Source organism: Amblyraja radiata, chromosome 6 (assembly GCF_010909765.2).
Source record: "Amblyraja radiata isolate CabotCenter1 chromosome 6, sAmbRad1.1.pri, whole genome shotgun sequence".
NCBI classification, from domain to species: Eukaryota; Metazoa; Chordata; class Chondrichthyes; order Rajiformes; family Rajidae; genus Amblyraja; species Amblyraja radiata.
In genome coordinates this window covers 62,174,707-62,246,795 of record NC_045961.1, presented here as the reverse complement: position 1 = coordinate 62,246,795, position 72,089 = coordinate 62,174,707, and the positions used below count along the sequence as shown (strand labels likewise).

Here is a 72,089-nt window from a genome sequence, read left to right as displayed (position 1 = left end):
CAAAGTTGAATTGAATTGAATTGAATGTGCACAGGAGGTTGTATGACAGTGTAGATACAAAATAGATGTAAAGCAATGGTCCACAATTTGCTTGTGAATGCTGGTGGATCTAAACACCAACTATCCAAATTTGTCCATCAAATTACATGTCAACATATAAAGACCTGCTGTGCATTAGCTATTAGTTGTGAGTTGATACCTTTCTCGTTTGTCTGCAGTTTACAATTTTGATTGTTGTCAAAATCATCAGGGGAGTTTCCAGGGCTTTATTCCATGTTCACTACCTCCCTGCGCTTCAATGCCAGGATACTTTATCCCAATAAAATAACCATTTGGACATGTGTTCTGTGGTTGCAGGGTAAGTAAAGGTACAGTGAACATACCAGTGTCAACAGTGTCAGCATAATTTAGTTCTAGGAATTGCATCAAACATATTTTTTATATACTCGAGTGAAGAATGCAACACTTTTCCTCAGAATTTAGTTAGAGATTCACTGTCGTTTTTGATCTACATTAATCACTTAATCTGCAGACATGTAACTATTTTAAAATCTATAGTTGATTTACAATGCGTCAAAATGGAAGAATTAAGTTAAGAGATGTCAAGAGGACTTTGATGGACAGTTGGATTGGGCAAACACAATTTGTTGCAGGTAAGGTTAAGATGATTCATATTGATTGGAAAATTAGGATGAGAGAGAGATTGAAGAAAATTGACCAATTTTAAGAGGAATAAAACATTTGAAGGTGGTACCACTAGTCATTAAAACATTTAAAACCCCTGTCCCATTGTACGAGTTCATTCCAAGAGTTCTCCTGAGTTTGCCCTGATTCGAACTCGGAGATTTATGGTAATGGCCACTCGTCGGTACTCGGGGCTCTCGTGGACATTTTTCATCATGTTGAAAAATCTTCACGAGTCTTCGCGTGCTTACCTGCCGTTAGCGAGTATTCCCGAGTACCTGCCGTTAGCGCTAAGAGACGTCCCCGAGCTCCGACGTACCCGCTACGTTCATTCTCCGTGCTTACCACGAGTTTGATTTTTTTTTTAACTTGGGAGAGTTAATGAACTCGTACCGTGGGACAGGGCTATAACAAAGCCAGATATCCTGGAATTTAAAATGCCTGTTGTAATGTGTAAAACTTGAGGTAGCCCACTTCTGGAGTATTGTGTGCATTACAGGAAGTGTGTGGAGACTTTGGAGAGGGTGCAGAAAAGGTTCACCAGGTTGTTTATATTATTAGTTGTAAGAAGAGTTTGACAAACATGTTTTTTTTCACTGGAGCATAGGAGGCAGCGGCAACCTGATTGAAGTATGCATCTGTATTATCTTTATTTCGATAAAAGAAATGATTCCCAGAGGCTAAAGTGTTAATGATTAGAAAAGCAAAGATATAAAAAGGGTCAGAGGTAACGTGGGTCAGAGGTAACGTACCTTCTTACCCGAGTAATGGTTGGAATTAAGGAATAAAATGCCTAATGGATTCAGCATTTTTAAAATGGGATTTGGATATATCCACAAAGAATTAAACAAAGAAGCAGCAATAAGGAGAAAGATTGAAGGGCAAAAGGAACTGAGTGAATTGCTTTTCAAAATGCTGAATGGTTTCCTTCTTTTCTCACTTATTATCTGTTCTCTGAAATAATCATTGCAATTTTGTGGCTGTAATTACCTTTTAATAATGGCTCTAAGAAGTGAAAATAATCATCAATGTGTAACATTCTGGAAAATAAGTTATTATTTTTATCAAACTTTGAAGATTCATTGCCCTATATATTTATTTTTACTCTAATTATAAATGTATAGTGCTTCCTGAGACTTTAGATTTTGTTGCTTAATTTTTCTGCAAATAAATAAATTTTATTTTCAGGCACATTAACTTCAATCAATGTTATCTATCATTCAATTGTACTGTGCACTTGGCCTTCCCTTTTATTAAGCTGCAACAAAATATTTAATCATGATTTCCATGGCACTTTAAGTCTTCATGCTAGTCCAGTTGGGCTCTTTTTTAATTCCTGTCCTTCAACCTTCATATTTGAACAATGACAATTTTGGTTCCATGTTTGGATCCTGATCGGAAGGCAATTGAATTTGAAGTCAGCAGCAATTGGAACATGCTGTCTATTCACACTCATCCAGACTATACTTTTGCATAAGGCTAACTCAATCGATTTTCTGAAATGTAGTTAATTCCTCTCAATGGCATTTTAATTATCTCCTTCCTCCTATTACACTTAACAATCTAAATTAAAAGTTTTATGAAGAGAACAAACCCAGAATTTGGATGGTACCAAAATCATACACACCCAATTGACCAAATTAAATAGGTAGCAAGATTATGACAATCTAGTACTTCAGCCTCACTAATGTACAGTTCTGGTACTTTTAAGATATTTGCTTTAAGCCGTAGCCAGTGCTTGAATATTCCACATCTACATCTTACATTCTGAGCATAAATGTTCCAATATGCAAAATTGGCAGGCAGGTTTGCTAGTGCTACACAGGTCGGTTTAAACTAAACAGTGGGGGGATGGAATCAAGAACGTGGAAGCATATGCGTGCAGTTAACAGAAAGAGAGTGTAGGAAAGGTCACGTTTAAACTAACAGGGCAGGGGGATGTGAACCAATTCAAGGAGACAGAGGACCATAAAAGGAGGACGGAAGCAAAAGGTAGAAGGGAGATAAGAAAAACAAACCTGAAAGCGTTATGCCTTAGTGCGAGGAGCATTGGTAGTAAGATAGATGAATTGAATACGCATTTAGTAGTTAAGGAATAAGATATAGTTGGAATTACAGAGACAGGGCTCCAGGTTGACCAAGGCTGTGAGCTAAACATGCAGGGGTATTCAATATTCAGGAAGGATAGAGAGAAAGGAAGAGGAGGTGGGGCAGCATTGCTGGTTAAAGAGGAGATTAATGCAATAGCAAGGAGAGACATAAGCTTGGATGCTGTAGAATTGGTATGGGTGGAACTGTGAAATAGCCAAGTCAAGTCAAGTCAAGTTTATTCGTCACATACTCATACGAGATGTGCAGTGAAATGAAAGTGGCAATGCTCGCGGACATTGTGCAAAAAGACAAACAAACAAACAACCAAACAAATTATAAAAGTATAGTCTGAATGAGTGTGAATAGACAGCAAGTTCCAAGGGCAGAAAACATTTGTTGGAGTTGTATACAGACCAAACAGCAGTAGGAAGGTTGGGGATAGCATCAAGCAGGACATTAGGGATGCTTGTGGCAAATTTGATAAGGTCCCACATAGGAGATTAGTGGGCAAAATTAGGGCACATGGTATTGGGGGAAGAGTGCTGACATGGATAGGAAATTGGTTGGCAGACAGGAAACAAAGAGTAGGGATTAACAGGTCCCTTTCAGAATAGCAGGCAGTGACTAGTGGGGTACTGCAAGACTCGGTGCTGGGACCGCAGCTATTTACAATTTCCATCAATGATTTGGATGATGGGATTCAAAGTAACATTAGCAAATTTGCAGATGACACAAATCTGGGTGGCAGTATGAACTGTGAGGAGGATACTATGAGAATGCAGGGTGACTTGGACAGGTTGGGGGAGAGGGCAGATGCATGGCAGATGATGTTTAAGGCAGATAAATGTGAGGTTATCCACTTTGGTAGCAAAAGCAGGAAGGCAGATTACTATCTAAATTGTGTCAAGTTGGGAAAAGGGGAATTACAATGGGATCTAGGGGTCCTTGTTCATCAGTCTCTGAAAATAAGCATGCAGGTACAGCATGCAGTGAAGAAAGCGAATGGCATGTTGGCCTTTATAACAAGAGGAGTCGAATATAGGAGCAAAGAGGTTCTTCTGCAGTTGTACAGAGCAATAGTGCGACCACACCTGGAGTATTGTGTGCAATTTTCGTCCCCTAATTTGAGGAAGGACATTCTTGCTATTGAGGGAGTGCAGCATAGGTTTACAAGGCTGAATCCCGGGATGACAGGACTGTCATATGCTAAGAGAATGGAGCGGCTGGGCTTGTACACTCTGGAGTTTAGAAGGATGAGATAGTATCTCATTGAAACATATAATATTGTTAAGGGTTTGGACACGCTAGAGGCAGGAAACATGTTCCCGATGTTGGGCGAGTCCAGAACCAGGGGCCACAGTTTAAGAATAAGGAGTAAGCCATTTAGAACGGAGACGAGGAAACACTTTTTCTCACAGAGAGTCGTGAGTTTGTGGAATTCTCTGCCTCAGAGGGCGGTGGAGGCAGGTTCTCTGGATGCTTTCAAGAGAGAGCTAGATAGGCTCTTAAAAATAGTGGAGTCAGGGGATATGGGGAGAAGGCAAGAACGGGGTACTGATTGGGGATGATCAGCCATGATCACTAAATGGCGGTGCTGGCTCGAAGGGCTGAATGGCCTACTCTTGCACCTATTGTCTATAAATGTACAGCAGTTATCAAGGGTGCCTTTAAACTACATATAGATTGGGCCACTCATATTGGTAACAGTGCTGAGGAGGAGGATTCCTGGAATGTATACGGAATGTTTTTTTTTTTAAATATGTAGAGGAACAGACTAGAGGGCAGGTCACCCTAGACTGGGTATTGTGTAATGAGGAAGGATTAGTTAGCAATCTAGTTGTGCAAAGCTCCTTGGCAACAAGGACCATAATATGGTGGAATTCTGCAGAGATGAAGAGACTGGGGTCCTGAACTTAAAGAAAGGAGACTTTGAATGTATGAGACGGGAATTGGCTAGGATAGACTGGCAAATTATACCTAAAGGGTTGATGTTGGAGATGTAATGGTAAAGATTTAAAGACCGCATGGATAAACTCCAAAAATTGTTCAACCCTCTCTGGCGAAAAAATAAACCGGGGAAGGCGGCTCAACTGTGGCTAACGAGGGAAATTAAGAATAGTGTTAAACCCAAGGAAGAGGCATATAGATTGGCCAGAGGAAGCAGCAAACTGGAGGACTGGGAGAAATTTAGAGCTCAACAGAGGACAAAGGGGTTAATTAAGAGGGGGGTGAAAGAGCATGAAATAAAGCATGCGGGGAATATAAAAACATTGTAAGAACCTCTTTAGATGTGTAACAAGGAAAAGATTAGTGAAGACAAATGTAGGTCCCTTACAATCAGAGACAGGTGAATTTATAATGGGAAACAAAGAAATGGCAGACAGTTAAATGAGTACTTTGGTTCTGTCATCACTAAGGAAGACACAAACAATTTCCCAAAAATACTAGGGGACCAAGGATCTTGTGGGAGAGGAACTGAAGGGAATCCACATTAGTCAGGAAATGGGGTTAGGTAAACTGTTGGGACTGAAGGCAGATAAATCCACAGGGCCTGATGGTCTGCATTCCAGAGTACTCTAGGAGGTGGCCCGAGAAATCGTGGATGCATTGGTGATCATTTTCCAACTATTCCAACGGTGATGCATTGTTCTCTCGACTCTGGATCAGTTCCTGCAGGCAGTGAAGAAAGCTAATTGCATATTGGCATTCATTGCGAGAGGATTTGAGGTTAGGACCAAGGAGGTCCTACTGCAGTTATGCAATGCCCTGGTGAGACCGCATCTGGAGTATTGCATGCAATTTTGGTCCAATTTAAGGAAGGACATTATTGCCATTGTGGGAGTGCAGCGTAGGTTTACCAGGTTAATTCACGGGATGGCGGGACTGACATATGATGAAAGAATGGGTCGAATTGGCATGTATTCACTGGAATTTAGAAGGATGAGAGGAGATCGCATAGGAACATATAAAATTCTTAAAGGATTGGACAGGCTAGATACAGGAAAAATGTTCCCGGTTGAGAGAGTCCAGAACCAGGGGTCACAATTTAATAATAAGGGTAGGCCATTTAGGACTGGGATGAGGAAGAACATTTTCACCCAGAGAGTTGTGAATCTGTGGAATTCTCTGCCAAAGAAGGCAGTGGAGGCCAATTCATTGGATGTTTTCAAGAGGATGTTGGATATAGTTCTTTGGACTAAAGGAATCAAGGGATATGGGGAAAAAGCAGGAACAGGGTACTTATTTTAGTAAGCCGTGCTCATATTAAATGGTGGTGCTGGCTCGAAGGGCCTATTCCTGCACCTATTTTTCTATGTTTTGTATGTTTCTATGCTGGTTCAATCTTTACTTCTCCATCATTCAAATAAACTGGTTGACTTGCATTCCGACCTGTGTGTAGAAATGTAGGTTGCACAGAATTTTTTTAGAAATGTAATAACTTTTATTTCCAAATTCAGTGCATAGGTAAGTTCTGAGCTTGAAACGCATAAAATTATAAACATAAACACCGGGCGGCACAGTAACACAGCGGTAAAGTTACTGCTTTACAGTGGCAGAGTCCCGGGTTCAATCCTGACTATGGGTGCTGTCTGTACGAAGTTTGTACAATTGCAGTTATTTTAGTGAATTCAACAAGTGTAAAGATATTGCTTTCAATTAGTGAGAGTGGACTAAGGATGCCAAGTAGGGGAGATGAATTTTTAATTGCAGATTCTAGGTCAGGTAATTGCCTGGGAGAAAGTGTTTTGGGAAAGGCAAAAAGATCTGATTTAAAAGCATATAAAAAAAAGGATGTTGATTTCCCCATTTATTAACTTGCATTAGGTATCAGGGTTTAAAAAAAAAAAGAAACAGCATTCAAGCCTGTTTATGGAGTAAATAGATGTATCTCATTCATTAAAAAAAATTGTTATGTAAGTGGTACAAATTATTACAGTAATCTGTAGCCCTTGGAAAATAATTCCAGTGACCATAGAAGGATACAGTTCAGCAACATGTAAGCAATTTGGTAGATAAGGCAAGGTGAAATGATTTGTTTCAGAATTCATACATTCACAGACATTCTTTTATTTCAGCAGACACCTCAGCTTACAAAAAATAGTCGATATATTTTGCAACCTGCCATTCCTTTAATGCACAAAAAATAAAGTGTCAGCTTTCCAAAGGTCAAGGGATCAAGCTGACTGACCACTGTGATTTCCCTTGTGGCTGCTTAGAATGATCCCAAGTTGATGTCCCCTGAGGTCAGAGTTTTTGAAGCTTTTCGATCTACAGAATTCTACAAATATTGAAATGCTTCTAAGGATGCTCTACAAACACTGAAATGCTAAAAGGAACTATCCTAAGTTTTATAAGCCCCTGGGCGATACTTCCTTTTCAGTGATTGCCTTTGAGTTTTGGCAGCTGGGTTGTACATCAGGTGTTTAGTTATGAGGTCCATGTACCTCTATTATTCATTTTAAAGGATGTGGAATAATTGGGCTCTAAGTGGGATGCAAGTCTAAGTTTCCAATATTTATGTCTAATTATGTATCCTAAATAAGAGCATTTATCTTAGTGATGATTACTCAAATGACAAATCAGTTGTCAAAGCAAAAGACCAAAGAAAGGAAATATGATGGGGAGATTTTAATACCCGTGAGATTATTAGCTTGGATTTGTGATGATTGTTAAAATCATCGAAAATATCAATGCCCTTTGGCACAGGTTTCAGCTATAATGTATGGTTCAATAGAGATCAATACCAATGTGCAACTGCCTGTCCTGGCTCAGAGAGATAGGTAACCAAATGGAAATTTAAATAAAATGTATTTGAATGAGAGTTTTCATTAAATTTAAATTAATGTGTTGAACATTGCAGTTTCCTCAAATGTACTATTAAGTTGACGGTGGAAAAGAGTGAATAGCATTTGTGAAGTACTTTAAAAGTCAGGTAAATAGACACCAATAAATATTCAATGCAGCCTACTGCAGTCTTACTTGCCAGTGGGAAAGGATTGGTTGAGAGTACGAGAGTACCTAACCTCTGCGCTTTGTACATTTTTAAACATCACATCAAAGTGATTGATGTCAAATATAAAAAAATAACATTGGATCAAATAAGAGTAAAATTGCCTGTTAAGAGTTGATGACGTAAGGCGAACAGTTCAGTTTTATGCTTTTCCACACAACTGTGTTCCAATACATTTATGCCGACCGGCCATCTTTATAAGGTCAGCATAGTCCTGGGAAGGTACTGTTAGACATTCTTTGCAGAAACTATTGGTAAATACTGTCATAGAATAGAAACCAAGCCTTGCTATTGCAGAGCAGAATTGATGAAGGGTAAGGGATGTTGTCATTTTAATTATTTTGTTTGACATTGCACTTCAGAAATTACTTAGATTTTTCAACAATAAGCTAAGTGTTCTGGGGCACGTTCCCAATCTAAGGAAAACCTATGTTGCTACCTGTCTTCTGAAAATGGGATGGGAGAGTTGAGTTTAAAATGGCATCAGAGATGGTGACATTTTGCATATTGCTTCCCTTTAAAAAGCCTTTGATTATCATTTTTTCATTATTATCTATCAGATCCAGCACTGAGAAAGTCACCAGATACAACGGTTATACCACCAAGATCCTCCAGTATCTCGGTGAGTAAATAAGTTAAATTATTGGCTTGTCTAGTTTTAAGGTCCTGACCAATTTGGGAAGATGATCGACATGAAGAAAACCATTACAGCAAGAACAAAGTGTGAGCTGCCCTGCTGCTTGTTCCGTGTGTTATTAATCATATGTACATTTTGCTTCTTTTTCTTCATGTACTATAATAATTATCATGCATTTATGTTCTTGCTGTCCCAATTAGCTATAAACCTTAACCAAGCAGATTCATTAATAATTTTATAGAGAATAAAATAATTGTAGTGTGATAACATTTCAAATTTGAAAGTGAAAAAGTGAGCACCAGTAGTGGCACAGTGGCGCAACAGTTGAGTTGCTGCCTTACACTGCCAGCGACCCGAGTTCAAACTTGACTCTGGGTGACATCTATACAGAGTTTGTACCTTCTCCCTGTGACAGCATGAGTTTTCTACGGGTACTCCGGTTTCCTCCCACACTCCAAGACATACAGGTTTGTAGGTTAATTGGCTTCTCTAAATTATAAATTGACCCTAGTGTGTAGGATAGTGCCAGTGCACATGGGATCACTGGTTGGCGCGGACTCAGTGGACCAAAGGGCCTGTTTCCACACTGTATCTCTAAAGTCTAAAGACATTGCTGGAAGTTTTTCTTCAAATTGGCTTTGTTGATTTCATCTTACATAGACTTCCTTTGGCTCTTTGACCAAATTTACAATCTCTTTGACCAAATTTACAATCACCCAAGGTTCCCGTATCCCAATACCCCAATTTAATGCATTCCCAATGGTCCAGACATGCATATTCATAATCATCTTAAAACATATCGATTTGCTTCCCACTACCAGGTCCAGTATGTTCCTTCCTTGAGTTGGACTATTCCACTATGACACTATGTTGCTTTTGCATCATTCTGCATTTGTCTGCATATTTGTTCCTCTATTTACCACTGGCTGTTGGGAGGCCTGTAGGACAATCCCATTTGAGTGATCACACCTTTCTTATTTTTGAGCTCGAGCCATATCTCCTCACTGACCCGAATTAAGCTACCTCTGGATGAAACCTTTCTTTGTCTCTGAGGGCCGAGATGACACTCTCCTTGATTTGTCCTTGATCGAGGATCAGAGGACATAGTTTTAAGGTGAGGGGTAACTTTTTGACACAAAGGGTTGTATGGTACAAGCTGCCAGAGGATGTAGTTGAGGTAGAAACTATCCCAATGTTTAAGAAACAGTTAGATAAGTACATGTGTAGGACAGGTTTGGAGGGACATGTACCAAACACGGGCAGGTGGGGCTAATGTAGCTGGGACATGTTGGTCAAACGGCCTGCTTCCACGGTGTATCATTCTATAACTCTATGACTAGTAAAGCTGATAATTTAAGTGAGTATCAAGAATTTGGCAGGTGAAATATAATTCTGGAGTATAGTGTACAATTTTGGTCGCCAAATTATAGGAAAGATGTCAACAAAATAGAGAGAGTATAGAGGAGGTTTACTAGAATGTTGCCTTGGTTTAGGGGTAGCTGTGTGGAATGGGCTTCCAGTGGAAGTGGTGGAGGCAGGTTCAATTTTATCTTTTAAAAATAAATTCGATAGGTATATGGACGGGAAAGGAATGGAGGGTTATGGTCTGAGTGCAGATAGATGGAACTTGGGGAGAATAAGTGTTCGGCACGGACTAGAAGGGCCGAGATGGCCTGTTTCCGTGCTGTAATTGTTATATGGTTATATGGTTATGGTTATAATATGGAAAATGTGAGCTTGTCTACTTTGAAATGAAAAGTGAGGGAGTCACTTATTATTTACATGGATTGAAAGCAGAATGAAGATTTGGGGATTCATGTACATTCATCACAAAAAGTTAGTTTGAGGATTAAGTAATTAGGAAAGTTAAAAGGATGTTGGCCTTTATTACAAAGGACAGGAAATTTTGAGATGTGTTAAAGCAAGGGACTGCAGAGGAATGCTAAGAGTGCACAGAGAGTACTGAATGCACTTTTAGTCAATATTTAAGGGGAAAGTAGAGAAGGTTCACTGGATTCCTCTGATGAAGGATTCATGTAGGAAAAAATATTGAGCAATTGGGTTTAATTATATGAGCGTTTTAAAGCTTCAAATCTTATTGTGAGGCAATTAACAGGTTGGGTGCTGATATTTCACCAATAAGGCAATGTAGAAATAAAGGACATTGTTTCAGAATAATATATCAACCGTTTCTGATAGAAACGATAATTTTTTTCTCTTCTCAGAAGATAGAAATATTTTTGTATTTTCCATAACATGTGGAAGCTATATTAGTGATGGTGGAGATATGTTATCAATGTACTCAAGGTGGAAACTGACAGACATTTAAACTACAAGTGTGTCTTCAGAGAGAGGGAAAGTGCTGTTGAGGCCAAGACTGGATCAGCCATGATTTTATTGAACACCAGAGCAGGATCGAGGAGCTGGCTGACCTACTCTGCTTCCTACATCTTTATGGAATTTGAGATTATTGGGCAATGTTAAAGTGTCACACAAAGCTGTCTGACTGCTCAAAATGGTAGCTTCACACAGGTCTGGAGAGTTACAGGGGAGCAGCAACAGCAGTGTAGGGAATATCACAGAGTGGAGGAAACAGGAGGGAGAGGGGCCAGAGAGTCAAAGTCACAGGAGGTACTGCCCATGTCACAGTATATGCAGCCCACTTCCTCAATGTTATAGATAACTGGATTTCTGAAGGTCAAGACTAGAACTTCAGATTATAGCAAACATCTGCAGTCTACTACAAAAGGATCTGTTCCCCACTGTATCTGAAGAGCCAGCCTTAACAGATACTGAAATAGGTCATTGGTGTCAGCCATTTTGTCTTTGATGGTTTCCCTTGCTCTGATAAATGCAGGTCAACTATCTGTCTGTCAACTGCACATAAATGTATAAGCTAGAGCCGATGAACTGTCTGCTGGGACGAGTGATTCTGTCACTTTTCCTATGATTCATGGAAAGGATAATGCAATTTTAATCAGGAGTTATGGGGTAGCAGTTATTATTGCAAACAAGAACCAGTCTTCAAACTATTTCAAATGCAAGCAGCAATCAGTTTTGAAGTCACAAGGGCAACTATATGACTAACACCATTGCCAATGAAGAGAACAGGCTGTGGACTCACAGCAGGGGGCTTTGGAAACTGACAAGACAGTTGTACATAAAAATAAGATGAACCCAGAAATGTTGTAATGGCAATTAAACCAATCATGAATCATGTTGATGCTGATCATGCTTGGTCATGCTGATCTTTCCATGACTGTAAAGCACACAGGGGAACACAGGAGATAAATGTCCACGTTAATCAGAATACATTGAAAATCTCAGGATAAGATCAGGGAAGGATCCAGTCTGGCTATTTGCACAATAAATTATCATGGCCATGTTTGTCAATCAATATCTACATTACTCAAATATTAAGTAGCTCACACTAACATTATAAAAAGCTGTTTTAGATTTCTGGCCGATGAGATGGATGGAACATTGCAAATAGGAAGAAGGGCTGGGTTTAGATATGGAGCACAATATTCCTACTTTTGTCCTCCTCAATCACCCCAACACCTGCATTATTCATGTTTACATCAGGTTTCCTGTTTTCTGTTGTTGCAGAAATCTCTTCCCTTTTTTTTATTGATGAACACCACTAATATTGTTATAAGTTGTTACTGTTAATGTAGGTATGATTTTTATTAGTGTAGTGCATGCATATTGCCACAAGCTTTTCTATAGAAGTAATTATCAGTGACTGAGCACAGTGTGGGTACATTTTTACAATTATCGTCTGTTTGACCTAAACCCTTCAAGTGGAAGAAAACTAGCAAATAGCAACAACACCCAGAACCCTTTTAAAAACTTAGGTAAAATCAACCAACTGTTATAAATTAATTAACATCAATACAAATGCTACAAATAACAATGCATAAAACATCCCATGTATGGTATGGTGTAAGGTACTACAAGCTGTTATTTTCTAATGTGACCGCTGCATTCTGCATATTACACAATATTTAACCCTGAACTGTTCCCAGTGCACATACACCCCTCTCCCTCTCTTCATGTAGTCAATTATTTTGCAAGCTGCTATTTAAATTTAATTATTACTTACTCTTTAACGCTAGATGATCTTAGGGAGAACATAACCTGACAACTAGATAGAATGTGGAATGTGGTAAGATACAGCCTCAACATTTTTCACTTTGCTCTTCTTACTTTATAATCCAAACGTCAAATGCATGACTAGTTGATTAACATAACTCTGTACAATTTTCATCTTGCTTGCAACACCATGAAATGACCAGTGTAGGAATACATGATGCCCAATCATTTTACATAACAAAGCTGCTTTCGTGGAGGAAAAGTTTTGAATTCATCAGCGTTCTAAAAGTTTTTAACAAGTTTTTCCTTAACTTTTACAATTGAAAATACCTATCGTGGATAGAGACCTAACAACACCAGCACCATTTTGTGATCAAACTTATTATTTTGTTAACATTGTCACATTGCTGGGGCTTATGTTTGTATCAATATGTAATTCCGGGTTTCCATTCCAGCTTACAGCCTACTTGAAAAGTTTACCACTGACATCCGGGTGATGTACAGCATCTTGGGATAGGGATTTCTGTCAACATGTGATCTAGTTTGGTTCACCATGAGTTATGAGTTTAGCTGAAGGCATGATCACAGTGGAAACAGGCACCTTTGTAATTTCAGCTGGTGAAAAGTTAGAATCAGAGCTGGGGCCAGTTGAATCCATTGTCTGATACAACATGACAAGCAGTGTCCCTCAGGACTTTGTGCTATGACATGAAGATTTTACAAGATTTATTAATAACTTTTATGGTGTGTTTCTGTCACATGAAACATTGAATTGAAATAAGGGAAAGTAAACTGTCAGTCAATGGAGCATGCATGTTACAAACTGACAGTTAATTTTGCAAAATAAATGTTTAATTATTTCCCCCCTAAAATACTGATGTTTAGTTAAATGACTTTGAAAAACAATTTGTTTTCACCTTCTGTATGTATTACATTATATTACATTATATTGCAATGGCTCCATTTCAGAAGTACATAATTTACAATAAAATATATTTTGACATTCTGAGGTCATGAAGGGCCTAAAGAAATACAATTCCTTTCATTTTATTTCAGCAAAACAAATATTTGAAGTTATTTGCTTTGGGATTATATATATCCTTGCTTTGTTTCTGTTTCTGTTGTGGTGCCCTATACTACACTACAAATGGATTCAGCAACTGACCCATCAAGGCAGACCATTCAAGAGAGGCATTAAATCTTATTGTTGAACTAGAATGGAGCATTTCTTGGGTTGTTAATGTTGGCAGCATTATCGCCAAGTAGTTGGTGGTCTGCAAGTACCGTAAACCAAATCAAGAATTGATAACTCAACAAAACTGTAAAATAGTTTCAGTGGAACAGTTCTAACACAATATGTTTCTCCACATCTCATTTCTTGTTTGTCACTGGTGCTCACATAACAAGGGATGTGGGGAGAAAGCAGGGACAGGGTACAGATCATGATCAGCCATGATCATATTGAATGGCGGTGCTGGCTCGAAGGGCCAAATGGCCTACTCCTGCACCTATTTTCAATGTTTCTAATTCATTTGTTCTCTACACCACTCCAATCCTTTCTGCAACTCCTTGACCACTTTGCCTGAGCCCATAAATAACTCCTCACCTCTCCCACCACACCCATCCTCAGCTTTCTTCTGGCACAGACTCAATAGATGGCCTTCTTCTATGCCGTGATTTGGATGAAGGAAAGAGAGAGACACTTGAAGTGAAAGATACATCTAGTTAGATATATATACATATATTTATGTATGTATTTATTTATTTATTTGTCTGTGTGTGTGCGTGTGCGAGTGTGTGTGTATAGATTTTTATGTGAATATTTATATATTTATCAAAATGCTTCTGAATGAAACATTCAAAAACAATTCCGAATCAAATAAGCCATGTGCACAAAGAGTTATTTGGTTCAGAATTGTTTCTGAATGATTCATTCAGAAACATTTTAACACAAATAATCTTGATTGCTTTCTCAGGCAGCAAAGATGGGAACGTATCTCTTCTACTTCCCTTTGTCACCCTCTTATTTTTAACGTATATATGAAAAGCTTTGGGATTTTCCTGAATCTGACTCAGCAATGACATTTCACGGCCCTTGCTGGCCCTTCCAATTGCCCAATTGAGATCTTTCCTACTCGCTTTATATTGTTCATAATCCCCTCTGATGCCACCTTTTTAAACCTGACATAACTTATTTTTTTGTACTGACAAAGTTTACAACTTTATCAGTCATCTAGCAGATGGTACCATTGAGATGTGCTGTCAGGACCGCCTACAAAAAAGATGGTAATTAACTTATTCAAATGTGGAGCTGATAGCAGCACATCTGTTCTGCTTATCGCCACATTTAACGAAAGTGAGGTCTTTCCACCACCTTTATTCAGATCCATTTAACCATATGTACAGCCCAAAAGTCCAGCAATAGTCTGAGGTCCAATAACTTTTGCTTGATTTGGAATCTTTCAGGCCAATTTCTCACCTACATCCTGATCTCTCGTGCTCGGGGACATTTTGCAAACCCCACCATGCAATTTATGTAACCCTGGTTCATCATTTTCCTCTGATCTCTGATTGCTGATCTCAACCTACCATTTCCAATTTGCACTGTTCCCCAGTTTAGACCTCAATTACCTGCAGGCCACAGGCTGATCTGCAATCATTTCTTCGCAGGTATGCTATTAGCCGTAGTACTGTTTGAGGTTAATTAGATTTGATGTCCAATTTTGGAAGATTTCTGACCTCATCAGTCAAGAAAAGAGACTGCTCTCTCTGCTCTTGCATGCCCATACTCAAATTACTATCTTAATGATGTGCCAGTCGGAATATAGCTCTATCATTTATATATGCAATAATGACATTTATTTAATACCCTTAAAATATTTTATTATTTGCTTTCCAGTTGCACAGCAAACCATGGAATGCTTAATAACCTTTCAAATGAAGGGTGGGTTTGGGTGGTTAGCATGCTATGCTGCAATCACTATTGCCCTGAATGCACTGATGCACTGAACAAACTTATGCAGGAAATGCCACTGAAAGCGAAGGAAGAAATCCTTCATGTCTGAGAATGGAGAAACTTAGTTTGTCCACAGATCAGATGTCACGTATATATATATATATATATATATATAATATTATATATATATATATATATATATATTACTAAAAGTCTGTTCTTGACCGGTTTTGGCCATCTGTGCTGCGATTTCCGAGACAACGCCGCCACCTACGGCCATCATTATTGGCCACCTTGCTCAGAGCCCCCCTCCGCCGCATGTGTGCCGAGGACTTTTCCCGTCGATTAAAAATGACAGAGATATTAATGTTTTCACAAAATTCCCCATTCTCTCTGCTGCCCCCGCTGGCGGCAGGGGGGAGGGCTTATAAATCCAGTAAGTGGTGTGCCACACAGTCTCTTCAAGATGGAGGAAGGCAGAGGGTCACGTTTCTCTGAGCTGTGAATAACACTGAACACATGTCTACTCAAATGTAAGTGCCCTTAGTGGTTCTAAAATGCTTGCAGAATGTGTCTATTGGTTCTAAAGCATGCAAAAAAATGTCTATTGGTTCTAAAGCTTTCAAAAAATGTCTATTGGTTCTAAAGCTTGCAAAAAGTGTCTCTATTGGTTCTAAAGTTGCAAAAAAAAGTCTATTGGTTCTAAAGCTTGCAAAAAAAGTGTCTATTGGTTCTAAAGCTTGCAAAACAATGTCTATTGGTTCTAAAGCTTGCAAAAAGTGTCTCTATTGATTCTAAAGCTTGCAAAAAAAGTCTATTGGTTCTAAAGCTTGCAAAAAGTTTCCCAATTGGTTCTAAAGCTTGCAAAAAATGTCTATTAGTTCTAAAGCTTGCAAAAAAAGTGTCTATTGGTTCTAAAGCTTGCAAAACAATGTCTATTGGTTCTAAAGCTTGCAAAAAATGTCTATTGGTTCTAAACCTTGCAAGAAATGTCTATTGGTTCTAAAGCTTGCAAAAAAATGTCTATTGGTTCTAAAGTTTGCAAAATAATGTCTATTTGTTCTAAAACTTGCAAAAAATGTCTCTATTGGTTCTAAAGCTTGCAAGAAATGTCTCTATTGGTTCTAAAGCTTGCAAAAAAGTCTCTATTTGTTCTAAAGCTTGCAAAAAAAGTCTCCATTGGTTCTAAAGCTTGCAAAAAAATGTCTATTGGTCCTAAAGCTTGCATAAAAAATGTCTATTGGTCCTAAAGCTTGCAAAAAAATGTCTATTGGTTCTAAAGCTTGCAAAAAAATGTCTATTGGTTCTAAAGCTTGCAAAACGTGTCTCTATTGGTTCTAAAGCTTGCAAAACGTGCCTCTATTGCTTCTAAAGCTTGCAAAACGTGTCTATCGGTTCTAAAGCTTGCAAAACATGTCTATTGGTTCTAAAGCTTGCAAAACAATGTCTATTGGTTCTAAAGCTTGCAAAACAATGTCTATTGGTTCTAAAGCTTGCAAAACAATGTCTATTGGTTCTAAAGCTTGCAAAACAATGTCTATTGGTTCTAAAGCTTGCAAAACAATGTCTATTGGTTCTAAAGCTTGCAAAACAATGTCTATTGGTTCTAAAGCTTGCAAAACAATGTCTATTGGTTCTAAAGCTTGCAAAAAAATGTCTATTGGTTCAAAAGCTTGCAAAAAACTGTCTATTGGTTCTAAAGCTTGAAAAAAGTGTCTCTATTGGTTCTAAAGCTTGCAAACAAAATGTCTATTGGTTCTAAAATGGTTCATACTAGCGCTCCAGAAAGTGCCCCCCCCCCCCTCCCCTCCTCCCCTCCTCCCCTCCTCCCCTGGTTGGCTTGGCTTGGGTGTGTCTTGAAATTGAAAGGCACTACTGACTGCAAATGGTGGCTTGGGAGCTTTGGCTTGAAGTTGAAAGGCACTACTTACTGCAAATGGTGGCTTGGTTGCTTTGGCTTGAAGTTGAAAGGTACTACTTACTGCAAATGGTGGCTTGGGAGCAATGGCTTGAAGTTGAAAGGCATTACTTACTGCAAATGGTGGCATGAAGTTGAAAGGCACTGCTTACTGCAAATGGTGGCTTGGGTGCTTTCGCTTGAAGTTGAAAGCACTACTTACTGCAAATGGTGGCTTGGGAGCTTTGGTTTGAAGTTGAAAGGCACTACTTACTGCAAATGGTGGTTGCTTTGGCTTGAAGTTGAAGCACTAATTACTGCAAATGGTGGCTTGGGAGCTTTGAAGTTGAAAGGCACTACTTCCTGCAAAGATGGCTTGGGTGTGGCTTGGGTGTGGCTTGAAGTTGAAAGACACCACTTACTGCAAATGTTGGCTTGGGAGCTTTGACTTGAATTTGAAAGGCACTACTTACTGCAAATGGAGGCTTGGGAGCTTTGGGTTGAAGGTGAAAGGCACTATTACTGCGAATGGTGGTTTGGTTGCTTTGGCTTGAAGTTGAAAGGCACTACTTATTGCAAATGGTGGCTTGGGTGTGGCTTGGGTGTGGCTTGAAGTTGAAAGGCACTACTTACTGCAAATGGTGGCTTGGGTGTGGCTTGAAGTTGAAAGGCAATACTTACTGCAAATTGTGGCGGGTGTGGCTTGAAGTTGAAAGGCACTACTTAATGCAGATGGTGGCTTGGGTGCAATGGATTGAAGTTAAAATTCATTACTTATTGCAAATGGCGGCTTGGTTGCTTTGGCTTGAAGTTGAAAGGCACTACTTACTGCAAATGGTGGCTTGGGTGCTTTAGCTTGAAGTTGAAAGGCACTACTTACTGCAAATGGTGGCATGAGGTTGACAGGCACTATTACTGCAAATTGTAGCTTGGGAGCTTTGGCTTGAAGTAGAAAAGGCACTACTTACTGCAAATGGTGGCATGAAGTAGAATGGCACTATTACTGCAAATGGTGGCTTGGTTGCTTTGGCTTGAAGTTGAAAGGCACTACTTACTGCAAATGGTGGCTTGGGAGCTTTGACTTGAAGTTGAAAGGCACCTCTTACTGTTAATGGTGGCTTGGGTGTGGCTTGGGTGTGGTTTGAAGTTGAAAGGCACTACTTACTGCAAATGGTGGCTTGGATGCAATGGCTTGAAGGTAAAAGGCACTACTTACTGCAAATGGTGGCTTGGGTGCTTTGGCTTGAATTTAAAAGGCACTACTGTAAATGCACTTACTTCCTGTTTGCACTGTATATTGATTTTAAATAAAACGCTACCACTTACGGCTGTGATTTTTGGCCATCTTACTCAGTCCCCCTCCGCTGAGCAGGTGCAGAGAGTTCTTCCCATCAATGAAAAATAAAAGTGTTATTAGTTTTTTTTTAAATGTTGAGAATCTCCCTCCTGTCAATCACTCCATGAAAGCCACACCTTTTCCGGTGGGGGAGGGGGAGGGGTTATAAAATCCGGAAATGTGGGTGTGGCTCAGTCTCTGCAAGATGGAGGAGGGAGAGGTCACGACTCGCTGTCTTTAGTGGCTTTGCACCCTACTTCAAATGGTATGAAACTGCACTTGAATTTGGTGGCCTTGCCCCCTGCTAGAAGTGGTAAGAAACTGCACTTGAATTTGGTGGCCTTATACCCTGCTTGAAATAGAATTTCAAGGATTAGCCGTGAGTCAACTACCAGCCCACCAGCCGTGAATGAGTGAGTTGCCAGCAGGCTTGATTGACTGAGACGCCAGCCCAAGAATCCATTTGGCGCACTATTTTCATGCTAGCCCTCTGGAAATCTGTCCCTTCAGCCCATAACACCCATACCAGTGCTCCAGAAAGCCACCCCCTCCCCCCTTAATTAACAGAAGGTAAACTTTCATATTTAAGAAAGAAAGTAAGCACCTATTTATTTATGTCAGTAAAACATATGTCTCTCAACTTGATTAAAATACTTTAAAATATGAATTTCCATTTTTTAAGACATGGAAACCTTTTAGCAAGAATTGTACTTTTGAGCTACGTTTTCAAATGAAGGACCCTTGTTATACATTGATATTGCAATACACAGTAGCAAATCTTGTGTATTGATTGTATAATAGAACGTAAGTAAGACTGAATGTTGAACTTTGTGTGCCAGGATCTGAGTCTGCTAATTCATTGCAAGTTGATAACAGTTGTGTGGCATCTCTTCACATATTGCCACCTTATTCTATACCTTCCAGGAAAATACAACTGACCTTTCCGAATGGTGATACTGAAAGTGGAAACTCATGACATGGTAAATCGAATTGTGTGTCTTCTGCTGCACTTCTGTCTATTTAGTTTGATCTAGACACTGCACTAAATATGAAGTTGGAGCCTTATTTTTCAGTTACTTCAGTAAATTATCCATAAAATGAGATCCATGGATCCTTGCACATCGGTTATGTTAGGTAGTTATTTTTTGGAATAAATTTTTAATGTATATATAATCCTGGAGCTGCCATGTTGTCAGTTTTTTTTAATCATAACACGCACAAGAATAGCATGCAAATTCGTGAAGCATTCCATATTTTTAGAGGGAAAGATAGATCAGCCATGGTCAAATAGTGGAGCAGACTTTTTGGGCTGAATGGCCTCATTCTTATGGTCTTATAGTCTTCTGACTGAACATTGCTTATTGCTTTGCAATATGGCAATTGGATTAAATGAATCGGGTTGGGCTTTATTTTCTCCATTATTATCCATTTATTAAAGTCCATTAATACAATATGTAAACTTTTAGTGTAGTGTCTGATATTTGCTTACACTTCACTGAGAATTTTCCACAACAGATAAGCATAAATTTAACAAATTAACAAATGAGATTTATCAAATGTCAAAACAACAACAAAAACCAGTTTGATAAAATTACTGTCAATAATTCCAGTACAAAATATTGAGAGATTGGAGTACCATAAGTGGTTATAAGAACCACTGAGAACAAAGGGAGGAGGGGATTACATAGATTTTTGCTGATAAGATTGGTTATGGATCTTACAACTTCTAAGCAATCTGTAGTCTAATTACCATTGGACAATAATATTATAAGAAAAATATGTGTTTATTATCTGTTTTAATGTAACTATTAATCCCTTAATATGTAATGGATGATGATCCTAATTTCAACTGGCTATCTATTCATGACCCCATGCTCTGAAAAGCTTCCCCTCCTCCAAATTCTGGCCCTCGTTTTTTTTTTTTTTGCAGCAACCCTCCACACCTCTAATTAACTACCTTGGACTGTCCCAATTGGTGCCCTGTTTCTGACCTCCTGCTGTTTGTCTGTGCTCCTGCCCTGCTGTTAATTTGGTTTCATACAGCATAGAAACATAGAAACATAGAAAATAGGTGCAGGAGTAGGCCATTCGGCCCATCGAGCCTGCACCACCATTCAATATGATCATGGCTGATCATCCAACTCAGTATCTTGTACCTGCCTTCTCTCCATACCCCCTGATCCCTTTAGCAACAAGGGCCACATTTAACTCCCTCTTAAATATAGCCAATGAACTGGCCTCAACTACCTTCTGTGGCAGAGAATTCCAGAGATTCACCACTCTCTGTGTGAAAAATGTTTTCCTCATCTCGGTCCTAAAAGATTTCCCCCTTATCCTTAAACTGTGACCCCTTGTTCTGGACTTCCCCAACATCGGGAACAATCTTCCTGCATCTAGCCTGTCCAACCGCTTAAGAATTTTGTAAGTTTCTATAAGATCCCCCCTCAATCTTCTAACTTCTAGCGAGTACAAACCAAGTCTATCCAGTCTTTCTTCATATGAAAGTCCTGACATCCCAGGAATCAGTCTGGTAATCAGCAGATTGCAATACTTAATTTAAGTGCAACTCTCTCATTTGTGCTTGAACAAAACTCTAAATCCCTGGGCTTGCAGTATTTTTGAGAGTGTCCATTTTGCTCTATGACCTCCCAACTTCATGAGGATGTTGCCAGGACTACAGGGTCTGAGCTACAGGGAGAGTTTGAGTAGGCTGGGAGGATGAGGAGTGATCTTATAGAGGTATATAAAATCATGAGACGAATAGATCAGGTAGATGCACAGGTAGACACAAAATGAGGTAGATGCACAGTCTCTTATCCAGAGTAGATGAATCGAGGACCAGTGGACACAGGATTAAGGTGAAGGGGAAAAGATTTAATAGGAATCTGAGGGCTAACTTTTTCACACAAAGGGTGGTGAATGTTTGGAACAAGAGGAGGTAGTTGAGGCAGGTTCTATAACACCATTTAAGAAACAGTTAGACAGGTACATGGATAGGACTGGTTTGGAGGGTTCTGGACCAAATGCAGGCAGGTGGGACTAGTGCGACATGTTGGCAGTGTGGTTAAGTTACGTTGAAGGGACTGTTTCCACACTGTACCACTCTATGACTCTATAACTGCTTGATTAACATTAGGCTCAACATTTAATTTGAAATGTCAGAGTGAGGAAAGAATGTATTACAATGTCAAAAATAATGTTATTTTTAAGTTATTACCAAAAGTAGACAGTTTGCAAATAAATGTATGGGAATCATTATTCAGCTTATTCATCAAACTTTTTATATTCAACAGTTGCAGAAGACTCACTTTTCACTTGTGCTGTTTGTGTTCTTCTAGTATCTGGATCATGTCCCTTTGTTGGTTAGTTTGTTGTGGAGACAATTGAAAATATTAAAGTTACTGCTACAGTTAGAACTGCTTTGTCAGCTCCAAATTGGAGAAAAAATCTTTGGGGGATTTTGTTTTATGCTATCAACTTGTTAATGAAGTCCCGTTGGTTGCAGACTTGCCTCCACTGCTGCTTATATCTACACTTAAGTATTCAGTTGTGTCCCTGTCTTCAGTTTCAACTGGTTGTGAAACTATAATTATCTTTGAAATGTTACATCGTTACCAAAAGGAGCATTGAAGCAAATATAGCTGCAGGACAGGAGGTCTGAGAGGTAGCACAAACCACCATTTGGGTAAGGTCACTCTGGCAGCACATTCTTAATCTTAGGTACAATTACAGTATGTGCATACACTAAAGACTCCCTGAGTGTTCACTGTTGATTGGTTCAAACCAATACAAGAATTCATGTTTACTGAACCAATTATATACCATTCTGCACTGAGATTGCCACCAAGGTATCAAAAGAAAAAAAAAGTGTTTATTTGAAAACTTACTTCTGAACAATGCAGGCCTTTTTTCAAACCTATCAATGGGACAATGGTTTATTTTTCTGTCACATGTGCAGAGATACAGTGAAAGGCTTGCTCTGCATGCTATTCAATCAAATCATACTATAGACAAGTACAATAGATCCTCTTCTGGAACAGCATGTAGAGAGTCGCCAGGTTTTGGCTCCATCTTGCATCTTCCAAGTCTCGGAATAGTCCGATTTTGGAAAAGGAGATATGTGGTTTCTTATATATCTGCAACATAAAACACAAAACTGGATCTAAGATGCCCTCTCAGCTTCCAGGCCTACCGAGGCTGCATCAGAACAAAACAGAACTATAGATGTCGAAAATCTGAAACAACAACAAAAATTGCTGTAACGTCTCAGCAGATCAAAGACAGCATCCAGAGAAAGAGAAAGCGAATCATCATTTCAGGTGCAAACCTCTTCATGATTTGCTGGTCCACTCATCAGTCCCAAACAACAATCACAATAATGGAGAGAAGGAATAGGCTACCATATGACCATATAACAATTACAGCACGGAAACAGGCCATCTCGACCCTTCTAGTCCGCGCCGAACACGTATTCTCCCCTAGTCCCAAATACCTGTGCTCAGACCATAACCCTCCATTCCTTTCCCGTCCATATAACTATCCAATTTATTTTTAAATGATAAAAACTAACCTGCCTCCACCACCTTCACTGGAAGCTCATTCCACACAGCCACCACTCTCTGAGTAAAGAAGTTCCCCCTCATGTTACCCCTAAACTTCTGTTCCTTAATTCTCAAGTAATGTCCCCTTGTTTGAACCTTCCCTACTCTCAGTGGGAAAAGCTTATCCACGTCAACTCTGTCTATCCCTCTCATCATTTTAAAGACCTCTATCAAGTCTCCCCTTAACCTTCTGCGCTCCAAAGAATAAAGCCCTAACTTGTTCAACCTTTCTCTGTAACCTAGTTGCTGAAACCCAGACAACATTCTAGTAAATCTCCTCTGTACTCTCTCTATTTTGTTGACATCCTTCCTATAATTAGGCGACCAAAATTGTACACCATACTCCAGAATTGGCCTCACCAATGCCTTGTACAATTTTAACATTACATCCCAACTTCTATACTCAATGCTCTGATTTATAAAGGCCAGCACACCAAAAGCTTTCTTTACCACCCTATCTACATGAGATTCCACTTTCAGGGAACTGTGCACAGTTAATTCTCAGATCCCTCTGTTCACCTGCATTCTTCAATTCCCTACCATTTACCCTGTACGTCCTATTTTGATTTGTCCTGCCAAGATGTAGCACCTCACACTTATCAGCATTAAACTCCATCTGCCATCATTCAGCCCACTCTTCCAACTGGCATAAATTTCTCTGTAGACTTTGAAAAGCTACTTCATTATCCACAACCCCACCTATCTTAGTATCATCTGCATACTTACTATTCCAATTTACCACACCATCATCCAGATCATTGATGTACATGACAAACAACAGTGGACCCAACACAGATCCCTGTGGCACCCCACTAGTCACTGGCCTCCAACCTGACAAACAACCATCCACCATTACTCTCTGGCATCTCCCATTCAGCCATTGTTGAATCCATCTTGCTACTCCACCATTAATACCCAACAATTGAACCTTCTTAACCAACCTTCCATGAGGAACCTTGTCAAAGGCCTTACTGAAGTCCAAATATACAACATCCACTGCTTTACCCTCATCAATTTCCCGAGTAACCTCTTCAAAAAATTCAAGAAGATTAGTCAAACATGACCTTCCAGGCACAAATCCATGTTGACTGTTCCTAATCAGACCCTGTTTATCCAGATGCTTATATATATTATCTCTAAGTGACCTTTCCATTAATTTTCCCACCACTGACGTCAAACTAACAGGTCTATAATTGCTAGGTTTACTCTTAGACCCCTTTTTAAACAATGGAACAACATGCGCAGTACGCCAATCCTCCGGCACTATTGCCGTTTCTAATGACATTTGAAATATTTCTGTCATAGCCCCTGCTATTTCTACACTAACTTCCCTCAATGTCCTAGGGAATATCCTGTCCAGACCTGGAGACTTATCCACTTTTATATTTCTCAAAAGTGTCAGTACTTCCTCTTCTTTGAATCTCATAGTTTCCATAGCTACTCTACTTGTTTCCCTTACCTCACATAATTCAATATCCTTCTTCTTAACCATATAACCATATAACAATTACAGCACGGAAACAGGCCATCTCGACCCCTCTAGTCCGTGCCGAACACATAATCTCCCCTAGTCCCATATACCTGCGCTCAGACCATAACCCTCCATTCCTTTCCCATCCATATAACTATCCAATTTATTTTTAAATGATAAAAACGAACCTGCCTCCACCACCTTCACTGGAAGCTCATTCCACAAAGCTACCACTCTCTGAGTAAAGAAGTTCCCCCTCATGTTACCCCTAAACTTCAGTCCCTTAATTCGCAAGTCATGTCCCCTTGTTTGAATCTTCCCTACTCTCAGTGGGAAAAGCTTTTCCACGTCAACTCTGTCTATCCCTCTCATCATTTTAAAAACCTCTATCAAGTCCCCCCTTAACCTTCTGCGCTCCAAAGAATAAAGCCCTAACTTGTTCAACCTTTCTCTGTAACTTAGTTGCTGAAACCCAGGCAACATTCTTGTAAATCTCCTCTGTACTCTCTCTATTTTGTTGACATCCTTCCTATAATTAGGCGACCAAAATTGTACACCATACTCCAGAATTGGCCTCACCAATGCCTTGTACAATTTTAACATTACATCCCAACTTCTATACTCAATGCTCTGATTTATAAAGGCCAGCACACCAAAAGCTTTCTTTACCACCCTATGTACATGAGATTCCACTTTCAGGGAACTGTGCACAGTTATTCCCAGATCCCTCTGTTCACCTACATTCTTCAATTCCCTACCATTTACCATGTACGTCCTATTTTGATTTGTCCTGCCAAGATGTAGCACCTCACACTTATCAGCATTAAACTCCATCTGCCATCTCTCAGCCCACTCTTCCAACTGGCATAAATCTCTCTGTAGACCTTGAAACTCTACTTCATTACCCGCAACCCCACCTATCTTAGTATCATCTGCATACTTACTAATCCAATTTACCACACCATCGTCCAGATCATTGATGTACATGACAAACAACAGTGGACCCAACACAGATCCCTGTGGCACCCCACTCGTCACTGGCCTCCAACCTGACAAACAACCATCCACCATTACTCTCTGGCATCTCCCATTCAGCCACTGTTGAATCCATCTTGCTACTCCACCATTAATACCCAACCATTGAACCTTCTTAACCAACCTTCCATGAGGAACCTTGTCAAAGGCCTTACTGAAGTCCATATACACAACATCCACTGCTTTACCCTCATCAATTTCCCGAGTAACATCTTCAAAAAATTCAAGAAGATTAGTTAAACATGACCTTCCAGGCACAAATCCATGTTGACTGTTCCTAATCAGACCCTGTTTATCCAGATGCTTATATATATTATCTCTAAGTATTCTTTCCATTAATTTGCCCACCACTGACGTCAAACTAACAGGTCTATAATTGCTAGGTTTACTCTTAGACCCCTTTTTAAACAATGGAACAACATGCGCAGTACGCCAATCCTCCGGCACTATTCCCGTTTCTAATGACATTTGAAATATTTCTGCCATAGCCCCTGCTATCTCTACACTAACTTCCCTCAATGTCCTAGGGAATATCCTGTCCGGACCTGGAGACTTATCCACTTTTATATTTCTCAAAAGTGTCAGTACTTCCTCTTCTTTGATCCTCTTAGTTTCCATAGCTACTCTACTTGTTTCCCTTACCTCACATAATTCAATATCCTTCTCCTTGGTGAATACCGAAGAAAAGAAACTGTTCAATATCTCCCCCATCTCTTTTGGCTCTGCAGATAGTTGGCCACTCTGACTCTCTAATGGACCAATTTTATCCCTCGTTATCCTTTTGCTATTAATATAGCGGTAGAAACCCTTCGGATTTACTTTTACCTTACTTGCCAAAGCAACCTCATATCTTCTTTTAGCTTTTCTAATTTCTTTCTTAAGATTCTTTTTACATTCTTTATACTCCTCAAGCACCTCATTTACTCCATGCTGCCTATAACTCTTGTAGATCTCCCTCTTTTTCCGAACCAAGTGTCCAATTTCCCTTGAAAACCATGGCTCTTTACAATTTTTATGATTTCCTTTCAACCGAACAGGGACATAAACATTCTGTACTCTTAAAATTTCACCTTTAAATGTACTCCATTTCTCTTCCACATCTTTCCCATAAAACAAACTGTCCCAATTTACTCCTTTTAAATCCTTTCGCATCTCCTCAAAGTTAGCCTTTCTCCAATCAAAAATCTCAACCCTAGGTCCAGTTTTGTCCCTCTCCATAATTATATTGAAACTAATGGTATTGTAATCACTGGACCCGATCTGTTCCCCAACGCATACCTCTGCCACCTGACCCATCTCATTTCCTAACAGGAGGTCCAGTACCGCCCCTTCTCTAGTAGGTACTTCTATGTATTGTTGCAAAAAACTATCCTGCACACATTTTACAAACTCCAACCCATCCAACCCATTTACAGAATGTGTTTCCCAGTCTATGTGTGGAAAATTGAAATCTCCCACAATCACTACCTTGTGCTTACTACTAATATCTGCAATCTCCTTACATATTTGCTCTTCCAATTCTCGCTCCCCATTTGGCGGTCTATAATACACCCCTATAAGTGTTGCTACCCCTTTCCCATTTCTCAGTTCCACCCAAATAGCCTCCCTAGACGAGCCCTCTAATCTATCCTACCAAAGCACTGCTGTAATATCTTCCCTGATAAGCAATGCAACACCTCCACCTCTTGCCCCTCCAATTCTATCACACCTGAAGCAACGAAATCCTGGAATATTTAGTTTCCAATCATAGCCCTCCTGCAACCATGTTTCACTGATCGCCACAACATCATACTTCCAGGTGTCAATCCAGGCTCTAAGTTCATCCACTTTTCTTACAATCCTCCTAGCATTAAAATATACACATTTAAGAAACCCACCCTCTCTTATTCTCTGATTATTTTCTTTTTCTTCTCTCTCCCCTACATTTTGGGTCAGAGTGCTACCATTCTCTGCCCCCTGCTTCACGCACTGACTGCTAGCTTTCCCAATTTGAGTCCCTCCCCCCAACCATACTAGTTTAAAGTCTCCCCAGTAGCCTTTGCAAATCTCCCCGCCAGGATATTGGTCCCCCTTGAGTTCAAGTGCAACCCGTCCTTTCTGTACAGGTCGCACCTTCCCCAAAAGAGGTCCCAATGATCCAGAAACTTGAATCCATACCCACTGCACCAGTCTCTCATCCACGCATTTATCCTCCACCTCGCTCCATTCCTACTCTCACTGTCGCGTGGCACAGGCAGTAATCCTGAGATTGTTACCTTTCCAGTCCTTCTCCTTAACTCTCTACCTAACTCCCTAAATTCTTCTTTCAGGACCTCTTCTCTTTTTTTACCTATGTCGTTGGTACCTATATGCACCACAACCTCAGGCTCCTCTCCCTCCCATTTCAGGATTTCTTGGACACGTTCAGACACATCCCTGACCCTGGCACCAGGGAGGCAAACTACCAACCGGGACTCCTGTCTGCGTCCACAGAATCGCCTATCCGACCCCCTGACTATAGAGTCCCCTATTACAATTGCCCTCCTCTTCTTTTCCTTACCCTTCTGAGCAACAGGACCGGTCTTTGTGCCAGAGGCCCGGCCGCTGTCGCTGCCCCCAGGTAGGCTGTCTCCCCCACCCTTACTCAAACATGAGTACTTATTTTCAAGGTGTACAGCCACCGGGGTACTTACCAGTCCCTGCCTCTGCCCATTGCCCTTCCTAACTGTGACCCAGTTTTCTGTCTCCCGTGGTCTTGGAGTGACCACCTCCCTGTAACTCCTTTCTATGACCTCCTCGCTCTCCCTGAGCAGACAGAGGTCATCGAGTTGCTGCTCCAGGTTCCTAACGCGGTCCCTTAGGAGCCCCATCTCGACGCACCTGGCGCAGATGTGGATGTCTGGAGAGCACTCAGACACCATGACCTCCCACATCTGACATCCAGAACAGTAAACTGCCCTGGCCCTCATTCTCCCCCTTTATCCGAATACAATAAAGCCTTACAATTACAATACAAATACAATACAAGCCAATCAGCTGCTTCCTCTGATCCTATTCCACCAATCAGAGGCTTCCACCAGAATCCTTCTCTGGAAGTGAGATGGAACGTTACAGATTTGGGTACACTTACAGCTCCAGGTAACTCCTCCTCTCACCAACGGCTCCCCGGGCCTCTGTAGAAGCAAACCCCGCGCTGTATTTATACTTACAGCTGCAGGTAAGTCCTCCTCTCACCAACGGCTCCCCGGGCCTCTGTAGAAGCAAACCCCGCGCTGTATTTATACTTACAGCTCCAGGCAACTCCTCCTCTCACCAACGGCTCCCCGGGCCTCTGTAGAAGCAAACCCCGCGCTGTATTTATACTTACAGCTCCAGGCAACTCCTCCTCTCACCAACGGCTCCCCGGGCCTCTGTAGAAGCAAACCCCGCGCTGTATTTATACTTACAGCTGCAGGTAAGTCCTCCTCTCACCAACGGCTCCCCGGGCCTCTGTAGAAGCAAACCCCGCGCTGTATTTATACTTACAGCTGCAGGTAAGTCCTCCTCTCACCAACGGCTCCCCGGGCCTCTGTAGAAGCAAACCCCGCGCTGTATTTATACTTACAGCTCCAGGCAACTCCTCCTCTCACCAACGGCTCCCCGGGCCTCTGTAGAAGCAAACCCCGCGCTGTATTTATACTTACAGCTCCAGGCAAGTCCTCCTCTCACCAACGGCTCCCCGGGCCTCTGTAGAAGCAAACCCCGCGCTGTATTTATACTTACAGCTGCAGGTAAGTCCTCCTCTCACCAACGGCTCCCCGGGCCTCTGTAGAAGCAAACCCCGCGCTGTATTTATACTTACAGCTCCAGGCAACTCCTCCTCTCACCAACGGCTCCCCGGGCCTCTGTAGAAGCAAACCCCGCGCTGTATTTATACTTACAGCTGCAGGTAAGTCCTCCTCTCACCAACGGCTCCCCGGGCCTCTGTAGAAGCAAACCCCGCGCTGTATTTATACTTACAGCTCCAGGTAAGTCCTCCTCTCACCAACGGCTCCCCGGGCCTCTCTTGGTGAATACCGATGAAAATAAATTGTTCAATATCTCCCCCATCTCTTTTAACTCTGCAGATAGCTGTCCACTCTGACTATCTAGGCTATGTTTTGTGTTGCGACCCTTCTTCAGACTGAAGAAGGGTCTCGACCCGAAACGTCACCTATTCCTTCTCTCCAGAGATGCTGCCTCCCCGCTGAGTTTCTCCAGCATTTTTTCTCTATCTTCGATTGTTCCCTCATCTGCAGTTCTTTCTTAAACAATTACAATAATACTTTATTAGCCAAGTATATTTTGCAACATATGAGGAATGTAATTTGCCAGGTTAGTTATACAAATAAAAAGCAACAGAAGACACGAAACACATTTTAACATAAACATAAACATCCATCACATTCCTCACTGATGGAAGGCGAAAAAAAGTTCAATCTCTTCCCTTGTTTGCTCTCCCGCGGTCGGGGGACTCGAACCCTCCATTGACGGGACGATATTGACTACCATAGCCAGCGGCGTTTGGGCTCTCCTCGTCTGGGCGATCAGTTCCTGCATCAGGGGAATTGCAGCTCCCCCACGCCGGCGATTGAACCTCGCATCGGGGCTGGTTGAGCCTCTGCGTTCGTTGGAGCTCCTGACTGGCCTCTCCCGAGACAGTGTGCTCTTGATGGTAAGTCCGCAGTGGGCACTCAAGGTCAGTCCGAGGAGGCCTTCAGCTCCATCGATGGTAGGCTGCAGAGTGACCGGAGACACAATCCGGAAGGTAATCGCATCTCCGGCAAGGTAAGAAACTGAAAAATAGCTTTTTCTATGGTGCTTCTGCACGTGGGGAGAATTATCCAAGCACATACACATTTCTTGGTGGTCAGTGTAGTGCTGATTTGGTAGCTGGGTGCTCTTCATACATTCCCACACCATTGCTGTCTCAGCACTTGAACCTGTGCATAACCCACCAGAATGTTACTTTAAAGGTATTTTTGCCCAATTTCCCTATATTTTTCTATTCACGAAATCCAAATGAGCATTACGATTACACATTGCCCATAGTAGACAGGCTAAATCACTGGATTTAAATGATTGGTCCACAAGCAATCACTGCATGCAGCTAAGATTCAGAATTCATCTTCTTAAAGTTGTAACGGGACCATCACTGATTTGTGTATCTTAATTCTCACTATTATAAACTAAAATAAAAACAGGAAATGGTGGAAATACTCAAAAAGTGAGGCTGATTCTCTGGGAAGAAAGGAATAGAGCTAACTTTTCAAGTTGAAGCCTGACTGCAAGAATTAAATACCATATTGCAGACCTTATCATTATTAGCTTGTTTATATCCTTGCATGAAGTGCTCCTTGTTTATTTCTGATAAGATTGTAAAATGCCCCCAGATTCCCTTACTTTTGCTAAATGTGGACCGTGGTGTGTGGCTGAATGCCTTGCAACCTGGTTTGGCAATTTAAACATACATAGATGAAAGAGGCTGCAGAAAGTGGTGGACATTGTCTGGTCCATCATGGGTATTAACCTCTCTACCGTCGAAGGGATGTACAAGAAGCTAATATAATAGTAATATTAAACGAGAACTTAGCAGTTTGAAGTTTGATCTGTATTTTATGAGGAGTTACGATGAGGGACTACGTGAAGAACCCCGCTCGTGCGCATGGTCATCAATCTTCAAAGCAGCGGTGTGTAATCACAGGTAATAGTAATTGAAGCATAATAGTAAGACCAGAAACCTAGAACTATCAGATGACCTTTGTGAGAGATGGTTGGGAGCGGATTGCAGGTAGTCCCTCATCGTAACTCCTCATAAAATAAAGATCAAACTTCAAACTGGTAAGTTCTCATTTAATCTTACTATTTTACTTCGGAGTCACGTGAGTGACTATGTGAAGATTTCAAAGCTCTGTGATTTCATGCCGTGAGAAACGAGTCTACACAACCACAACTGCTTCATTGACAAATGAGGGAAAAAACATTCACAATGGATACAGTCATGACATAGATTTAAAACATGCTGATGCTGTTCAATTAAGTAATAATAATAGTAATACCTCTCATCCGGGTGGAACTATAAATACAATGTAAATTAGAGTTGAAAAATACCCTTGGTCTGGCAATGGGTTATTATAAAATGTTTGGAAAATCGTTCATTTGACCATGCTGCAGCCATTAGGATGTGGCCCAACCGAACGTAAATAACCCTTGCTGCTGATGTTGTAGCAGCCCTGGTGCAGTGAAATCTGTAAATCAGTGTCTACTCCTGCATAAATCAACCCCGTTTTATCACCTGGAAATGGTCTGACCGGATACGTTTTATAACATTTTGTGTACTAACAAGCATTGCAAATTCAGAGCCTTGAAGGCTCTTGGTGACCTTGACGTATTGTTGTATATGTGTGCCCTCACATAGCCAAAGGTCCATGGGTATACCTTGAACTATTTTGAGACCTGACACCCCTTCTGCTGTGCTTAAGTAATTATAAACATAAAATATTATATATTATTTACTGATATAATCATCCTGTCCCTTCGCAATATGTAGCGACTGGACCTTTTGCGCTAAACCAGCGGCAGTAGGATAACTACCTTATGAGAGCCGGCCAAATCTAACTGGAGCCCCCTTGTGAAATTGTGTTAACACAATGTCAATATCCCATACTGCATTGTACTTGTCCTGGGAGAACTTGTGTTAAAGATATCCTTTACAGACTCGATATCCGGGGTGATCCCGAAAGGGTGGGTCCCGTTTGCTGCAGTAAATATGATGGGAAAGCACGGTGGCACAGTTAATGGCCCTATAACTCAATTATTGTCAAAAGACCATTTAAAATGAACTCCAAGACGTCAGTAATCTGTAGTGTTTTTAAATAGAACATTAGCATTAAACAACACTTCCCATCTCCTGAAAAAGAAATGTACTGCTTTTCCCTTTTTGGTGCTATCTCAGCACTCTGGAGTGAACTCATACAAGGATAAGTGTGCCAACTCAAGTCGTAGGGCAGTCTATTCAGAAACTGCAGAGCATAAATTGATTTTAACATGCAACGGCTGATTTTCCTGAACCACTGCCTGAACCAGCAAAATTTACGTTTAGAATAACCGTATAAGGTTGTCTTATTATTCCCAACAAATCGGGAATTTAAGCTGCATAGGCCAATCAGACAGTAGGAAAAACCTAAAACGGGATCTTGATGACTTTATATGAAGACCCGACTGACGAGGCAAAAATGGAGGAAGATATAAAAGCCCATTCCTCCTCCTTGTAGCGAGAATGTATCTTTCGCCACTGTTATGCCACATATTTTTGCAACCTGTGAATAAGCATGATAGCAACATATTGATATATGGTGTTCCATTGAACCAGAAATTCATAAATACTGTGTGGTCCAACACCCATTCTGTGTTGTCATGATCTGTATTTGATGATACACCAGTGGCAAATGAGATTAGGTAAACCATTACAGGATACTTTTACTTTTACTTTTACTTGATTGCACCCATGTGACCAACATATGACACCATCTTAGTGTATCAACCTGAAGTTGAGCATGCAGATTATGGATATTCGCTCAGTCACTTTTTAACCCATAGAATGCACGTAGGGTCTATGAATAGTTGATACCAATAACTGAAGAATTGGTAAATCATGCAAATCTTCCTACTGCAAACTGGAGATGACCTTCGCAAATTCCCACGTTAGGGGCATTAGCATTATTTTTTCAATATAACTGCAATATTTACTGACCAACTGCTGGAACACTGCTAAATACTGTTTGTCCATCATAGTGACTTTGGTAGCTTCAGCTAGTACAATACAATACAATACCGTTTTATTCATCATATTTGTCAGCAGCAGCAGAAGTAATAGCATCAGTTTATTAACAATCACCTACATGGCACTTTAGAGTTTGCCATTAAGCATGATGTCAATTCTCCCACTTGCACAGCTGAATCACAGCTATTATATTGCCAATTAGTCTTAATGAGTAGAGGCTGATTCTAACCACAAGGCTGTTACAGGTTTCTATTAACTGCAATCTGTTGTCCAGGGCGGCGTCATAGGCCAATTAATAGTTAAAGATAAATCCCAATGACCAACAAGTCTATTTGGTAACAACTGAATTTAACTGTATAGAAGAGCCCAATTTCTTAAATATAGTTTGAGACTGACACTGTGGATTTTAGCGAACATACAGCATTAAAATCCCATCCAGACAAGGCATAACAGTGTTTTTTAACTCTGCGTAGTCCGCTTTGAATGCTTATTGTCATCATACTGTTATTATTGCCTCATCATAGCAATTGCCTCCTCCAAATATCTCCGGTGATCCCTGTAAATGGGAACACCCTATAAAAATCAGTTGTTAATCAGCCATCTTTCATAATGACCAGGCCACGCCTGTCATCATTTTGTGCCTGCCTTAAACGACAACTCTGGCCCAATTTCCGAGCCTGTCTTGCAAGATAATCCTGGCCATAATACAATTCTGGCCCCAATTCTGAACCTGCGTTGATAAACAACTCTGACCATTATACCTAGCCTGTTTCTAAGGCAATCCTGGCCAAAATAATGAGCCTACCTCAAAACACAATTCTGGCCCAATTCCAACCTGCTTGGAATGCTATTATTGTCCAGTTTTGCATGGTTAGATGCCTCTAAGGAGATGATTATGTCTTAATCATTCGTGTATTGTGCAACCAAGTGTAAATCTTACCAACTTGTAAGTGGTCCTTAGTTGTAGAGTAGAACTGGCAGAGTGCATGGAGCCTCTGGCCCGCTTTCATGCTGCCACCAGCTTCAGTGAACCGCTTACTGCCGATGAAGACGTGGGGTGCGTTGTTGCAAAAACGATGAAGCTATGCTCGTTTTTGGCCTTGATTGGTCCAACAGCTTGTGCTTCACCCTCCAGGTTTTCCCTGTTGAATAGGTCTTACCTGAATAGCACATTCAGCGGCTGTCTCTAATGTCCCCCTGAACCGTGTTCACTGCATTGTGTTGGGATGGCAAACCTTGCTGCCAGGAATGGTACTTCTGACACATGCCCTTCATCCCTTGGGTGTGCTCCGCAGCTCTACCCTCAAGCTCGGCATCAGATTTATCCTGACCCGGCATGCTCCCTCCTCCAAAAAAGAGAGGCATTAAGCAGCCCTGTTACAAGGCGCTGCTGGCGCGGGCTCTCCACAGGCCCGCGCTGCCATAGACTCGGCGTCAGACTTATACTGACCCGTTATGCTCTCCTTCTCCTAGAGGGAAACATTAAGCAGCCCTGTTACAAGGCGCTGCTGGCGCAGGCTCTTCCATAGGCCGGCGCTGCCATTAGACTAGGCATCAACATGAAGCAGCCCTGTCCAAAGGCGCTGCTGGCACGGCTCTCCCATAGGCCGGCGCTGCCATAGACTGGGCATCCACATTAAGCAGCCCTATCCCAAGGCGCTGCTGGCGCGGGCTCTCTCATAGGCCGGCACTGCCATAGACTAGGCATCCACATTAAGCAGCCCTGTCCCAAGCGCTGCTGGCGTGGGCTCTCCCATAGGCCGGCGCTGCCATAGACTGCGCATCCAAATTAAGCAGCCCTGTTCCAGGCGCTGCTGGCGCGGGCTCCTACATAGGCTCATGCTGACTCAACTCCCTAGTGTGTCTAGATGGAGCATCCTCTCCATTAGGACCTTCATCCTGACCAACCTCCAAATTTTTATACCTTACCTCAGGGGAACCCTCCCAGCACTAATGCTGACCACTGAGGTTAGTTTTATCCTCATAGCTGCTGGATTTCCCTTCCCCGGGAACCCCAGCATCTGTATATTTTACCGGAGGGGAACCCTGCCGGTACTAGGGCTGACCGTCTAATCGGTTTTTACCCCACCACTGCGGGGAACCCCAGCATGTATATCTATTACCGGAGGGGGACCCTCCCGGCAATAGGGCTAACCGTTCTTAAACAGAGCCTCCAGAGAAACCCACGTTGTCCTCTGAGAACTTAAATTTTTTATTCAAACGGTACCCGTAGCTAGGATTACACCCGGGTCTCTGGCACTGCAAGGCAGCAACTCTACCGCTGTGCTGCAGTGCAACCCAACTGGGATATTGCCCCAGCGTTTGAAAATCACTGACTAAAAATTGCAAACCCGCCTTCTCCAGCTACCCGATTCCGCGGTCGGAACCAGGGTCTCCCCACAGCCTGTAGCTGGTTCCCTCGTCGGCTTCGCGAAGTACCAACAGGAAACCTCTGTAAAAGAGGTTCCTGCATGGAATCAACACAGGTAAAAAATAAAAAGCTTACCTTTTTAGATTAAACTTACCGCTGGCATGCAGCGATGTGCCTGACCAGTCCGGTGCTTCGCCATGCGAACGGCAATCTGACGACCATGCACACGAGTGTAGTTCTTCACGTAGTCACTCACGTGACTCCGAAGTAAAATTAAAGATTCACACCACCTTAACCATGCTTGCTACTACCATTGGAAAGAAAGTACAGGAGCGTGAGAACCATTATCTTCAGGTTAAAGAACAACTTCCTCCAGTCAACCATTAGGTTCTTGAACCACCCTGCACAACCCTCCCTCAGCATCAAATCACTGTGGAATTTGCATCACTATAGTCGCTCAATGTAGTGGTTTTTGCACTATCATGGTCAGGTTTACTTAGAATAATTGACAATTTATTGTATATTTATTTATTGTTATTACCAGTAAAGCTACAGCAAGCAAAAACGTTATGGATCCAGTTCATATCCAGTGCATTTGACAAATCACACTTTTGACTTGTGATTGGGACTGAGAAAGTATCAACTGCACTTTGTCAATTCACAAATGGAAGTACCTGCTTCTATTTCATGATAGATACATCGTCACCTGTAAAATGGTTGCAAAATCTACCTGTATGCGTAATATGCATATTAAAATCTTACTGCAATCGGGTGCAATTTTAGCAGGCTTGATTTAAAACCCAAGTTCCATTCCACAGCTTGAATACACAAGACTGTATTGCTATCATCAGCCTTGTCAGAAATTCAGAAACTAAACATGAATGAAAATGAATCAAGCCTTTAAAAATGTGACCATTACTATTAATGCAATACAGCAATAAAGTATATAAAACATTTTAATATACAAAGTACTTCAAAATATTTAACAACTTAAAAACCATTGAAATAAAGTAAATTAAAAGATACTAATATAGCTTAACCAATCCCTTACAAATGTTCCTCTTCATTGATCTGAATGGAGATGTTTTTCCTGAATCAGGTTAAACCTGATGCAGGTTGTTCAGGCAAATCGGGTTGATTGGAGAATTGCTAGAAATAAGTTGTTTGTTGCATCAAAGTATTGGTAAAATGCCAGTAGACAGCAGTCAGCATGTTTAAAAAAACTGAACTTCCTAATGTGTAAATGCAGAATTGCAGGCAGCTAAGCACAGAATTGCTGAGATTTTCACCGGAGAACCCTGGCCAGCAAATCTGTTTCAGTTAAGCTCTCCAACTAGATATTATATATTCAGTGGCTCTATTTGAATAAGTACATGGATGAGTCATAAGTGCATGGATACATACATTCAAAGGACAAAGTTCTGGAGTAACAGCATGACAGGCAGCACCCGAAGAGGGAATAGACAAATAACATTTTCGGTCAGGTCTCTGCATCAGACTGATGGAGTGAGGGTGGGGGGGAGAAAACTGGAAAGAGAGGGGAGAAATATGCAGTGCAGTGGTGCATCTGGTAAAGCTGCCATCTCACAGTGCCAGAAATCCAGGTTCAATTCTGATCTCAAGTGCTGTCATGTTCTTCCTGTGACCGCATAGATTTCCACCAGTTGTTCCGGTTTCCTCACAGATCCCAATGACGAGTGAGATTGTAGGTTAATTTGCCTCTGTAAATTGCTCCTCGTGTGTAGGGAGTTGATATTAAAGTGGGAATACATAGAACTAGTATGGACAGGTGACCCAGTGGGCTGAAGGGCCTGTTTCCATGCTGTATCTTTCAAAACAATTCAATTCAGTGGTTGGAGCAGGAAGCAAAGTTAGGTAAGTGGTAGGTGGATATAGGTGATGGGGATTGAGTGGCAGATAGATGGAGGGAATGACGAAGGATAGAGGTGAAAAGGAGACAAAAGGTGTCAGATAAGGAAAGACAATGAGGAGGGAAATGTTAACCAGTGGGATAAAAAATGAAACAGAGGGCTTGGAGATGGAAGGGTGTGGGAGATCAGCATAAGGAGGAGGGGAATAGAGCAAGGTGACAGAGATGGTGGGAGAAATATGTATGTACCAATATGGAGGATGGGGTGAGAGAAGATGGTGTAGGGGGTATTATGTTAAATATGGGAATTTAATGTTCATACTGTTGGGTTGTAGCTTAATCAAGTTGAATATGAAGTGATATTCTTCCAGTTTGCATGTGGCCTCACAGTAGCAGTGTACAGTAGGAGGCCAAGGACAGAAGCATCATCAGTCCATTCCCTCCACAGATGCTGCCTGGCCTGTTAAGTTCTCCAAGCATCTGCAGTCTCTTGTGTGTGGATTCGCCTCATACACTGACCAACATTCCTCTCTCAATGAAATAATTCAAAATATATTTTATAGTCATTTATTTTGTATGCTGTTTATGGAACCTCAATATGTGTAACTGGGTTGTTGCATCTGTTGACAAAACATAATAATTAAACCTTCATTTTTGATTCTTAAATATTTAGGGAAATTCTAAGGTTATATACTGGCCTGGAATTTTTTGGCTAGTGGTGAAGCAGACTGTGAACTTTGTATTACCTCTACCAAAACACGAACTTCACCATTACTGGATCTCAGTTGCCGTCAGGCATCAGTGCCAAGAGGAACCCTGGCATCCAGCAATTACAGTGTCCTCAGACTGCCTGAGTAACCAATCAGATTCCAAAATTCCCACAGACAAGGAAAAAAATGTACAAATTTAGCTGACTCATAAAATGGTTTCTGGAAGGCTACACAAATGTTAGAGCAAGAACATAAAATTAAAGTGGAAGCTAAAACGGATAAAATATAGACAACACCGTTCTTTATTACTTTTATTATTTTACAACCCAATAGGGAGAGATTCATCCTCAGTTGTGTGAACTAAATGGACAATGTAGTTAAATATTTTCATTGAACTCCATTCAGAAATAAAATTAACCCAATTTCTCAAGCATAGTTCAACCTGTACACATTATAACATTCTGCAGAGAATTAATTTATATCCTATTATGTTATGAAATATTTATGCGAAGGAATTACATTCCATGTCGTTGGAATTAAAGGGACAAAATTAGAATGTGCTGGAACATTAGTATTGGACTCACCAACGCAATCTCTTTCATCTCTCAACCTGCATCTCTTTCATCTGGTGCAGCACATACAAAGTTATTGCTCCCACCTTGTCATGTTGACAGAAGCAATGGTTATATCAAAGAGTATTGTTTATTAACTTTTCTACACAGGATATGGTTTTGTGCGTGGCTTAAGTTTGGATTCAGGAATTATGAAATAATAAAGATCTAGCAGGCATTAACTCAAACATGAACTCATCTTTAGGTAAAACTTATTCTAATGTAAATAGTGAGCAGTAAACAGTTTGAAATTAAAAGGATGACACAAAATGCTGGAGTAATTCAGCAGGACAGGCAGCATCTCTGAAGAGAAGGAATGGGCGACATTTCTGGTTGAGACCCTTGTTCAGACCCTTCTGAAGAAGCATATCAAGCATGTTGTGTCTATCTTCGATGTAAACCAGCATCTGCAGTTCCTTCCCACACTTGAAATTAAAAGGACAGCTTTGTAAACAACAAGTGCTGCCTACAGAGCACAGGCTGGTCAAAAGATATGGTTTGTAAAGTGATATGATCTTGGAACGCACAGTCAGCATCAGCCAAATATAAAACATGGGGACTATGTTATTTGGCCAACATGAAACCAGGAATCAGACATCTTCAGTTAAATTATTTTGCACCATAGTGGCAGAGATCAAGGAAGCTTCCAGACCAGACTTATTTTGTCACCGAGCACATCAAACATCATCATAAGCACATTGCTCTGTGTGTCAATGATTGAAGTACTTGTGTACTCTGAAAGTCAGGTGTTGCAACACAAACGTTGGATTCTGGGCCCCACTGGAATGTTGTGAAAAAAAAATTCCTCATCTCGGTCCTAAAAGATGTCCCCCTTATCCTTAAACTGTGACCGCTTGATCTGGACTTCCCCAACATCGGGAACAATCTTCCTACATCTAGCCTGTTCAACACCTTAAGAATTTTGTAAATTTCTATAAGATTCCCCCTCAATCTTCTAAATTCTAGCGAGTACATGCCGAGTCTATCCAGTCTTTCTTCATATGAAAGTCCTGACATCCCAGGAATCAGTCTGGTGAACCTTCTCTGTACTCCCTCTGTGGCAAGAATGTCTTTCCTAAAATTAGGAGACCAAAACTGTACGCAATACTCCAGGTGTGGTCTCACCAAGACCCTGTACAACTGCAGTAGAACCTCCCTGCTCTAATACTCAAATCCTATTGCTATGATTGCTAACATACCATTCGCTTTCTTCACTGCCTGCTGCACGTGCATGCCTACTTTCAATGACTGGTGTACCATGACACCCAGGTCCTGTTGCATCTCCCCTTTTCCTAATCGGCCACCATTCAGATAATAGTCTACTTGACATACTTAACATTCAGAGATGTCTTGCCAGTTACAGTATGCTCCCCCTGTAAATATGTAATATAATGGAACAAATTTGTCTGACTTAAAATACTGAATGTCACTGTAGCTATTGAAATTGTATTGAATCACCTGCTGTTATCTTTGTTCTTAAATGTATAGAAGCTTAATGTACTTTGGGTTTGGAGAGATTCTACTCAGTCTCTCCATGACAATGCCTGCTTGTCATAATGAATAAAGACCTTGATATCTACCAGCTTCAGTACCTTCAGTGATTCAGTTCACAGTAACAGCAGTTTCCATCAGTTGAAACTATTTATGATTTTTTAATGTCCTATCTGCTTCCCCAAAATGGAGGTTTATTAATGCCTTCATTTTGGTGATGAAAGTCAATTGACAGGTTTAGGAATTTTGGAGCAAGTCAGTGTTAAGCAACAACACTGAATTTCAGATTAGTCTGTGACAACCATGATGAAGAGAGAAAGGACATATATCTATAAAGGGCCTGTCCCACTTACGCGACTTTTCAGCAACTGTCGACCTTCAAGCTCGGTGGCACTCGCCTGAAAAAGCGCGAGCTGGATCGACCGTCAGCGATGAAACCGTGAGCTGGATCGACCGTCAGCACACACACACACACAAACACGTCGCAAAGGCGGGAGCCTGGGAAAGCAGGGGAGCGCTGTCTGAAATTCACATGGTGCAAAGCCAAGTTGATACCCGCGATGAACAGGAAGGTAAAAGACGGCTGGCACAGTGTGGGTAAAGGGCCTGTCCCACTTGCATGCGATTGCATGCGTTTGGCGCGACAAAATGGAAGCAGAGTTCACGCGAAGTAGGCGCTAAATACGCACTAAGTATGCGCTAAGTTCGCGCGTGACGTCATTTGCGTCATACTTACCAATCAGCTGGGCAGGAGGCGGGCTGACTGAATTTGGGCATCGCACGCGTCGGGCGGTGACGTCATCACGCAACGCCATGCCGGGCGGTGATGTCATCGCGCAATGCCCGCGCTAGGCGTACGCCATCAAGACGCTGTGTACGCCATGAAGATGCTGCATACGCCATCAAGACACTGCAAATGACCGCAATGCGCAATGCATGCCGACAGGCCATTGGCACCGAAGATTTCGGACACTGTCAGATTTTTGGAGCCCCGCGCAATTTCGGGACCAGCCCCGCACAACTCCGTGCTTCTAAGTGGGACGGGCCCCGCGTGGCCATAGAGTGCCGGTATGCCTCAAGCGACCACGTTTGGTCGCGCCAAACGCATGCAATCGCATGCAAGTGGGACAGGCCCTTAAGTCCTTTAAAATACTTTAAAAGGGGGGGGGGGAGAACGATGAGAGAAGGGAAGAGAAGGGAAGAGAAGGGGAGAGAAGGGGAGAGAAGGGGAGAGAACGGGGAGAGAACGGGGAGAGAACGGGGAGAGAACGGGGAGAAGGTGTGGAGACACTTTTAAGAAGCCAGACAACTTGTTATAAATTTTAGCAGGCATTTAACATTACCGGTTGGTTTTCCTTGGTTCTGAAAACTTGTGCTTACGTTTTTTTCCCCCAATGAGCAAAGGAGATTGCCTACGGCCATCTCGACTACCTATAACTACATGGCAACCCACTACCACAGCACTACGAGTTCAAAAGAACCATGCCGACCAATTTTACTCACGGAAAATGTTTCAGCATGTTGAAACATTTTCCTCGACCAAACTGAGGCCGCGAGTATGCGGGAACTTATCTCGAGCATGAAGGAGAGTTACAGTGACCTCCTAGGACCACGTGTCGACAATGCTGCGAGTTTGTGGCGAGCGCAAACTCTTCTAAACTCGCAAATTAGGTCACCATAGTGGGGACTGTAAGCCTTATTAAATAGCAGTAGCATGGAGTTGCAGTTGAGCTCAACGTTGCGAGTCAAGCATGTTTAATTGTCATATGCTCCCGGAACAGAACAATTAAATTCTTACTTGCTGCCAATTTACAGGTGGATTAGTACGACGGCACAACAAATAACTATACAATCATTAATAACACAATAATGATTAGCAATACTTGATAACCAAACCATAAATGTGCATCGGGCATGGTTGCAGTGTCATAAAAGATCCCAATGGTTCAATAGTGCTTTTATTTGTCACATTTGCAAACGCACAGTAAAATTATTTTCTTCCATAGTCCGGTACAGATGGGTATCCCTGTGTCTGCTGTTACTGTTACTGTGATTGCTCCAACTCCAGTAAAGTTTTACCTAGTATATATATATTTTTAGTAGTACATATTTTATTTCGAACATGTAAAACAAAAAAAGTTAAAACAAAGCAAAATAACAATAAAATGAAATGAATAATAAAAATATACACAACTCATTAAATAACATCATAAACATCACAAATCTTACTTGTTTGAAAAGCAGTAGGAGGAAGTATACACTTATTTATTCCTATCCCTTCTCTGCTATTCATCAATTAATTCACAAACTTTATTTCATCATGTGTGAATGTGTGTGAGTGATTGGTGGTGGTCGGAGGGGCCGTAGGCGCAGATTAGCAGCCACGCTTCCGTCAGTCTGCCCCAGGGCAGCTGTGGCTACACCGAGTGTGACTGAGGAGTGTATGAATAATGCGATGTAAAGCGCCTTGAGTATTCTAGAAAGGCGCTATATAAATCCCATCCATTATTATTATTATTATATATATATATATATATATATATATATATATACACAAACATATACATACATATATCCATACATAAGCCACATACATATATATACACACATATGCATGCATGCAAACACACATATATACAGTTTATAAACAATTATCTATATTCTATGTACAACACGAATATCACACTATGTCAATAAATTAAAACATAACCATCATGACAGCCCTTCCCCATTCTCATACCTCTGGAAAACAAAATTTTCTGCACTTCTTCTTAAATTCAGTAATGTTTATACTTTGCTTGGGTTCCACATCCAAATCATTCCACAATTTCGCCCCACAGATTGAAATACACATACTCTTCATAGTTGTACGAACACAAAGTTTATTTAAATTAAACTTTCCTCTCAAATTATAACCACCCTCCCTGTTAAAGAACATTTTTTGTATATTACCTGGTAGTAAATTATTTCTTGCTTTATACATTATTTCTGCTGTATTAAATTCTACTAGATCAATAAACCAAGGCATTTGACTTTAAAAATAGAGTTAGTGTGTTCACAAAATCCTACATTATTAACTATCCTTATGGCCCTTTTTTCGGACAATAGACAATAGACAATAGATGCAGGACTAGGCCATTCAGCCCCTTGAGCCAGCACCGCCTTTCATTGTGATCATGGCTGATCATCCACAATCAGTACTCAGTTCCTGCCTTGACTCCGCTATCTTTAAGAGCTCGATCCAACTCTCTCATGAGAGCATCCAGAGAATTGGCCTCCACTGCCTTCTGAAACAGAGAATTCCACAGATTCACAAACCTCTGTATGAAAAAGTTTTTCCTCATCTCCGTTCTAAATGGCTTACCGCTTATTCTGTAACTGAGGCCCCTGGTTCTGGACTCCCCCAACACCGGAAACATGTTTCCTGCCTCTAGCGTGTCCAAACCCTTAATAATCTTATATGTTTCAATAAGATCCCCTCTCATTCCTCTAAATTCCAGAGTATACAAGCCCAGTCGCTCCATTCTATCAACATATGACAGTCCTGCCATCCCGGAAATTAATCTCGTGAACCGACGGTGCACTCCCTCAATAGCAAGAATGTCCTTCCTCAAATTTGGAGACCAAAACTGCATACAATACTCCAGATGTGGTCCCACTAGGGCCCTGTACAATTGTAGAAGGATATCTTTGCGCCTAAACTCAACTCCTCTTGTTATGAAGGTCAACATGCCATTCGCTTTCTTCACTGCCTGCTGTATCTGCATGCTTACTTTCAGTGACTGTTGAACAAGGACCCCCAGATCTCTTTGTACTTCCCCTTTTCCGAACTTGACACCATTCACATAATGATCTGCCTTCCTATTTTTGCCAACAAAGTGGATAACCTCACATTTACCTTCATTAAACTGCATCTGCCATGCACCTGCCCACTCACCCAACCTGTCCAAGTCACCCTGCATCCTCATAGCATCCTCCTCACAGTTCATACAGCCACCCAGTGTTGTGTCATCTGCAAATTTGCTAATATTACTTTGAATCCCTTCATTTAAATCATTAATGTATATTGTAAATAGCTGCGGTCCCAGCACCGAGCCTTGCAGTACCCAACTAGTCTCTGCCTGCCATTCTAAAAGGGACCCGTTAATCCCTACTCTTTGTTTCCTAACTGCCAGCCATATTTCTATCCATGTCAGTACTCTACCCCAATACCATGTTATCTAATTTAGCCCACTAATGTCCTATGTGGGACCTTATCAAATGCTTTCTGAAAGTCCAGGTACACTACATCCACTTACTCTCCCTTGTCCATTTTCCTAATTACATCCTCAAAAAATTCAAGATGATTAGTCAAGCATAATTTCCCCTTCGTAAATCCATGCTGACTCGGACCCATTCTGTTAAGGGCCTGTCCCACCAGCATGCGATTGCATGCTTCTAGCGCGACCAAACGTGGTCACTTGAGACGTACGGCCTCGTGGGGCCGGTCCCACTTCGATCGCCGGAGGCGTATGGAGTTGTGCGGGCTGGTCCCGACATTGCGCGGGGCTCCAAAAATCTTGCACTGTCCGAAAATCCCGCGCGACAACGCCTGTCGGTCCGCAACAGCATTCAGTGTCTCAACGGGCGTCCGCAGCATTTCGACGACGTAGCCTAGCGCGTGGCTTTGCGTGATGACGCTACCGCCCATTGTGCCGTTGCGTGATGACGTCACCGCCCGACACCATGTGACGTCCAAATTCAGTCGGCCCGCCTCCTGCCCAGCTGATTGGTGAGTATGAAGTCGGGACCAGCCCCGCACAACTCCAGACGCCTCCACAGTTGGAAGTGGGACCGGCCCCGCGAGGCCGTACGCCTCAAGCCACCACGTATGGTTGCGCTAGACGCATGCAATCGCATGCTGGTGGGACAGGCCCTTTACTGCTATCTGAATGTGCTGCTATTTCATCTTTTATCATTGACTCCAGCATCATCCCTGCCACCGATGTCAGGCTTACTGGCCTATAATTCCCTGTTTTCTCTCTCCTGCCTTTCTTAAAAACTGGGATAACATTAGGTACCCTCCAATCCCCAGGAACTTATCCTTAATCAATAGAACATAGGAAAAGGATCAACAATGCATCCACGATTTCTGGAGCCACTTCCTGAAGTACCCTGGGATGCAGACCATCAAGCCCTGGGGATTTATCAGCCTTAGACCCATCAGTCTACCCAACCATTTTCTACCTAATGTGAATGTCCTTCAATTCCTCCGTCACCTACCTCTGGTCACTAGTACATCAGGGAGATTGTTTGTGTTTTCCTTATGGCCCTGTCTCACGGTGCGAGTCTACCCACGAGTGATCCCGAGTGAAAGAAAAAAAACACACTCGTGGTTGTCTACGAGATTCCATGTTGATGTTCACGAGATTAAACGAGTTCCCACGTGTATGTCTAAGTTTGCCGTTTACTTCTAATTTGTGCGATGTACCAAGTTCCTCTCCTGAGTTACCAAGTTCCTCTCCCGAGTTACTCTTGAGCCAACCATGAATTAAGGCCTGTTTTAAGTATCAAATAGAGGAGCTGGACAGCATCTCATACAGTAAGTATATTCTGATTCAGTATTGAAAGTTATACAGTTTCAGAAATTAAAAAACCCATTGTGCAACAAGGAGGCAGTGGCGGCGAAGCAACAGTGTTAAATAATACAGCTCCATCCTGCGGCTTTGAGTTAAAGATAGAATTCAGTGCGGCCGCGCCTATTGATATGACCTACAAATGGAAAATGAGCACTGTCCAGTGCCAGAGCTAGGCTGGGATCATTCTCTGCTCTCATCTCTCTCTTGCTGTGTGTGCATTAGCAGGGGAAAGAGCGGTCTACATCGCTGGGGCACAAGACCTCTGCCGCCTGCCCCTTGCAGCCATCAACTTGTTTGTTCCTTTGGTGCGCCTCATCTGCCCTGTTCCCATCCGAGCCCTTCCCCAGCTCTCTGCCCCATTCTCTTGGAAATGTCGCTTCCGCCACTGTAACGAGGAGGGATCCGGCTGGCTGGCTTGGTGGGTGGGTGGGTGGCTGGACAGGGAGGGGGAGTGGGTACAAACCACCGAATCCATTCTCAAAAGTCGGGCAGAGCCGTTTTTCTCTGCTTCATATATGTGGGAATTCCCTCAGTATGGTCACTCAGTTGGCAGGCAGCATCTCTGGAGAGAAGGAATGGGTGACGGGATGACGTTTCCAAAATTCTGCTGCATCTTTGTGTTACTCCAGCACCGTGTGTTCACTTTCTCGTGTAAGACATTATTTGTATCCATGGCAGTTGATTGTCACTCCCTTCAGTTTCCCAGGGGGTCAGGACGGGATTGGAGTTGGGAGGGAAAGGTGGGGGGGAACAGTGTGTGGGGGGGGGGGGGGGGGGGGGGGGGGGGGGAGTGACGGTACGGGAGACAAGTGTAGGAGAGGTGTACTGACTGTGTGGGCAGACACTTTGGCAGTGATTGCCCACCAGTCTCAAACGCCGCTGTGTCTTCCTGTCCCTGGGATAGCAGGGGGCGATCAAACAGCACAATACCCCCCTCCCCCTCCACACCAACATGAATGGCAACGATCCAAAGGCTTTAGCGTCAGAAACAGCGGGCAGGCGACAATCACCCGCCATAATGCGAGAGAGATCATGCACTATTGTCGGTCTCCTTTGTACGTCAGTGTTTCTGTATTTCTCCATCTCATTTTTGGTCCTGTCTGTCACTACCCCCACCCCCACCCCCACCCCTCTGCTTCCTGGCCATGTGTGTGACCCCTACCCTCCCCGTTCCAGCTCCCCGCCCATTGCACCAGGTGCGGGGGCTTTGCACCGTCTTCACATCAGCGACGCCAGCAGGTCAGTGCCAGTCGCCCCAGGGCAGGTGCTCGGGTGCTCTCTCCCTGCATGGCCCCGGACCGGGGGGAGGAGTCACTGACTCCTCCTGATTTATTACTTTCACACCTGTCGTCTCCCACTTCTGTTGCCTCCTCACTGCTAGCTCTCCTTTTTCTCTAAACTACTTAAGTATATCTAATTCCTTTCCTCACCTCTCCTCTTTTCCCACCTTTCCAACTTATTTGTGGCATATAATTCTTAATTAACACTTCCATCTTATCACACATTTATCTTGACAGTGCCTTCCTTGGGCCACTTCCTCATCAATCTCCTCATTTCTCAGTGCTTTCTTTAGATACAGGGAACTTTTAACTTGGCACTTCAACTGCAGTCACCTTACTTATCGTATTATCTTTCTTTGTGCACTTTATCAATTGTTTGCATCTTAAAAGCAGGTAAAATACAACAGATTAAAGTAAACCATACAAACTTTCACTTTTTCTGTCTACTTCTTCTTATCGAGTCCACACACAAGATTAGTAGTTGTTCAGCCAGAGCTGAACACACTTCTCGGCATCTGCACAATGGTGTATGTCTTGCGCTTCTTGTGCTTCTTGTGCATGGTGGTGGAAAGATTGGTTGAAACAGGGCCGCGACGTGAACGCTCTTTCCTTGGCCCCACTTTTTCTGTCAAACAGGGGTGATCAAAGGTGTAATATTCCAAAAATATCCAGTGGTTTTAGCAGAATACCCCTTTAACTCATGTTTAACTCATTGTCTGCCAACTCCCTTTTTCTCCCCCCCCCACCCCACACCCCTTCCGGGCCCCATGATTTATTACCCTTCTCCAACCAGAATGTTTATTTAAATAAACCATAACAGCTGCTCGTTTTTCAGCATTAACTTCTTTCCAATTTTTTCAAACCATTCTCGCTACTATTCCCAAATTCCAATTCCTAGTTTAAATACATATGCGTAACAATATTCCAAATTAACTTACTGAAAAGAAATATAAAAGAAACATCAGAAAAACCAAGCAACCTACATTTTCCAACTTTCCCTTTTTAATTAAGGAGAAATAAGGCAATAAACATTCCCTTGCAGCAGAGAGTGCACTGATTCACTTCCCCCGCATACAGTTTCTTAAAGGAACATTCACACCTACCCTTACAACATGTGGCTTCTGACAAACAAAAGAAAAGACTTAACACATATATGAACATCTGAATTCATTCAAAAACCGTTTTTTTCACACAAATCACATTCGTTCCATTCTTACTTCAAAGAAATTAAGCAATTTTCTACACATTTTAAAGTTTCAAAACACAAATGTATAATTCTTATGGTACACAAAATTGCTGGGGAAACTCAGCGGGTGCAGCAGCATCTATGGAGCGAAGGAAATAGGCGACGTTTCGGGCCGAAACCCTTCTTCAGACCCTGTATAATTCTTAACTTCCTTTTTAAAAGTTAAAGTAGGATGATCTAATCCCCTATCAGTCAGTTTCCTGAACACTGTGATTGGACATTGATTCAGCTCGTGATTAGTCAGACTCACTGTCACTCAAATTCTAACCACACCCCACTAAGATCACAACCAATCAGACTCCTAGTCACTCAACATCTGGCCGCACCCCACTCCCTTTTTTTCCTCCAGACAAAGGAACCACATTTTCTCCTTTGTCTCTGTGCAGAGTGGTCGCAGGCAAGTTTCATTTCTTACACAAACAGTTTCTATCCTTTAGCAATAGTGATTTTTATGCTCTTCCTTCCTCTTTACTTTATCTGCCGCATTACTTCTCTGTTGCTCTGTGTCGTTTAACTCTACCTAATGGATTCAATATTGTTTCTCTGCATTTTCCTGCAACACATTCCCTTATCCCATCTGTTCTTTATTCTCCAAAACTGGGAGCACTTCCAGTTCTTATTTCACCACTGAATTCTCCTTCATTTCTCCCCTTTCTTTCCTTTTTTCATCTTCTTACCTCTTTATCAGTTCTTCATTCTATGTTCCTTTCCTTTGATTCCATTTTCCCCCTACTGGTCAGTTCTACATTCCAAAATTTAGGTAAGTTTATAACTTACTATTCTAGTTTAAACTACTCAATGCTTATTCTCTGAGTTCTTCTTATCAGCGCTTTCTTTCTCTGCCCTAGCCTTTAACATTTTACACTTTTACACTACCTAATTAACCCCTATTCTCCCTGAGTTTACATATATACATTATATCCTGTCTGATCAGATTCCCTTCTCTTTCCAAAGAATGGTCACCACAGGATAATAGCTGCCATATGTGGATCCTGCCCTCATCTCAACAGTCTAATCCACCAATTTATACATGGATCTCGCACCCTTCTCAATGATCTAATCCGCAAACTAACTTCTACATGGATCTCACTCTCTTCTCAACGATCTAATCCACAAATTTCTATGTGGATCTCGCTTTCTTCTCAACGATCTAATCCACAAACTTAGGATACCTTCCTTACCTAAGCAAAACCTGCACTCTTCTCAACAGGTGGTATCTGTAAAGTCTTATATACATTCTGTACAAAATACTATTCAGCTTAACTATTTTCTACTTACCCTATTGCACGGACTTCTCGAGTAATCCTCCACGTCTCCTAGACAATTTAGTGTCAGATTATTGGGTCGGTGAGACCTTCTAACTACCTAGGCACCTCTGTGTCCTCAATGGCTTCCCATGAACAACAGGTTATTTTTCCAAATAAAGCGGAAAACCGCATAATTTTTGACGGGTGGCCAACCTGGTTCCTGTTGTCTCAGAGAGCCAACGAGGGGCTTGGAAGCACCCTAGGCTTTTTGTCTTTTAATTATAGTCTCTTACAGACCCTGCTCGCTGCGCCAATTATGTTGTGGTTTTCAATACTCAAATTAATTCAGATCACGTGGAGAATTCTTCAAGAAGTTTAAACTTGTATTTGCAAACAAATGTTGGAGTTCCCCACATCATCAAATCACGTGGAGCTCTCTCCCGCTCTCTCTCTCCAAACAAAGGATCATCACTTTTTATACCATTTTCAAATCAGCATGCCCCACCCCTGTTACATTTCCATATCCAATCATTTGCTAACATTCCCTTATTACCAGCCAATCACTTGCTCCCACTTATCCCCTCCTTCCCAGTACATTTCCACATTTGCAAAAGTTATAAGTCACATGACTCCCTTTTATGGCCCCTTCCCTTGCCATGTGCGTTTAACTCCTTTGTTCAGATATCATTCCAAAAAGTGAAATTCATGAAAAATAGACAATTCCCAGAACCCACTTCTCAAAATACAATAGATACAGTGATTACTCAATTTATATATACAAGACATTGTTCCCATTAATCCTATACTCTTGGGAAAGAATGTTACTTCTTAAACTACAGTTCCAAACACAGGGATCTAACATTTATACTCCTAATTAAACCACAATATATATTTGCCAGTTGATCTCTTTATAAATCATATTTAAACTAACATTATCTTACATTACACACTTTAAAATAGAAATTTACTTTGTCTTTACAAACTCACATCTCCTATCTTCCCAGCACAGCAATGGGCATATAAATGTCTCACTTGATTAATGATAACGGTCTCTTGGCCATCTCATACTCCCTCCCCATTTCTTGTTATCTCTAGGGGTTGGCATTCCAATCACCTCTTTGGGCCTCTTTATGACTTTGCCATCATTCTAACAACCTTATTCAAAGGATTGTTAAATTTCCAGACCACCATCTCTTTCTCAAAACCTAGTCACCTCAGTTTTTATAAACATAAGGTATCCAACATAAAAATCACATATTCCTCACACAACCACCTTCTGACCTTCATATATGTCCTTCCTCTTATCCCAACATGAGTATATTTAAATGTAGTTAAAGACTGGCTCACAGACCCCGAGACTCCTTGCTATCTTAGACTAATATTAACAGTTGTCAGTCGTAAACTCTGAGCCCTTTGTGTTATAGCAGAGCTAAGGAATTCGTACTAACGAAAAAGCATGTGGTCTGTGACCAAATGGCCTGTAACCTGAGAACGTCCACACTAACAAACTACATTTAAATACAAATCAGATTATATAAGATACATTTAATATAGTAGATAATATTTACTATAAACACAGCTTTAGCATTTCCAAACCAAAGGCAACACAGCTTTAGCATTTCCAAACCAAAGGCAACACAGGTTTAGCATCTCCAAACCAAAGGCAACACAGCTTTAGCATTTCCAAGCCAAAGGCAACACAGCTTTAGCATTTCCAAACCAAAGGCAAAACAGCTTTCGCATTTCCAAACCAAAGGCAACACAGCTTTAGCTTTTCCAAACTATATTTTCAAACCACATTAAGGGCACTGACAGGTCAGTATAACCACTCACAGTTTAGTAGACATGTGTTCAGTGTTATTCACAGCTCAGAATGAGAGACGTGACCCTTTCGCTCTCCCATCTTGCAGAGACTGACTGAGTCACTCAACACTTCCGGGTTTTATTGTCCCTCCAGAAGGGGTGTGGTCTTCAGGAGAGAATTTCAACATGTTTTTAACACTAATAACTCTTTTATTTTTAATTGATGGGAAAAATCCTCTTGTCCTGCACAGCGGAGGGGGACTCTAAGTAAGATGGCCATAAATCACAGCCCTACGTGGTAGCATTTTTTCTAAAATCAATATAAAGCGCAAACAGTAAGTGGTCATGATTAGACTTTCAATTATATAGTAGGCTAGGCAACTATAATTAGGCAAGGCAACTTTAATTAGGCAAGGCAACTTTAATTAGACAAGGCAGCTTTAATTAGGCAAGGCAGCTTTAATTAGGCATGGCAACTTTAATTAGTCAGGGCGACTTAAATTAGGGAAGGCAACTTTAATTAGGCAACACAGCTTTAGCATTTCCAAACCAAAGGCAACACAGCTTTATCATTTCCAAACCAAAGGCAACCAAAGGATAGATAGATAGATAGATAGATAGATAGATAGATAGATAGATAGATAGATAGATAGATAGATAGACAGACAGACAGACAGACAGACAGACAGACAGACAGAGACAGACAGACAGACAGACAGACAGACAGACAGACAGACAGACAGACAGACAGACAGACAGACAGATAGACAGATAGATAGATAGATAGATAGATAGATAGATAGATAGATAGATAGATAGATAGATAGATAGATAGATGTTTTGTGAACTTAATTGTGCTACTGATGGGAGAAATTACTCACCAGACCATCGAGCTGCTTCTGAAAATGACAAAATTGTACCTAATTGGATGAACTGGCTATTTTCACTTGTATTAAATAAATGTCCGGTCAAATTATGTTGAAAGAAGATGACATTTTAATAGTGTTCTGTATCTTTGAAAGCTATTTTAGACCTGAATGTTTCTGCAGAATTTTCCATTCCTTCAGAAAGCTGTGCCGTAACAAGAAGACAGGATACAATTACACTAGTGTTTAAAAAAGACATTACTGCTATTCAGTCTGTACAAATGTGACACGTGTTGTGTGCAAAAAGGCTAAATGAATAACGGAACAATTTAGAGCAAAACAATTTAGTTGAGAAGGTTTTACTTGACACAGAGATCTTTTTCATTACTTTAATAAGAAAGAAGAATCTTCAACTGATCTATAATATATGTCTACAGAGAAAGTGGAAAATTGCATAAATCATAGTGAAACAGAGATACAGTTTCTGTTTGACGATCTTTAAACAGAACCAATAAAGCACAACATAAGACAGCAGATTCTGTTGAAAAGTCATTGATCTGCAGCATTACTATCTCTCCATATTCTTGTTGCTTGACTGAGTATTTCCAACAATTTTGTTCTTTTTAACATATTTCAGGTTTCCAACATTCACAGTACTTTGGTTTTGAATATTGTATGAAATAATGAATTCTTCAAAGAACTCAAGAGTGAATTTTTTTTAATATGCCGCTTGGTTAGTTGAAATAAGAACGGAAAATATTGGAAACACTCAGCAGATTGGATAGCATCTGTAGAAAGTGAAACAGATTTAACGCTTCAGGGTCTTTGTCCAGGACCTAAAGCATGAACTTTGTTTATTTTCTTACCAGAGATACTGCTTGATCTGTGGAGGGAGGAACTGCATTTGCTGGTTTAAACCAAAGATAGGCACAAAATGCTGGAGTAACTTAGCGGGACAAGCAGCATCTCTGGAGAGTAGGAATGGGTGACGTTTCGGGTCGCGACCCTTCTTCTGACCCTTCAGTCTGAAGAAGGGTCTCGACCGGAAAAGTCACCCATTCATTCTCTCTGGAGAAGCTGCTTGTCCTGCTGAGTTACTCCAGCATTTTGGGTCTATGCTGCTTGATCTGTCGAGTGCCTCTGACATTTTCTACTTTTAATTCAGATTTCCAGCATCTGCAGTTCATTTCTTTTGTTTGTTCCCTTTTGGGTAGTTATTATGCAGAAATAGCTTGGCCAAGCTCTTGTTCAGTTAGTTGTGGGTTTAACAGTCCCATATCCCTCAGCATCAAACTTGATACTAAGCCAGCCCATGGAAACACTGAGATCTTGACAGTGTATGAGGATCATTTACCATTTCTTTTTACAGCGGGTGAAAATTGATCTTTCAAATGAGCATTTGACTAAATGACTCTTTCCATCCTTTCGGCCATTAACTTATCTATTGTTAGCTCACATGAACAATATTCATAAGATCAGGGACTGTTATTAAATTATGGCCAAACAATATTATTGTAAGATAATAAACAACTGAACAAATGATATCCAACACCATTTAGTCAACACTTGCTTTAGATATTTAAAATCCTGCCTCGAATTAATATTGATGATGCCATTTTCAAAAACATTCATTTAAAAATGTACTGAAATGTTATCTGTTTATGATTAGCATTCAAGTTATTCAGGATTTAATTCAAACACCTGAAATGATTCAAAATTTTATAATAATCATTGCAAAATTGTAATTGTGCAAAAAGTGTGGATTACCTCCATTTTGCTGCAGAATTAATCTAACACATTATTTACTATTTATATGAAATCTGAAGGGACAAATAATTATGGAAATCAATGCAGAATTAATTTGTATGTAGCCTTCATGCTGAAAGATAGGAAAACTGCAGATTAAATATTTACCCTCGAGATTGGTGAGGTTCTGCAAATAAATAACCACAGCGGTTAATTCATAATGAGAAATTTATCATATTTTACATTTAACTTCTCATAATTCCTGACAACATAGAAAGAGTGCCTTCAACCCATTGAGTTTAAGTTGTCACAGTGCAATCCCATCAATCTCATTCTTCCATTTATTTCCCTGCAGTATTCACGTCCCATTAAACCTTGTCCACACCACCCCTCACCACCAACCAACCCCCACCCCCAACCTGCCAGCCAATTATGAGATTCTTAGAAAAATGAGAAAAAGGAAAGTTATGTTATGTTAGTTATGACCTTCAACCATACTGTTATCTTCAGTTTCCCTAATGTAATGCAATTAAAGTTCAATATTTATAATTAACTAGACTAAGTGGGACCCGTTGGGTCCCAGCATCACACGGGAGGGCTGGTCACCAATGCAATATTCCACCTCTCCACCAATTCCCAACAGCTCAAAAAAGGCGAAGCAAACAATCGGGTAGCAGACACCCGACAACAAAAATTCATTTTGTGAACACAAACTTGTCAAAAAAGGCGAGGCAAACAATTGGGCTGCAGTCACCTGACAACCAAAATTCATTTTGTGAACACAAACAATTGGGCTGCAGACACCCGACAACCAAAATTCATTTTGTGAACACAAACTTGTCAAAAAAGGCGAGGCAAACAATTGGGCTGCAGACACCCAACAACCAAAATTCATTTTGTGAACACAAACTTGTTAAAAAAAGGCGAGGCAAACAATTGGGCTTCAGACACCCGACAAACAAAATTCATTTTGTGAACACAAACTTGTTAAAAAAAGGCGAGGCAAACAATTGGGCTGCAGACACCCGACAACCAAAATTCATTTTGTGAACACAAACTTGTTAAAAAAAGGCGAGGCAAACAATTGGGCTGCAGACACCCGACAACCAAAATTCATTTTGTGAACACAAACTTGTTTAAAAAAGGCGAGGCAAACATTTGGGCTGCAGACACCCGACAACCAAAATTCATTTTGTGAACACAAACTTGTTAAAAAAAGGTGAAGCAAACAATTGGGCTGCAGACACCTGACAACCAAAATTCATTTTGTGAACACAAACTTGTTAAAAAAAAGGCGAGGCAAACAATTGGGCTGCAGACACCCGACAACCAAAATTCATTTTGTGAACACAAACTTGTTAAAAAGAGCTGCAGCCGCTTTACAGCCGCATCGAGGGGACTCACCGTGGAGTAGACGTGCATTCAGTGTTATTCGCAGCTCAGTCTCTGCCAGACCCTCTCGCATCCTGGGTCTGGCAGAGACTGAGTGAGGCACGACACATCCTGGTTTTATAGTCCCTCCCTCTGCAGCCAGTGGGGGCAGCAGAGAGAATGGGGAATTTTGTAAAAACATTAATATATCTCTCATTTTTCATCGACGGAAAAAATCCCCTGCACTCATATGGTGGAGGGGGGCTCTGAGCGAGGTGGCCAAAAATGACGGCCGTAGGTGGCGGCGTTCTCTCGGAAATCGCAGCACAGTCGGCCAAAAGCAGTCAAGATCAGAGATTTAGTAATATAGATTACAGATTGCATTACATAAGGCAACTGAATACCAGTTGCGCTATTGTCTTATTTTCATGTTGCTTTGTGACTGTAAAATATCATTTCTGGCCTTCAAAAATAATGCAGACATTCATTTTTGCACAGTTAGGCAAAGCGAACATTCGAAACCCATCAAGACCTAATAACAATCGCACAAGGGGTTCTCTAAAAGGTGGCCTGCCGTGAGTACAGTTTGAATATATTGGGTTAAACTCTTGACTATGGTGAATGCTATTGGCAGGCCAAATATAATTCATCATGGACATATATATGCATGTAGATGTATTGTGAATTACCAATCTGATATGCACCTATTTTTACGTCTCTGACAAAGTTGAAAGTTTTACTCAGTGTTCAGTGAATTAGAATTTTGCTGACTGAATCAGAACATATTTTATTTTCAAACTGTGAATAAATTATTGCTGACCTTTAATCATCAGAAGAGTTAGCACTGGATATTCAAAAATTATCTCCACAAAGTATTTCTTATTTCACAGTACATTTTAAATAAATTAAAATAATATTTAATTGTTAGGGAAACAGACTCAGAATTTTTGAATGATTTATATAATCGTTTGCACACTTAAGAAAGTACATGTTAAAGTATATATTAAAGTAATTGTACCTGTAGACTAGGCGATCATTTCGCTGTACACCTACACTCAGTTCACCTTGGCCTACATGATCTCCAGGTTGCCAAGCATTTTAAAGCGGCCTTTTCACGGGGCGACTTGACGCAAGAGTTAACCAGAGTTTAACATCGTGAGAACCTCGTGCGATAACAGTACGGCATTCGTGGACCACCGTGGACCACCGTAGCGCTAACGGCAGGTAATCGTGTATCTTGGTCACTCGGGAGAAAATTCAAGAAAGTTTGAATTTCTCCAAGAGTGACTTGTACACTTGTGGTTGAGCATTGCAACATTATATGGACGTAGTGGCCAGTGCGATATCCGTAATAACTCTTGCGGGTACCGTGGGAACTCCTGCGAACGGTGAACCCGGAAGCTGGACAGAGGGGACAGAAGGTGAGTAAAAATTGTCTTCTGTGGGATTGAATTTAAAAAATAAATAAAAATAAAGATTTGCATCCGCATATGGACATCAACTTATTCATGAGTTATGTTAATGAGATTCAAGAAAATAACTATAATCTTTAAAAGGGACTTTAAAAAGGACTTTACTGAAAGGTTACGCATTTTTATGGTCCGTGAAAATTTTTTCACATGTATTTCTTTGAGAGATACAGGTCGGAGTCCTCGCCGACTAGCGATCGATGCCTTTCCGAAGCAGGGTCCGGAACGCTACCAATCAAGGTTGTACAGAGACCCGTGTAAGGAGTGAACTGCACATGCTGGTTTAAACCGAAGACAGACACAAAAAGCTGGAGTAACTCAGCGAGTCAAGCAGCATCTCTGGAGAAAAATAGCTGATGTTCGGGACGAGACACATATTCAGACTCAATTCCGATTAGGCTGTCTGAAGAAGGGTTCCGATTCGAATCGCCACCTATTCTTTTTCTCCAGAGATGCTGCCTGACCCGCTGACTTACTCCAGCTTTTTATGTTTTTCTTCCCAGATCTGACTTACCTGCTGAGTTACACCAACATTTTGTGTCCTTCTGTGCGTATTAACCAGCATTAACCAGCGTCTGCAGTTCCTTTAGACATTACCTAACTTCAGATTTTAGAGATATAGCGCGTGGGAACTCCTGCGAACGGTAAACCCGGAAGCTGGACAGAGGGGACAGAAGGTGAGTAAAAAAGGTGGTCTCAATATCGACAAGGGAACATGTGTCCTTCGAGGACGTCCCACCTAATTGTCATTGTTGGATAATCTTTTTAACAGGAACACTTGCAGAGATGGCTCCCAGAAAATCTCAAAGAAAGGGGGTAAAGCGTGTCAGAGATGTTTTTGCCATGTTGCTCTATTCAGTTTCTATATTGTTTCAGTTTCTATATCTATATTGTTGCTCTATTCAGTTTCCCCGGGGGTCGGGACGGGACTGGAGTTGGGCGGGAAAGGTGGGGGAGTCGAGGGAGAGGAGGGGGAGACAGATGGGGGGGTCTTCATTTACTGGCGGCGGGTGTCTGTCACTGAAACAGGCAGGTGAGATTTCACATCCACCTTGTGTGTGCCTCTCTCTCTCTCTCCCTCCCTCTTACACAGGCTGAGAGACTCTGCCTCTGTGAGTGTACGTCTCTTTCTCCCCCTCTCCCACACACAGTAAGACCGAGGTACTGTGCTCAGTCCATCTGTGTCTCCCACATACACAGAAAAACATGTCTCCAAATGAGCCAATTCAACCAAGGGAGGATATTTATAGTGTGTGAAAAAAAAAGTTACATCATTTGTGTCACGTGTAGTTCACGATGTTCATTCAAGATTTAACGCGAAAGCTCGGGAGACGGACAAGTCACTCGCACAAATAACAGAAATGCCGAGTACCGTGGGAACTCTTTATCTACCCCCCGTTATATCATGCGAGACTCGTGCTGGACCACGACCACTTCACTCTGGTGACATCTTGCGTCAACTCGCCCCGTGAAAAAGCCCCATAACTCCAATTCCCATTCCCATACTAACATTTCTGTCCTGGGCTTCCTCCACTGTCAGTGATAGGCCACAAGCAAATTGGAGGAACAGCACTTCATATTTTGCTTGGACAGCTTTCAACCCAAAGGTATGAAAATTGATTTATCTAATTTCAAGTAACCCTTGCATTCCCTCTCTCTCCATTCCTCCCCCACCCTAGGCATCCTGCTAGTTTTACTGTTCGTATCACCTCATTATCACCTCTCCACCAGCAATAATGGACCATTGTGCGCTCTTTGGCCATTGGTGCTGGCTCTGATTTGTTCTGTATCTTTTCATACCTCTAGTTTACCTCCCCCCTTAATTTCAGTCTGAAGAAGGGTCTTGATCCAAAACATCACCTATTCCTTTTCTCTAGAGATGCTGTCTGACCCGTTGTTTTACTTTAGCATTTTGTATCTTCATAAAGTAAAAGCAGACTTCATCGCAATACCACAAGTGTCCCTCAGAATTATAGACATTTATGACACAAAGGGGCATTTGGCCAATTATTCCATGCCAGTCAAAACAGACTAAATTATTCCCACTTGCCCCATAGCCCTGTAGATTATAGATCTCTAACTGGTATCTTTTAATATATAATCAAGTTTTGCCTTCACTGCTTTCTGAGGCACCAATTCCCATAATCGAATTACCTATTGGCATATAGATATTACTTGATCAAAATACATTGCAAAATGCTGTGGTTAAATAAATGAATAGTAGACACCCCACCTCCCTAACCCTCCCATGGACAGATGTCTTTTTTGTCAACTATATATTTCATCATGTCCACAGTTTGTTGGTGATGAGGTATCTTAAGAATCTCACAATAATATGGCAGTAAATAAGCTAATGGAATGTTTATGCCAGCTTGTAAATGGATGAGGGACTGCTTAAATAAGTACATTTAGAATTTAATGTTAAATATACAAGTTCAAGTTCAACTTTATGGAGTAAATTTCTAACAGAGGTTGATCTTAAAGAAGCCTGCTGAGAAAACAGCCAAAGGTATATTTGTTGTTAGAAGGGCCGAGATGGCCTGTTTCTGTGCTGTAATTTTTATATGGTTATATGGTTACATGAAATGCCCATTAATTTTTTTTAAATGCCTCTCATTGCTGATAGATCTAAGCCTCCCCACAGGCAAAACTCTCCAACATATTTTGATGTGCTCGAGGGTTTAACATTGGACCTACCTTTTTGCAATTGGAAAACACAGCATGAATGCCTTGAATGTTGGCTTTAGCTGATGAGATATTACATCCACACTCACTTCAAAGTTTTTTATAAATTATTTTACTTTTTCCCTAATGGTCTACCTTTTGATTTGCATAGTTCTAATTTTAAATGTTTGCCAGTGCATGTTATGAAGCAAGAAAACAGTTTAATTGCCTGTCTAACAACAGTGGCCACACTGGTAATTCAGTGTAGGTGATGTTATAGAACATAGACCATAGAAGAGTACAGCAAAGTAACAGGCCTTCGGTCCACAATGTCTATGCTGAACCTGATGCCAAGACCAACTCATATCTGCCTGCACATGATCCAAATCTTTCCATTCCCTTCATCTTTATTGATTGCAGGACAAAAAATGAATGACCGCAAATCATGTCCACTATTTACTTCAGCTAAGTGAGGGTGACTTGTGAAATGGATGGCCCACTCACTATCACCATTAGTCCTGAAAAGTCAAAGTTACCCTCAGTGATCAATATTCACACTAAAAGGTTCAGCAACAAATGACAAAAACGATATGAATCCAAGATGTCCTTGCGACATTATTTTCTAATGCAGTTACTGATGAATAATTTGTCTTTGTGTTGAATTAATCAAAGAGTGAATTTTAGTTCTTAATCCATCCAAAATTAAATATGGGGAAAGTCACGTTAAGGGAGAAATATGTAAATACTTGAACATTAAGCAAAGCTGCATGCCGTAAATAAATTAAATTACAGTTTAGTTGGAAAAGACTTGGTCTCCAGAAATCAATGCTGGAGGGGGAAGCCTGTAATTATAGTATTTAATCGAGACCATTCCTCAGATTTTATGAGCTCTGAATTCTCAACATCTGTGCTGTAGATTAGTAGATTTTTTTCCAAAGCACTGGAAATAAGGGAAACCTCTTTCAAAATTTTTTTTTTTTTAATTGAAACATTGAAAATAGGTACAGGAGTAGGCCATTCAGCCCTTCAAGCTATTCACTATGATCATGGCTGATCATCCAAAATCAGTACCCCCTTCCTGCTTTTTCTCCATATCCCTTAATTCCTTTAGCTCTAAGAGTTAAATATAAACTCTCTCTTGAAAATATCCAATGAATTGACCTCCACTGCCTTCTGTGGCAGGGAATTCCACAGATTCACAACTCTCAGGGTGAAAAAGTTTTTCCTCATTTCAGTCTAAATGGGCTACTCCTTCCTTATTCTTAAAATGTGACCCCTGGTTCTGGACTCCCTCAACATTGGGAACATTTCCTTGCATCTAGCCTGTCTAATCCTTATAAAGAATTGTATATGTTTCTATAAGATCCCCTCTCATTCTTCTAAATCCCAGTGAATACATTCTTTCATCATATGTCAGGCCCACCAACCCGGGAATTAACCATGTAAACCTACGCTGCACTCTCTCAATAGCAATAATATCCTTCTTCAAATTAGGAGACTAAAACTGCACACAATACTCCTGGTGCAGTCTCACCAGGGCCATGTACAACTGCAGTAAGACCTCCTTGTTCCTAAAGTAAAATCCACTCACAATGAAGGCCAACATGTCATTAGCTTTCTTCACTGCCTGCTGTAACTGCATGCTTACATTCAGTGATGGATTTACAAGGACACCCAGGTCTCGTTGCACTTCCCCTCTTCCTAATCTGACAGCATTCAGATAATAATCTGCCTTCCTGTTCTTGCCATCAAAATGGATAACTTCACATTTATCCACATTAAACTGCATCTGCCATGCATCTGCCCACTCATCCAACCTATCCAAGTCACCCTGCAGCCTCATAGCACCTTCCTCGCAGCTCACACTGCCACCCATCTTTGTGTCATCCGCAAACTTGGAGATGTTACATTTAATTCCCCCTTCTAAATTATTAATGTATATTGTAAATAAGTGGAATCCCAGCACCGAGCCTTGCGGCACCCAACGAGTCATTACCTGCCGTTCTGAAAATATCCCATTAATTCTTACTCTTTGCTTCCCGTCTGCCAACCAGTTCTCTCTCCATCCATCCTGCCCCCAATACCATGTGCTCTAATTTTGCACATTAATCTGTGTGGGACCTTGTCAAAGGCTTTTTGAAAGTCCAGATACACCACATTCACTGGCTCTCCCTTATCCATTCTCTTTGTTACATCCTCAAAAGATTCCAGATTAGTCAAGCATGATTTGCCCTTCATAAATCCATGCTGACTTTGACCAATCCTGCTTTACAAATGCACTGCTATTACATCTTTTATTATCCCCACTACCGATGTAAGGCTAACTAATCTATAATTCCCCATTTTCTCTCTCCCTCCTTTTTTAAAAGTGTGGTTTCATACTTGTTTCCCCTTATTGCTGTGTTCTTATTCCTGTAGTTTTCACCATTACGCCCTGATCCTCTCCAATTCCTCATTGATCCTAGCTGCACTCTTTATGCAAACTTTCACGCATGTGCAGTCAAAGGGGAATGGCTGGGATATGTTGGATATTCAGATTGTGGCTCATCTGAGAATCAACTCTTCCGCTGTACAATCAGCAAACAAAGTTTTATTAAATATCAATGTCACCATATTGTGCCCTCTGGATCAGAAAGCTGTGGGGTCAAATCTTACTTCAGGAATCAAGATTGCAAAATATTTTAATGTGGGAATGTAAAAACATTTAATAAAAAAACATAAAATGTTGGAAACTCTCCGCTAAACAGAGACACCTGTGGTAAGAGAAACTGTGTTAAAGTTTGAACTCAGAGACTGTTCATGGGATTTTAAGTGATGGGAGGAAAGTATCGGGAAAAGGATGGGTGTTTCCTGTATTTTTGCTATTATTTCAGTTATTTAGCATCCACGGTTTTTGTTTGGATTTCAATTATTGTAAAAATACTTGTGGGACGAAATTGAACTGAGGTCTTGAATGACCTTTTCAAAGAAGAGGGAATTTTTTGCAATGTACACGCTAACATATATATTATTGAATTAATAATTACAATTAGTAAAATGTAGATCAAAACACAATAGGGAAATACAAATTGTGAAAAGTGAAAATAAATAAAACAAACTTTATTTGATGCCTGTATCACCAAAATTTCTAAGTTAGTGGAATTTTCTTCTATAGTGTATGAATGACTGAAACGTGGTGGGAGGACAGTGGCGCAGTTGGTAGAGCTGCTGCCTCACAGCATCAGAGACCCAAGTTCAATCCTAACCTCGGGGTGATGTCCATGTGGAGTTTGCACCTTCTCCCTGTGACTGTATGTGTTTCCTCCAGGTGATCTGGTTTCTGACAATATCCCTAAGACATGTATGTTTAGAAGTAAACTGGCCTCTATAATTTACCCCAGGTGTGTACTGAATGGATGCAAAAATGAGATAACATATAACATGTATCAAGGGTGATTGATGATTGCCGTGGACTCAATGGACCAAAGGGCTAGTATCCATGCTGTATCTTTCAATCAATCAATATACTATGGAATCATTCAACATTCGATGAAACGTAAATGAAATAAAGGGATAAAAGGAAATGGGATCAAAAGGAATAAATGTGTTTGGCAGTATATATTTGGATGGAAAGTAAATAAGAAAATGGTTAGTATTGGTTGAATGTGTTGTAAATGATCTTTTCCTTAAAGCAGATAGTTCTTGCAACCACAGGAAATGCTACACTTGTCGCTTTACCTCCCCCCTTGACTCCATTCAAGGACCCAAGCAGTGTTTCCAGGTGCGGCAGAGGTACAACTGCACCTCCTCCAACCTCATCTATTGCATCCAGCTCTAGGTGTCAGTTGCTCTACGTCGGTGAGACCATGCATGGGCTTGGCAATTGCTTCACCTAACACCTCCGCTCGGTTCGCAATAATCAAACTGATCTCCCGGTGGCTCAGCACTTCAACCCCCTCCCATTCCAAATCCGACCTTTCTGTCTGGGACCTCCTCCATAGCCAGAGTGAGGCCCACCATGAGGCATCGCCCGGCGTGGCTTTAATGGTCGCGGGACATTCGAATGCCTGCCGGGGGCTCCAACTTGGTGACATTTAGACCTGGAGTGGGGCCGCACATTACCCGGCGTGGCCTAAAATGGCCATGGGACTTACCATCGCCCGCCTGGGGCTTCAACATCGGGAGAAAAATGGAGAGCAGGGGAGAGAAAATACTTTGCCTTCCATCACAGTGAGGAGGAGGTTCACTGTGATGGATGTTTGTGTGAATTAAATTGGTTGTGTGTCTAGTAGGAATCGTTTTTTGTTTGCATGGCTGTAGAAACAGAGTTTCGTTTGAGCCTCACTGAGGTTCAAATGACAATAAATATAGCATTGTATTGTATTGTATTGTAAGTATGCGAACAAAGGGTGAGAGATTAAAAATGCACTTGTCCATCTTGATATCACTGAACGTAAAGTATAGGCATGTGTACCCACGGCAACAATTTATAATTTTGAAACATCATGCATAACTTTTGGATTCAATACATAAATGCCTCCATTTGGCACATCATTTTATTTTAGTAATCTGATGGCTCAAGACTATTGGACGGCCAGATGATCCATTAAATTCAAGTTAGCCTTCTCCAGCTGCTCTTGAGTCCTTGTTAAACAAGCAGAACAATTTATCACCAGCCAATGCTGTAAGAATCTGGCTGATGCGATTTGGCTATGCAAAGTAGTTGTAGTAGTGGTATTAACGCATACTTCGAAACCTGTAAAATCTGGTCCATCGTTCAGGTAAATGCCTGAAAAAAAAAATGCCTTGAGTTCTTTGACCTCCTGCCTATTTTCCATATAAGAATGGATGAATGCTAACTTTCTTAAACTCAATGATGACAAGACAGAAATTGTATTTCTTGTATCAAAACCACAAGAGAGAGATATTACTCGGTAAACTGGGAAATTTGACTGCCTATGTCAAACAAGAAGTCACAAGCCTGGGTATAAAAATTGACAATGATCTTAATTTTACATCTCAAATAAGGTACCAAAGTGTGCTTTCTATCACCTCAGAAATATTGCTAAAATACGGCCTTTCTTAACTCAACATGACTGTGAAAAACTCATATATGCTTTCATATCAAGCAGACTTGATTACTGGCTTGTCTTATTTACCGGTTTGTCTTCAAAATCCACCAACGTTACAGCTCATTCAAAATGCCGCAGCCCGGTTCTTAACAAATACCAAGAAAAGGGGACATATCACCCCAGTATTATATTCCCTTCATTGGCTCCCTGCGAGATCCAGGATAGACTATAAGGTCCTCCTTGTCTATAAAGCCCTACATGGCATAAGAGCAGCATATTTTACAGAGTCCCTCCTTCCCTCTGCCCCTACTCAAGCACTCAGGTCTTCTGATGCTGGCCTGTTAGCAACAATGATGCAGCAAAAAGAAAATTGGTGAAGCAGCCTTTTTCAATTACTAAAAAGATAAAATAAAATTATAACAAGTGGCTAAATGGGGGAATGTGCTTGATAAGATTATCAAATATTCCAGAAACTTTGTGAATTTAAGGGAGTGAGTAATATACAAGGTCTGTAGGAAAGAACTGCAGATGCAGGTTTAAATCAAAGGTAGACACAAAATGCTGGAGTAACTCAGTGGGACAGACAGCATCTCTGGAGAGAAGGAATGGGTGACATTTCGGGTTGAGATCTTTCAATATGCAAGGTCTTCAAGCTCTGGCAATGACCTATACCTATTTCTGTTGCTATTCCAGACCCCAACCCTGGCTCTGGATATGCACTCGGCCCAAAGGCTGAATGCCAGCCCCAACAGCCTTGTAAACCTGAGTTACAAAACCATTATTTTCCTTAAAATTTGAATTCAATTTGCAGCTCTGCCATATTTTTTTGAAAAGCCCGGTCATATGAGACTCTGTCAAGCTCTTCCTAAAGTCTATACAGACTCGTTCCTTTACTACATGCACTATTTAATGTATACTCATATTTAGTGCTCATATTTAGTGCATACTGATATTTCAGAAATGTTTCACAAGTAGAAGTTTAAAACTGTAAATATTTTATTAAAGAGACAAAAACATTTTTATTGCATTTATTCTACCTAATAATGATAAGGGAAGTGTTTTCCAAAATTTAATCAACGTATTAAGTTTATTTAATAAAGGCATGAAATTAGCATTGAATAATGCTTTATATTTTCTAGTAATCTGAATACCCAAATATTTAAATTTTTCTGTTGCGATTTTAAAGGGGAACTTCAGTAAGTGTGTAGGTTCTTGAGGTTTTAATGTCATGATTTCACTTTTATTCCAGTTTATTCTATATCCAGAAAAAGACCCAAATTCCTCTATTAAGTTTAATAAATTTGGTATGCTCGTTTGTGACTTTGTAATATATAAAAGTATATCGTCTGCATATAATGAGATTTTATTCTTTGAGTCTCTGGTATTATAGCCCTGAATATTCGGATGAATTCTTATACTTTCAGCCAGGGGTTCTATCATAAGGGCAAATAGCAGGGGTGATAGTGCACATCCCTGCCTATTACCCCTTGATAGTTGAAATTTTTGAGATAACATGTTATTAGTTAAAATTCTTGCCATCGGTTTATCATATAATAATTTTACCCATCTTATAAAATTCTCTCCCATATTAAATTTTTGTAGTACTTTATATAAGTATTGCCACTCTACCTGATCAAATGCTTTCTCTGCATCCAAAGAAATAATTGATATATCTTCTTCCTCTACTTTATGCGAGTACATTATATTAAACAGACGTCTCAGATTATTAAATGAGTATCTTTTAGGTATAAACCCCGTTTGATCAGGGTTTATCAATTTACTAATATATTTGCTTAATCTTCTTGATAAAATCTTTGCTAAAATTTTCTGATCTGTATTTAAAAGTGATATAGCTCTGTACGAGCCCGGATCTTCTAAATCTTTATCTTTTTTTGGAATAAGTGTAATAGTTGATTCTGTTAGTGTTTCAGGTAGTTTGTTTTCTTTAAAAGCATGGGAGTATAAATTAAATAAATAAGGGGTTGTTATCTCCTGAAATTTTTTATAAAATTCATTATTAAAACCATCTGGTCCCGGTGTCTTACCATTTTTCAGCGATTTTATTGTTTCACCTATTTCTTTGATTGTAATTTGAGCTCCTAATTCCTCTTGTTCCAAAAGGTCCAGTATTGGAAGATTACAATTATCTAGAAATTTTTTTATTTTACTATCTTCTCTTTTAATTTTAGATGTATATAAGTTTTGATAAAATTGGGCAAATCTATTATTAATATCTTTAGGTAGTATTAGTAATTCACCTTTCTCTGATTTAATTTTGGTTATAGTATTTTCCTTTTCTTGTTTTTTCAATTGGCGAGCTAAAAGCTTATGTGGTTTGTCACCAAACTCAAAATGTTCCTGTTTTGTCATTTGGAATAGTCTTATTACCCTTGCCGATAAAATTCGATTAAGTTTAAATTTCAGTAATATTATCTTATTGTGTTTATCTGTCGTGGAATCTTTGGCATTATCCATCTCTAACTGTCTGATTTCTTGTTCTAACAACAATTGTTCTGTCTTATTCTTTTTATTTTGAAAACTTTGATATGAAATTATAATTCCTCTCATAAATGCCTTAAAAGTTTCCCATAATAAAGAAGGCAAAGTACCTGGTATATCATTTGTATCGAAAAAAAGTTCCATTTGTTGTTTTAAATATTGATAGCCTTGCACGTCATTTAAAATATGTGTATTAAACCTCCCAAAAAATTTTTTGCCCGGCATTCCCTCAAATTTTACTGAAAATGATCTTCCTACCACAATTACTATACCTATTTCAATCTATACCGGTATATATACCAAAATACTTTAAAAAAAAATTAGACTCTAATATTACTAATTATATTTGGGACTATAGATCACATAGAATCACAAAAAAACACTTATGTAAACCAAAAGAGGTCGGGGGGCTTTCACTTCCGAATTTTATGTATTATTACTGGGCAGTGCATATTAAGAATATGATTTATTGGTTGGATAGTGCTACCCAACAGACAGAATGGATAAAAATGGAGAAGGAGGATTGCCATCCTAGTAATATAGGAACGATCCTCTTCTCCCCAAAAAAACTGAATAACACAATATATAAGAAGAACCCAATTATATATGGTACAATAAGAATTTGGAAACAAATAAAATTATCTTTAAAATTAAGAAATCTATCACTGTTAATGCCAATAGCGAATAACCCTTTATTTAAACCATCTCTTATTGATAAGACATATAACCAATGGGAAAGTCTCGGAATTAGAAGGATCGGGGATATGTATGAAATGGGAAACTTACTATCATTCCAACAATTACAATTAAAATTTAAATTGAAAAACAACCAATATTTTAAATATCTTCAGATTTGCGATTTCGTGAAAAAATATATACAAGGATATCAAAAAGTAACTCCTGACTTATTGGAAGAGGCAATGAATATTGAAGCTGACTCACAAAAATTAATATCATATTTATATAATAGTATTCTAAATATAGACCTACCATCGACAGAGGTACTTAGAGAAGAGTGGGAACGGGAACTAATGATAAAAATTACGAAGGTTAAATGGGAAAAATACCTGATATATATTCACAAATGTTCAATTAATGTAAGACATAATTTAATTCAATTTAAAATTGTACATAGATTATATTACTCAAAAACAAGATTGAACAAATTTTATCCAAATATATCCGCCACTTGTGATAAATGTCTAGCCCAAAAGGCAACTATAACACACTCCTTAGTCTCCTGCATAAAACTTTATAGATTTTGGAATGATATTTTTGAAATATTTACAAAATTATTCAAGACAAGAATGGAACCTAATACTGAAATGATTATATTTGGCGTAATGGAAGATGGGAATAAATTGAACACATCTCAAAATCTATTCCTTAACTATGGTTTAATAATAGCAAAAAAATTAATTCTTAAATTTTGGAAGGGTACATCAATACCAACGCTTAAAATGTGGATTGCAAGTATGTTGGACACCGCTCATCTTGAGGAAATGCGATTCCTCCTAATGGATAAATCAGACCAATTCATAACGAGTTGGTCTCCATTCGTCGTTTTTTTGGAATCATATGGTGCAACACAATTGTAAAAAATAACTGTTTCAGGACTGGACGAGGGTTGGTCAAGACTATAAATAATGATCTCCTCTTTTTTTTTTTTTCTTTTCTTCTCTCTATTCTCTCTCTCAACTTTTTTCATTTACTCGTTTTCTTTTTTCACACACTATATATTTCACATCTTTCTATCCTTTACTATCTAACTTCTTTTTCTTATTCTAATCTTTTTTCAGTGTAACAAAAAAAAAAAAAAAAGTTGTACATAAAATGTATTATGAAAATATATATTAGGCACTTTGGTGCCATATGACTGTACTTACTTCTAATAAAATAAAATATTAAAAAAAAAAAAAAAAGAGACAAAAACAAGATATATTACAGCTGGTGAGACCGGCATTTAGTACATTATTCTCCAAATCACAGCTGGAACATTCAATCAATTAATTTTTCTTAAATTTTTCTTAACAAAACCTCAATAAAACTAGCATCTTTTAAATTTAGTATAAAATACATATCTGATAAATATGGAATATTTGTGGTATATCATCATTATTGTACAACCATATATACCGGTCAAAATTGATGCTTAACATTTATTAAAAGTTATGGTAAAACTTCATAAAAGCCATCAGCACTCTAATAAATTAGATTACCACCTTAATGAGACGATCATAGGAATTAGTTAATCTTGGCTTCAGTTTCCAGTGTGCTTTGAGTTGGTTTTGTCAGTTTAGACAGTGACTGATGTGAAAAACTATCCATTCGGCTAGATGGTTTGTTATTGGTGGAAGTTTGGCCATTTAGTAGGGAATGGACTGAGTATTTGTTTTCTCTTCAGCATGTGTGAACTTATGTAGAAGGTTTGCTTGCTAGGAGGAAACAGCCCCTTCAGCCTACCATGGCAATGCCAACCATCGACCACTCATACATACTAGTTTCATGTTATCCCACTTTCTTATACACATTCTACGCACTCGGGACAATTTACAGAGGCCAATTATCCGTCAAACCTGAAAGTCTTTGACATGTGGGAGGAAACCCAAGAACTCAGAGGAAACCCACACAGTCATAAGGAGAACGCACGAACTCCACACAGACAGCATCTGAGGTCAGGATCGAACCCGGGTCATGGGATTTTGGCATTGTGAGGCAGCATCTCTACCAGCTGTGCCATGTGCTGCCTTAAGGAGTGGTTCAGTTAAAAACTGTAAAAGGACTTACTTGACACACAAAGTCTTTTACTACATATCTTTATTAAAGGCACTACACACACTATGCCCTAGCTGTCCATGGTCATCACTGGAGCTAGAGAGTGAGCTGGAGGTGGGGAAGCTACAATTATACTAGAGACAATGGGGAGTGGTTAGTAGTGGTGAGGTCACTATGTTAAAGGAGCATGCACTGATCTACATCCTTCCTCTTGGAAACAAAAGCGACCACGGCTCATACGCTAGAATCAGACCATAAGCAGGGAACAGTTAGACTATATCATGATACAGACTACTCGCACACTCCGTACCGGACAGGCGGCTTGACCAACTGCCCAGAGCGGGTGCGCAACCCGCCTTCCCCTTCAACCGCAGGAGCAGGTACGGGGGCAGGGACAGAGATGGGAGATCCGGGTGACGAGCGCCCATGGGAAGGAGGAGAACGGGGGGGCGAAACAGGTACACCTGCAGGTGAGGCAGGAGAAGGAGGCTGGCGTGTGCGGGGCACAGAAAGCTGAGAGGGCAGTGTCCGGGGCATGCGAGGAGTGACAGGGGCAGGAGGAGTTACAGGCAGTGGGGAATGGACAGGCGGCGAAAACGGGACTGCGGGAGGCGGAGCAGGCTCGTTGACAAGCAGCAGGTGCTGGCGTGTCCGACGGTACACGGTGCCCTCGTAGTCAACCAGGTATGACCGGGGAGAGTCAGCATTGCCAACTACAACGGCCAGCCGGTGATGACCGGAGGTGGACTTCATCCGGACAACCTGGCCTGGGAACAGACGGGGAAGCAGACGGGATGATTTGTCAAAGGAGCGCTTCTGGATGACCTGCTTCTCGATGATGCGCTGCTTGACAGCGGCAGGGCTGCGGACCTCGGGCTTTAGGGATTGCTGAGAGACCGGGAGAGGGGGTCGAGTGGTGCGGGACATGAGGCGCTGGGCAGGCGAACCGAGTGCGGGGTCCCGGGAAATGTTGTGGAGGTTGAGGAGGGCAAGGTAGAAGTCCGAATGAGCAAGCCGACAATGTTCCAGCAGCTCCTTGGCGCTGCGGACAGCGCGCTCCGCAAGGCCATTGCTTTGCGGGTACTCGGGGCTGCTGGTGATGTGGCGAATGTTCCATCGGGTGGCGAAGGCGCCGAACTCTGCGCTGGTAAACTGGCTGCCGTTGTCGGATTGGAGAGTCACCGGGGAACCAAAGGTCGAAAAGTGGCGACGAAGCTTCCTGATGACGGCAGCAGACGTGAGGGACGGCAGCTGGTCCACCTCGAACCAGCTGGAGTAGGAGTCCACCAGGACCAGGAAGTGTTTGCCATGCCATTCGAATATGTCAGTGGCGACAGCCATCCACGGCAACTCGGGAGCCGGCTGCTGCATGAGAGGTTGGCGCTGTTGATGAGGCAGGAGACTGTTGCAGGCAGCACAGGCGGAGACCCTGTCCCGGATGTCCTTAACCATGCCAGGCCAGTAAAACTGGGCTTGGGCCTGGGACAAAGTGGCCTCCACCCCGGGGTGGCCGTTGTGGGCAGTTTGAACGTAGTGATCCCGCAGCGCGGCTGGCACCACGACCTTGTGACCCTTCACCACCACGCCGTTGTGCAGCACCAATTCGTCCCGAACCAGGAAGTAGGGCACGGCACCAGCCGGTAGGGAAGAGCGTCGGTCAGGCCAGCCACGCCGGATGACGCCCTCAAGCTGTTGCAGGGCAGGATCAGCGGCAGTGTGTTTGACCAGGGACTGCATCTGCCAAGAGGGAACAATGTTAACGTTCAGTACCATCAGGTCAGACGATTTGTATGGATGGCGGGCAACG

At 41.0% G+C, this 72,089-nt stretch overlaps 1 long non-coding RNA gene across 1 annotated transcript; it reads left to right on the top strand.

Moving 5' to 3' along the window:
• Positions 1-47,577: 47,577 nt before the first annotated feature.
• LOC116974476 lies at positions 47,578-63,170 on the top strand. The gene is made up of 3 exons (XR_004412370.1): positions 47,578-47,614; positions 57,534-57,536; positions 63,160-63,170. It is a non-coding gene; the product is annotated as an uncharacterized LOC116974476 (long non-coding RNA).
• The last annotated feature ends 8,919 nt before the right edge of the window (positions 63,171-72,089 follow it).